Genomic DNA, 72,089 nt, shown 5'->3' with positions numbered 1-72,089 from the left:
GAAATAATAGATTTCCCGGATTCAAACGGTAATTCAGCAAGGGAAGCACAAGAATTTATAAACAACCTACGTGATTTCAAATTTGTTTTTCTTCTCTTGATTCCAAGAAATATTTAATAAAACTGAGTCATTATTTAATATTCTTCAGAAGAAAACAAATGATATTCGGATGTGTATCAATGCAATTTCAGATTGTGTCTTGTACATAAGAAATTTAAGGAGTGATCAGCAATACAGTGTATTCATGGAGGCTGCTGGAACTGCTACCAGGTCAGATTCATTGACTTCTTTAAGAAGAAATGAATTAATGGAAGAATGTGCTCCTTACAAGTATAAGTAACTGTACTTCGAAATTTTGGACAATATTTTAACACAGTTGGAATCAAGAATTCAAAATTATGAGAAATTGAAGTTTCTTGAATTAGGTGACACTACTCGATTTTCAATTTATAGTCAGCATTTCCCTACTGAAGCACTAGATTCATTATTTCAGAATTATGAAACTTATTTTGACAGTGTGAAATTGCGTGTTGAGCTTCAAACTGTGTTTTCTCCACTGCACAAGGAGACATTCCATGGCAAGAGTTTGAGCGAATTGATAAAGAAGATGATTGAAAGTGAAACAAGTGAAATTCTTCCCAATGCCTTTAAACTTTTCTGTCTTATAGCCACAATTCCATCCACAACTGCTTCCGTGGAAAGGAGTTTTTCGTGTTTGAATCGCGTAAAAACTTTTTGAGAAACTCCATGACTCAAGAACGGCTTTCAGCATTGGCATGTATATCTATTGAAAAGGGGATCCTCCACAAACTTCAGAGTCGACCCACATGGAATGATGACCTGATCAATCGCTTTGCAAATAAGAAGGATCGTCGAGTGAATTTGCTGTTCAAGTAATGAGAGTACCGGTATATGTATTTTTAAATAGTTTTTATTTGTAACCCTTCATCACGTGCTGGCCTCCCCAAGTGTTGAACCCACCATCTGTCACTGGCTGTAGGTTTACTCACACCAATGTAGTCACCAACAGTTAATTGGGAACATCCCATGGCATAGAACTGCAGTGATGTAAAAAGTTGGTTCATTGGTGACACATAGAAAGTCCTATTTAAAATGAGTCACAAAGAATAACATTAAACATCAAATATTATACACGGTATTAAGTGGCAGATATGCCTTATATAGGCTACAGTATGTTGACTTAAATGAGATTAAATATGCAGGCCTACTGTACATGAATATTTTAATACAGAGTTTAAGATTATGTTTAAGATTTTTTATATGAAGTACTTACACCAAGAAATTAAATTTGAAAATTTGTTAATGATACGAAATTACACAGTGATATTTCAGAAGCGAAAAAAATTGATATATCTCCAGAAAACCTATACTGTATGAGGCACATGGTTTTTTTTGCTTCACTGCTATAAGCAAGTATCGTATGATTTTTATGTTCAAAGTATCTGTGGCTCCAAATTAAAACCCCTGTGTTTACAACTATATATATTTCACAGAAGCCGGTGAATCAAAAGAAAAACAAAAAACTGCCTTGAAAACAAAATTAACTGCACAAATAAGTTGGATAAAAAATGAAATTAGATTTCTACATATGAAAAAAGATAACATTAATGATAACTTATACAACTTGCATTTAGAAGCAGCATCAGGAAATGAATTTTCTAATGAATTTTTCGTACTTTCTGACATTATTAGAACTTTTCTATTATCACTATGTACCTGTATCTGACACAACTATTATATATTAATAACATAACTTTACATTTTACTTTGGGATAACTATTCACCTGGGATCAAGAATCTCTGCTTAGATTTGCTCTGGCTTAAAGAAGACAAGTAATAATAATTACTAGTAAATTCAATGAAGCTATGCATATTTAATTATGGACAAAGAGAATATAAGTGTACAAAATTAATTACTTAAAATAGGAAACATGTAGTTTGGTGGTTACCTTCAGTGCCACTACTGCCATCTAATGCCATGTTCTTTCTGACTTAATAATAACAACACGTCTTGATGCCTGTAACTTGCAATTTTAATATTGGATGGCAATGACATTCTCCTTCAGCTTGTTACTATCGAAGTAACCACCAAATGTAAAGGATTCATTATTATATTATAGTTTGAGAATGCCACACTCAAAGTTCTGCCAGAGGACTGGCAAAAGGGATTTTGCATAATTTCTGCACATGAGAATTGGAATCGTCACTTTATCACCATAGTTCACAAGTTATACATCTTAATATCATAAAATTAAGAACGACTTAATCTTTCTGTTTTAACTTTAACTTGCGGTTTTTTTATCATACAATACCTGGAATTTGAACTGCTGGTCTTTAAACATCCATTGAAAGGATACAAGGGTTCAGAAGTCGCAGCCAATTCTTGCGATGGAAAGTGATCTTATGAGGCGTCAATACAATTCTGAGCAGTTATATAAGGTTGTGTTTCCACCCAGAAAAGAGTGGATTCGTGTCCCAAGGGCTCCTAACCGTGTAAAGAGACTGGTCAGCAGTGACAGCTGATTTACTGAGGCAAATGAGGCCAGGCCTCAGTCACTTGGCTTAACTGAAATCAAATTTTGTGTTTATATATAATATATTAGTTATTTGAATGAAGCATAGAAGTATTTGAAAACTTTGTGATGTATTAGACCTGTTTTGCAGTAAAATTTGTTCCTGAGGACAGGATCGCTCATGCTGGGTCTGGCTTGTGATGTATATAGACCTGTTGTGCAGTAAAATTTGTTCCTGAGGCCAAGATCGCTCGTACCGGGTCTGGCTTCCGCATTTCGTATGTTTTCGCAGGCTTTGAGGTTGCGCTTGAAATGTTGTAGCTGAGGCACAATTCGTCTGGCCTCGTGGCCTGATCAGCTTTCACTCCTCCCATCCATGGGCCGGCCTCAAGGATAGAATGGGGTGGGTATAGTATAGCAATGGTGACTTGTTTTCCTAAATAGGCCATAAATAACATAAAAATTCCCGCTCTTTGGCAGACAGAGACCCACACTGTTCTCTCCCCTTAAGTCTCAGTTTATGACTTAAGCGAGGGTGTTGTACAGTAGTGAGTCTGGTTCAATGTTGTTATATATTTCGGGAAAATATAAACAGAAATAGATGCGAGAAATTATGATGATGTAGTTAATTCATTGTTAGAGTTTCCTTTTTCGAGAAAGGAAGTTTTAAATAAAGAAATAGCCTACCGAGATACCTATGCCATCGCTGACAATTTTTTCTGACAGATAATCTTAAAACGCGAGTTTCTATTGCATCCTGATATGGGCAACATAAATGGTTAAGTGGTAATGTGGTGCAAAATAAACTAAACAAAAATAAACCTTGTTTGTTGCTGTCAAAGGAAAAAAATAAAAAGGAAAGAAAGAAAGAAAGAAAGAACAGTGTGTCTACTGAAAGCTTCAGCAATCTGAAAAGTATTTCCAGGGGAATTTCAAGAAATACTTCTTCGGCTGAGCATAATATGGATTGCTTCATCACACTCGAACAATCACTGAAACAAACTCACAGCATAACGAGTGATATTATTTTTCATTAATAATAATAATAATAATGATGATAATAATAATAATAATAATAATAATAATACAGTAATAATGACAATAATATAATAACAGTAATAATGACAATAATATAATAACAGTACTAATTAATATCATGAATAAACATTTCCTATCAGAGGCAATTAAACCAGTTGCATCTGGCCTCACTGAGGATTTCAGTCACCGGCCCTACTGCTGATCAGGTATACAGATGGCTCTAAGACTGATGAGGGAACCAGGGCTGGCATTCATGGGCCCAAGACGATGCTATTTTATTCTCTGGATTGTTTCATTATGGTATTCCAGGCTGAAATATTTGCTATTTTGGTCTGTGCATATCATTTATTAGAAATGTCTTGGCTCAAGAGCTGGATTTCCATCTGCTCTGATAGCCAGTCACCTTTAAAGGTACTAAATGCAGTCAAAACAAAGGCAATGCCAGAGGACACTGATCTTCTCTATTCCCAATGCTTTGTAACATTGTGATGAGTACCCCAGGACATGCAGAGATCAGAGGTAATGAAACTGCTGATAGGTTGGCAAGGGAGGACTCGGCATATACTTTTTATGAGGCCAGAACCTGTCAGAGATATCACTCCACAGAGGGCCAAGTGGGAAATCACGCAATGGCTAATTCACCAGCACAGCAAACTATCATGGAGAAATCTCGCTAATGTTAGGGTCCTAGCAAAAAGATTGGCAGGATACTCTTATCATTGAATCATGCACAGCTTAGAGAGTAGTGGGCCTAGGTGAGTAGGGTAATAACAAGACATTAACTTTCATAATAATTGTTAAAGAAAGGACACAACACTCTGAGGAAACACCTGCATGTGATGGGATTGATTATAGATCCCACATGCAGGAAGTGTGGAAGAGAAGAGGAATCGTCTCTCCACATGTTATGTGATTGTGAAACATTTTCCACAATCAGACTCATGTCCTATTGGGCTCGAATAGGCTGGGACCAGTGGATATAAGGAAAGCAAACCCGAGAGCAATCCTGGACTTCAAGGAGGCTTCGGGACTCAGGTAAACTTTCCAGTTATCTGGGGCACAATGGACCCATTTAGGTGGTCTACATGCACATTAATTCCCAATTAATGTACTTGTATCGTCTAGCTTAGGGCAGTATCTCTACATAGTGGTGTCAATCTAAGTTTTTAACAACCATTTCTCTCCACTAATAATAACTACAATTTTAACTCTTGATGTCCCAATGTCACCTACAGGTGACGCTCCCTAACAAGCTGTCCAAAATTACCAATAAATATATTTAAACATAAATCGCCGTCGACAATGCCTTATTAGACATCTGGTAACTGAATTTCAACCATTTTTGGCGACTAGCTCGTAAATCTGCAGCAGTAGAGAAGAAAACATCAGCGTGGATGCAGAAGAATCTCAACTTTGTGCGCACTTCACATAATGGCTTGTGAAAATAGTACTAAGAGTTAAGTAGTTTTATTTTTGTTTCCATATATACATTACTAAACTATTGATATTGTATATGCAATTTTCAAAAACAAGTAAAAAAGTTGCATATAGTGTATATAGGGACTACAAAGTGACATGTCACCTCCAGGTGACATTGGTCAGATACATTAAACGTCCGATCTCATTATATTAGTATAGTTATGTTACTTATTTTTCTTCTATAGTCTGACTGTGTATGAAATACTGGAGATGATGGCCGAAGATACAGTTGGAGCTTCGTCTGTTATTGATATTACCATATTTCCACTGGCTGATGGACCAGTTATCGGTGAGGAAAGTGGTGACGAAACAACCAGTGACATCAACCATCTTCCAGGAAGAATACTCAGACCTACATTTGAAGTCAACGTTACTTCTGCCAATGACGTACTAATAGATAATGATGAAGGAAGTAACCCGAGACTATCAACAATTGACGAGATAACAATGTCCAATTCTTATATTGAGGAAATAAACACTGAAGTTTCAACAGACAAAAACAAACTACCGAAATCAGATATGAATATACATGGAAGAAATAATTATGGTCTACGAAAGAACACAGTGTTATTCTAACATTTCTCGCGATGAAAGACAATCTATTTCTAGTATTAGACTTCAGCAGAGAAAAAAAATTAATCTACTTCTAATATTTCTTTTCGTAATAAAGAGTGGTCTGACAAAGAAGAAATCTTTACTTGTAAATCTGGAAGAGGCGACGTAGATGAAACATTTACAGATTATAATGATTCAAAACTTACTCCTGTCTAATGTTTCGAGCTCCTGTTCAGTGAAGAAATACTCGCTGTCATGTGTAAAATGTCAAAATGTTATGCCCTCCAAAGGAATCATTCTATTGAATTGGACAAAAATGATATAAAAAGTTTACATTGCCATTCTCTTACTGACGGACTACATGTCTCCCCAAAGCATAACAATGTTTTGCGAAACAAAATCAGATGTACACAATGAACTTGTATCCAATACCATGAGGAGAAATAGGTTTACAGAAATCCGTAAGTATTTACATCTTTCGGACAATTTCAGTCTTCCTCCTAAATGATGAATTTGGTAAAGTCCGAAGATACTTCGAGATTCTAAATGGCAATTTTGGCCAACAGTTTGAAAAGATATGGTGAAGTCACAAATCTATTCATGAAACAATGGTTCCCTATTATGGGAGACATAGTGACAATCAGCATATTCATATTCATGCGTTTTGGATATAAACTATGGTCAGCAGCTACACATCTTGGCTACCTCGCTAAGCACATGAAAAAGCGCAATCGTGGTGCAATATCTTTCGCTGTGACACAGGATGATGCTGCTGTTCGATGGCATGATAATAATATTGTCACTCTTGCTTCAAACTGACACAATGTAACTCCAATTTTGAAAGCAGATCGAGTCAGTGCTATTGCAGGGAAACAAAGCAAAATTCAAATGGATTGCCCTTCGGTTATTGAATAGTACATCAAATACATGGAAGGAGTAGATAGATTTGACGAAAAAGTTCATTCTTTGAAAGTGAGCTTTCATGGAACGAAATGGTGGTACCCAATTTTGCATGCATTTGATCTCGATGCAGTCTGTCATAATGTGTGGTTAGTATCAAGGAGAGATGCAATACAAAAAGACTTGAGATATTGTGAATTCCGGCGAAATATCGTGCAAGTATGTTGTGGTCTTTATGGGAAAGCTCCATACAGATATCCAGCCAGCGATTCAGTCCCATCCAGTAGTATTATTACATATATGCTAACTTAAATAGTCTCCACTGAATAAAATATGATATTGCAGTCATTAAATGTGACAATAAGATTTATTGCCCAATGTCACCTACAGGTGACACCCCTACAATTCGTTTGTAAATATGATTTTCCATGAATTCTCAATAAACAATACTTCTATAGGCTATAATAAACATTATTTAATCATTTATAAACAATTTGTACATCTGTAATGAGTTTGGGCTAAGACGGGTTAATACCAAGAATATAAAATAAGGTAATAATCAGCTACAAATAAAGGAAAATTGTAATGTAACATATTGCAGAATTATGTGTAGAGTAATTTAAAAATTCGCAAATACTGACTTGCATCACGAAAGAGGGGAGTATAGAATTTTAACACAACCGACTATTTTTTTAATATCTGACCAATCTGACTGCACTGACAAATTGTTTGAAACATCCGAAGATGCATCTGCACACAAACTTATATCATTTACTGTTACATTAAATTAATTTAACATCAAATATTTAGAACATAACCGACACTTCATAGCAACGCCATATTGTATTTTTGGTTCAAAGAAAAAAAAAAATACACAACTGACATTTCTATGGATATTATGATACAAATTGTAGGATAAAACAAAATCATCTTTCAAATAATCGTGGCCAATTATGTAACACTGATCTACACATTAACAATAATGTAAAGAAAACGTAAATTAAATAAATACATAATGTAAAATATCTGTGAAACATAGGCCTTTCTCATTTTGTTTCAATTTGTGAATTTTAGCCTTAATCATTCCTGAGTATTTATTAGATAAATTACATTTCCAGATTCTGTTTCTATCTAGTTATCAATGTATTCTGGCTGAATATGGACGTTAGAGCTAGTTTCCTCCTGTGTAGTTTGCTCCAACTATCTCATATCTGCTTGGAACAGATTGTTGCTAATCACGTGTTCCACAATGCATCGCATTCTTTTGCTGTACGAGTGATATTTTGTGACAACAAAGTCTCCGAATATGGCACTTGCGTCTTTTGTTTGTTGTTTTGCCACTGTTGCTTGCAAAATTCTTATGTCTTCTTTCGATTTTTTCCCTCATTCTCCAGATATAATAGGAATTGCAGCGCAAGGCACTGGAGTTGAGAATGATGAACCCATGTCATCAATAAAATCTTGTGGCATGATTTCATCAGAAACATTGGGATTCTGGCCTTCATCCTCGTTCTCGTAACTTAAAATAGTATATATAATCACGAGTTTCCAAGTTTAAAAACGTAACTACAATTGCAGCAGGGAAATAAAAAAACCCTTAAGTTCAAAAACCATAATTTTACAGGAGAGAGAAAAAACATCTCATATTGTTTTATGTTCATATATATGAATGAATCTTTGTCCTATTTCAAGGAATGGCACTTTATTCAGGTAATCAGTATTATAAAATACTGCCATCAATGTTACATACATTAAAAATATTCATTAAATGCAGTTGGATTAAGAAGTTTTTTGAATTCCACATTGATTAGGTTGGTAAGATGAAATAAAATATGAGTTTATTGACATATAAATGAAATGGATGTTTAATCATTTTAATGTGCATATAAAATACAATGTTTGTATTCAGAATAGACCCCTTAAGATTAAAAAAAAAAATACTGATATTTACAAGTATTCTGGTTCATTTGTAGTCATTTTTATCAATCCATTAAATACCATTATTACATTTAAGAAACTAATGATATCTTAGGTCTATATTCTGTTTCCCTATATATTTCATTCTTACTGCCATTCATTTCAGTTTGATTACTAGAGTTTTCAAAAAGTTTCTGGTAATATTGCTTACCCTCATCTGAAATAGACTGCATTAAGTTTTGTAAATCTGTTAGTTTCTTTTTTTTATTGGTTAAGGGTAGGTACATTGTACTTTAGTTGCGTAGGAAACGATGGTACTGGGTTTGATTTCTGGATATTTAACTTACTCCACACTGTCCCTGACATGTTTTGCTGACTTGTATTTCACGTGCATGTGAGGAGGAATAACATAGTACACCTTAGCTTCTGAAATCATTAATTTTTGAGGTGGACTCCCTTTGGTCTTTTTTGACTATGTTTTTCTTGAATATGCCAATGGAAGTGTTGCTGGTAGTCATAGATCATTCACTGACACATCTGTACAACATGAAATTTTGCCTCATTACACACAATATCCTTTCCTTCTGCTTAGTCCATGGACTAAGAGAGTTTTGATTTCCACAAACTTTCACGGCCTGCTAGATGCATTTAAATGATAAAGTACTGTAACGGTTGTTTTGCTTTCCATGTATGAAATGCATGACAAAGAACACATTGATATAATAACCCAACTTTCGACAAAATATGGACTGTGGGTTTTCGATTTCCCTGCTTCAATTTATTTCCCTTAGAAATGCCTTTAATAACTCCTAAACATAAAGATAATAGTAGTTAGAACTTCTGAAAAAGTCATGTCTTTATGGATGTCTTTCTCTCCCAAAGATGCCGTCTAGTCCTGAAGAATGGTGTGAAGTATCAAAACACTACAATGAGGACTGGAATTTTCCACAATGCTCGGGGGTATTAGATGGTAAACACTGCATTTTTCAATCATCCATTAACATTTAGTATAGATGTGTTGGGAATTGTGGATGCTAACTATTCCTTTATATATGCTGATGTTGGATGCCAGACAGTGACGGCTTAAGGAATACCTACTTAATTCTACAGGAAACTGTAGAATAATGAACTTGGAATACCATCCAATGATTTTCTTCCAGGCAGAATGGAGAAAGTCTCATATGTATTCATAGGAGATGATGCATTCCCTCTACAAAACAATTTGCTGAAGCCTTACCCAGATATACAAAAAAATTGAAGCAAAGATTATCAAGATCACGTCATTTGTGGAGAATGCATTTGTAATCCTTTCAGCTGTGTTCAGAGTTCTTCGCAAGCCCCTTTTACTTCAACCAGAAAAAGCATGCACAGTAGTACAGTGTTGTTTGTATTTGCTCAATTTTATGTGTAGAAGTGATTCTTCTAGGAATCTGTACACTCCTAATGGAGCCTTGGACACTGAAGTTGAAGGAAATGTCATTGAAGGGAACTGAAGGAATAACAGTGCACTTACATCATTTCTGCCCTTTAGGAGGGTCCCAAGGAGGTAGGCAGTAAGTAGTCAGTCAATCAGAAATGAGCATGCTACTTATTTCACAACAGAATTGGGAGGAGTGTTATGGCAGCAAAAGTATTCTTAAGAGAATGTGAAAGTGTTTGTTGTATTGATGCATTTTCCTTGTTAACCATCAGCAAAACCTTTCATTTTGAGACAATGGTCTTTGATACCTCCAATAGCAATACAGAATTTCAATGTGTCATTCTTTCCCAACCTCCACGTGTTTGCAATATTATACTTATATATTCAGTTCAGGCCCATAGCCTGCATTCAATTTGAAAGATAATCTCACATTGAGGATTATATAACATAACTATTTGTGTATTTTGTTTATAGTAGTAATAGATATTCCTATGTCATAATTAGTAACCAAGCAACAATGAACTGTAGTGGACAAATGCACTGAAATGGAGAGACATCATTTCTAGCACATGCCATAGTTATCTATGATGGATCTTCTTTTAAATTGAACATTTCCTTTTTTTTTTTTAAATATATAAGATAATTTTATTGTACTTTTTATAGTACATTACAAATTTTCTAAAAAATTTAATGTTCTGTGATTGAACGAGGCCTGTCACAAATGTTAGGCAAAGTAGTAACGAGGCACATTTTTCTATAATGCTACATTAATGTGTAATATAAAATACCTGAGACGTTTAAAACTTGTTAGTTAAAGGCAACTGATGTTTCCAATTTATTTTGGAAAAACTAATGATGCTTACATAAGAAAGAGAAAATGACAAACAACTTGCATATTGAATTAAGAGAGTAAATGTTTTCTTGACTATTTTATTTATTTTTATTTTTTTTGCAAATGTAATACAAATTATCTATCTGTATATGTTTGGTGAGATACTGAGGGGCAGAGAAAAATTTTTCGAGCACCCTTTCTGCCGCTCCTTCGCAATGGACCTGATTCAGGTTTGTAAATAAGGATGGGAGAAGGGAGAAACATTATTGTTGGCTTATTTTCTTTATCTACCAGTGGTTAACGCAAATAATGATACAATAATGCACAATGTGTATAATGAATGACAAATACGTTTCAGATGATGTGGTAGGCATATACATACCAAAACTGAAAAAAAAAAAAACGAGAGTGACTGGTATGCGAATTAAACCTGTATTGTATTAATTCATAATGAGAAAGGAGCATAATTGCTGGATGTAAAGAAGTTATCATTATACAAGTCGAAGAATATTATAAATAAACAAAATAATAAGCCAATATATTTCATAAAATAACCAATACCACCTCCTTAAATCCGCTTATGGAGCTACGATATATAGTACAGCACAATCAATAGGCAGGTTTTTGGTTTGGTAAGAAAACAACTCACTCCACACTTTCTCTAGCAGTTTATGACCTGAACAAAGAGACCTTTCTGTCTCTCCATTCGAATGTTAATTATTAACAACTGCTCGTCTGTGATACTACTGTGCTACAGTTTGTTCGTAAATACAATATATCTCGTAATAAACAGTATTTTTAAACAGCTAGTCTACTAATCATCTGAGTACTGTAATTGCTATCATGTCTCAGTTGGGCCCTGATATCAGAAGCTGTACTAAAGGTGTTATTTATCAACTTCACTGTTTCTTGCAAGAACTGTGAGGACATTAAAAATGTTTTATCATCACCACAGAAAGTCACTGTCAAAGGCCTGTGGTGCTTCTTTATGATCGGTCCAGAGAATTTGTGCAAAAGGGAGAAGAATAGCAGAAAAACAATGATTCTATGGAGCCATCTTTTTTATATCCAAAGAAGATTGTAGAATACAAGAAGCCTATTACTGATAAGGATGATTTCCATCATACATTGCAGTTCCATAACTGTACACTTGTGCTGATACAAGTAATTTATAAAATGTGTGTAGCAGCTAAAATTATAAATTTTGTTATTTACATTGGTAATTTTACATATATTTATTTAAAGACATGGACAGATGTAGATTATAAGGAATTTTACATTTAAATTATTAATATACTTTTTAGATATTGTAACATTTTATTTTATACAGTATATTAAGCTGTTTATTTAAGACATTAACAATGGAACATTGTTTCATTATTTAGATTGTTGAAGACCATTATTAAGTTAATTTTTTTAGAAATTGTTCACGGAATAAGGTAAATTTCTTAATTGGTATGCTAATTATATCTTTGTCAAATGAAGTATGTGGCAGAACTAATTGAAAAACTGACAGGAAACCTTAATCAGCTAGTCACTTCTCCCTTACTAATGCCGGACCAAAAGATAAATATATTAAATCAGTATATCTGGCCTCAGTTGGTTTACTCCTTCCAATGTGCTCCTTTAAAAGATCTTAAAGTGAAATTTCTAACTGATATTGACAAATTGATTTGCAGTGCTGTTAAGGAAATAATTAGCATTCCTACTGACACCCCGGATGCTATTAAATATGCACTAAGAAGATTGCGAGGTTTAGGAGTCTTTAAAGCCCAGTGGGAAGCTAACTTTCAGCATTTAAATATTTGTCAAAGACTTTTACACGTTGACAACCCTCATGTAGCAGCCACTCAGAATCTTCCAAACGAAATTAAACATTGCATCAAACAATTACCAATTATCTTCGATTGTTCTGAATGTATTTCTTCTCAAAAACTAAGAAAAGCATTGCGTGAAGATTCTTTTCATCAATGGAGCAAATTGAAAAATAAAGGTTTGGGAGTTATTTTTTATTCTCACTGGAAGAGAGATAATTCGTGAATCTCAACCAAAAAGGGACTTTCGAGCAGTCAGTGGACACAAGCCATTATGATGAACTGTAATACAATATCTGTATGCACTCTCCCTGGTAGAACTCTTGACTCAACCTGTTTCAGAAGATGCGACGAGCAAGAAATGTTTCCTCACGTCTTCAGTTTCTGCCATCATGGGGAATTGCTCCGAATCAATAGACATAATACGCTAATATGTTTTCGCGGGATATCAGCCGAGTTAAGATTTTGGAATGCTCCAAGCTTTCGACTGCTATCTCTGCAGCCATCTTCAGGGAAGATGGCTGCAGAGATAGCAGTCGAAAGCTTGGAGCATTCCAAAATCTTAACTCGGCTGATATCCCGCGAAAACATATTAGCGAACCAACGCCGAGAAAGCCTCAAATCATACAGACATAATACGGTTCGTTCTCTCATCGCATTTTGAATCAGTCAAAATGCTTCCTATGAGGTTTATGAGGAGGTTGGTTGCGTCTCTTCTGATGGCTCTACTAGACGTGCTGATATCATCATAATTGATCGACAGAAGGATAAGGGTGTCATTCTCGATCCCACAATCCATTTCGAGATGCATGAGCAACAACCACAAGAAGTGTGTCGTGAAAAATAAGTCATCTATGAGCCTTGTCAGCATCTCGGAGCACAATACCACATCACACACTGGACAGTTTTTGGGCTCATGTTCGGTGCCCGTGGTACGATCACACGAGAAACTTTAAATCAACTAATTTAAAATTTCTGATGCAACGTTTGATGCAATAGGATCTCATGTGTTAAAATCATCCTTAGCTATAATTAGTAATCATTTGTACCCAAGAAACTTTTATTGTAAATGATTTCCTATGTTTTCTTATCATTTATCTTAATGATTTTTTTTTCAAATTGTCACATAATTGTTTTTAATCATTGTTCATTGTGAATTGATTAGTAGGCCGATCTATCGAACCCTTATTTAGGGCGGCTTTTGTTGATACAAATATCCCTCATTGTAGTTTACTACATAGGGGAGAGTTGCCTTATTTGTACCATTTTACACATTTTATTTTTTCTAATTTTAATTGACAAATGTTGAATTATTTCAATAGAGACGTCTTAATTCCTGGTATGTTGGGAGGATTTTCCTAAAAAGAAAAGTTTACTTCAAGTTAACATAAAGTCATTACGTTCAGTTTTCTAAATGTCTGCAATGAGTACAAATTAGGCAACTGGTTTCCTAAATTGTACCATTGGGTTCCTAAATTGTACTACATAAACCAGGGCATCAAAGTTCTTGCTGTAGATGGTGTGTCCATCAAGCAACAGCAATACTAGTCTTTCTTTGGTAGGATGGACGGAGGAAATGAAATGTTGCATCCATTTGACAAACAATTCAGAGTTGATGTAGCCAGTTTCTGAAACTGTAATAGTAATGACTGGTGGAGCACCAACAGACAGATCATAATCATGGGAGGAACATATTGACCAGATGCACTGGCACATCGTTGTATTCACTCCTTTTTCTCCGCTCGATATCTCACCCACTTCTTTCTTGCCTTTCGTCGCTACGATTTTCTGTGTCTTCTTCTGTACTATGGAGAAGCCACTTTCGTCCACATTGAAAATTCTCGTGGATTCCAATTTGTATCTTTCACTAATGTTTTCCAGCAGATCGAAGAATTCATAGACACGTTCCTCGTTGAACCCTTTTGCTCGAGCCATGGATGTTGCCTCTGTCTGCCTACACAATTTGGAATGCCTCTTCAGATAGGCTGTGCATGATGTCATTTCTTCAATGCTTGATCCTTTTCACGATTGAAATTAAGTGGCATTCCATTTCTCTGAGCTATATCAAAAGCAAGTTTCCTAACATCTGTTGGAGTTAATCCAAACACCATTTATTCAAACTTTAGAATGTGATTTTCAAGTTCGTTTTCAATTTCTGCGAAAATACTGTGGTTCTTCCAAACAATTTCACATCTCCATTAGCAATTACGTTTTTGTTTTTCGCATGTTTAAGTATTGTAGGCTTAGGCACATTGTACATTCGGGCACATTCATTTATTCCATGATCGCCATTCATATATGCAGCAACAGCAAGATTTTTGCCATTCTGGAATTAATGTAAAATGCAATTATAATTTGTTACAAAGGAAGAAACTTAAAAACGTCAGAACATGAAATGTGGAAATTATTCTATTAAATTCTAAAAGCATAATTTAGTGTGTTTCTGCTATTTTTGTGTCACAGTAATTTTTATTATTTGTAATAAACGTCTGATATGGCTATTTTAAATTCAGAATTGAATGTGTTTTATTTCCTAAAAATACAAATTACAGTATTATATTCATATTGAAATGATTAGAAGTTAATAAATTATAATTGCTGATTTAAATTAGGTATGTTTTTCTTCATACGTCACTATAATTTCAAACATTTATAATGAAAGTTCCTGACTTGTACCGGTACATTATAGGAAACTGAAGCCGGTACAAAATACGCAACCTAGCCATGTTATCTTTGTTAAATTTTTGCTGCTTAACGGTTTCTAACAGAAGTCTGTAACTTAATGACAATTACAATATATAAATGTAGTTTGAAATAATATATAGCATTGTGGACTTCCACTTACCTTTCGGAAGTAATTGTTGTAGCCAGGTAGCGCAAAAACTAGAATGAAACTACCTAAAACAAGTTTTTTCACTTCATGTCTGCACAACACAATCCACAGGCTTCGTCTCTCATAAAATGGCATGTTTGTAGATGTAGTTCACAATGTTTGACGTAGATGACAACACTTATCAAGGAACTAATTTTCAAGACTGTGGTACAATTTAGGCAATGGTACAAATTACGCAACTCTCCCCTATTCTTGGCTGTTAAATTTTTAGGAGCTCCAGTGTTAGTTATAATTAGGTAAAATACATTACGTTTGGGAATAAAATATTACTAGGATCATAAAATGAAATATTATTTAACAACTTATCAATAATACATTAACTTGTGTAGATATAACTATGACTGGCGACTATCCTATCGACTTTTTTTCATTGAAAAATTTAAATTATGGTTTATTTAACAATGCATGCAACTGCAGAGGATATATCAGCATCGCCGGTGTGCCGGAATTTTGTCCCACAGAAGTTCTTTTACATGCCAGTAAATCTACTGACATGAGCCTGGATTGAACCTGCAACCTCGAGCATTGAAGGCCAGGGCTATATCAAATACGCTACCAAGGCCAACTTTTTCATTGAATATATGCTATTTCAACACTTCTTGTATTGAATTGTTGATGGACTTCAATAATATAGACACAGAAACAAGACTGAATGAAACTCACCACATAGAATCAGAACAGTGCTGAGTGCCCAATTTATAAAACGATTTTTGGTATCATACTTATTGTTTTATTTATTTTATTAAGCTAAGCCATTCGTAAGTGTGCTTTCATTACGAAACTCGTTCATGTTATAATAATATACATATTCCACAAACAGTAAACATACATTAATATTTTGTATTTTAATTGTTAATTTTAATGTGATTTATAAAGTTGGTAAGTTGGTAAGTATTATAAACATTATTTAGTGTTTACTATTTCAACACAATATTCTGAAAATACATAAATACAAAATATTTGTGTAATGCTAAATATCTGATTTATATCAGGTTTACATTATACTTTACTACATTTGTGAAATGGCTTAACTTGCGAAATATTATAATGATAATACTGAGTAAAGAATGTAGGCCCTATTTGTAATTACTACAAATCACGTTATTATTTTATTTATTTTCTAAGTTTTCCTGTAGTGAAAAAGGATGAATGGAGGAGAAAGTTATTTGGGACAGGACCACACACCAAGCAGGTTCTGAGGGGTGTAGGAGTCGGGGTAGAGAAGTAGGGATTTGCCAACCCGCCAATTTCTTCTGCCCCTAGTATAACAACACATATTTTAATATCAGTTGTTTTGTAATTTATGTCACTGTCTTATTTTTAGTATGTATTTTTTCCAAGTTCGTTTTACTTAAATAAGTTTCTTGGTATTATTATTATTAGTATTGTTTATTGAATTATCTTCTGTGTTCAACATATTTGCAAATGAATTAGTTTTATATTTGTACTTGTAATTTTATTTGTATCTATATTTGTATGAATATTTGAATAATTAAATAAATGGTATTTTTTCATTAAAGCTACACCAAAGCAGACAATTTTCTTTTGCTTCATTGGTTTCTGTGAAAAGTATATACAATAGAACCCTGATATTATCCATCACTCTATTAACTGATTGACGGATTATCTGACTGTCTATTTCTCGCCCTTTTTTCTTTTTCTTTTTTTGCTTCAGAAATAATATATCTTATATGGAGTACTGTTTTGTACATTATATTAGTAAGCCCTATGTATTTTTTTTAGAGTGTGTTATTACAAGCCTTTATCTTTACATACAATTGTCTACTGTTCGAATTGTCGTTCTATATACTCGTAACTTCTATATAAAATGTCTTCCACAGCTGTCAACAGAAAACGTGTTTTGCTAAGTATAAAAAAAAAGTGCTAATAACTGAATGTTTTGGGAAAAGGAAACTGTGGTTCATGTCACATCAGAATATGAGATTGAAGTTACAACTGCCCGATTTAATAAAAAAAAAAAACAAGATAAAGTGTAAAAAATATGTAAATCTACAACATAAGACCTCCATTATTCCTATATTTCCTGAGACAGCCATTACGAGGGGTTTCTTTTCCCCTTAAAATCCAGACCTAAATTAGTGAACTTCTGATCCACTACCTAGCGAGTTAAATACAAACCCATAGAGGAAATTACAAAATCTTCCATGGTACGGATTACTCGATTTTTTTATTAATTGGTCAGTACATCCCCTTCTTTACCACGGATAACAGAGGTTCTACTCATAAACACGTAGTTTTAGTTTGTAGCAACAAATACTTTGAACTAGTGCTTGAGGTGAAATTAAAAAAAGAACTGGGATGGTTTCCCTCTTTTTATTCATAGACATAAGTTATGGAAATATACTGTGTGACGTACAGTCTAGACCAGTGGTTTTTTTGTTCAAGGCACACTATCCCATGTAGTGAGTTCCCGCAGCACACTAACGTACGAGTTGGCAACAATGCGAGAGGGGACTAACGTACTATTTTGCAACAATGCAAGACCCACTCACAACTTTCCCTCATCAGTCAGTTGTTTGTAGACTTGCAGTCGTAAAGCCATTTTGTCCATATTCTGGCATATTTTGAGGTTGATTTTTAGGTTCACGCTTGATATATGCGTTATTGTATTAATTTAACTTCAGTATGAAAAAGTTTTTGAATAAATGGAGAAAAGTTGAAGATGAGTAAGTGAAAGTAACAAAAGTGAGAACAAACCAATTCCAAGTGTAATTGTCGTGAAAGCAGCACACGGGGACGTGAAACCTACTGGAACAGTTCATAACTAACAAGACCAGTATTTAAACTTTGGATTTACATTCAGTGGACCTGAAAACTGTCCTGTGTCGTGTGTGGGGAAAAACTAAGCAACGAATCCACAACCCCTAGTAAACTGAGAAGACTTTTGAATACCAAACATAGTAACTTATATGGGAAAGATAAGAACTATTTTAGCCGATTGTTGTCATCAGGAGAAAAGCAAGCAAAAACTATGAACTGGAGAGAAACTATTTCTGAAGAAGCATAAGTGGGCAGTTATAAAGTTGCCAAAATATTAGCGAAAAAATGCAGCCCCACACTCATTTTACCTGCCTGCAAGAAAATAGTGAAATTGATGTTACCAGTAGGTGACGGCACCGAGGAAATATCCCTGGTTCCATTGTCAAACAATACTATTTACCAGCAGATTTATGACACATCTTCAGATATTCAGTGCCATGTACGTGAAAAGCAAAGTGACAGTCGACTATTTTCACTAAACCTTGATGAATCAACTGATATAACCTACGTATGAAATGTAAATTACTGAGTTAAATCAGATTCGTTCATAAGGATTCGAATATTAAACAATTTGCTTTCATGTACTGCATTACCCTCAACATCATCTGGAGCAGATGTATATAATTATCCAGCATCTTGGAACAAAATGGGCTGGGCTTAAGACACTAATAAACATACAATAAAAACAAGGAGCGCGAGAGACCTCTCTCAGTTGAACAAGAAATGTGTGTGTGTTTGTCTTCAATTCCACCACGAATTAAACTTTTGTATAAGAAGAAAAAATAAATATTGAATGAAATTATTTTAATTACTTTTACCAACAATAAAATCTCAGAAGTTTCACGGCACACCTAGCTGATCTCACGTTGAGAACCACTAGTCTAGACCTACAAACATATTACAGTAGTTTATGTAGCATGCGTTAAAATAGAGTCACACATGCATTACATACTAAGAAGTGCTAAGAAGTAACGGGATGTTTTAAGCAATTTCAAAAGGAACTGGGATGACATCCTGTCGCATCCTGCCTCACATCAAGCCCTGCTTTGAACATAAAAATCGCTTGATACTTTCCTATATATCCTAATGCACAGCTGCAGCCTCCTCCCACTTGTTACTAAGTACCAACATACCGGTAACATGTGAGAGGTCCAAGACGAATTACTTGGGGAAATGGTCAGTTTCCCTAGTATTGTGTCCTGAGGGGCTTCTTCACAAAATTAATAAATCAGTATTATTAGTAAATAATAATATTAGCTAAACCTTCATAATATTAGTAAAAAATATCTAACAATATTAGCAAAATGTTGCACAGAGCAGCAGAAGTAATTACTCATTATTAGGGTTATTTCCACCAGTGTATTTTAACTGAATTAGATTTTGGTAAAAAATACATAGAGTGTAGGGTTAGATTTTGAGGATAAAACTGTGGAAACATAAAACTGATAATTCCGACTCAAATAGTGACGAAGAGGGAGTGCATGTTCGTCATCCAAGAAATTTTAGTCTAAGAATATCTTATAATTATATGGTACAAACTAATGAAACAATGAGAGATTTAGATTGAATTCTGAAATGTGCTTGAGAGAATAATTGGTAACATGTTAGAACATCCCACTGCAAGGAATGAAGCACTGTCCTCAAATCAACAGCTTCAAATTGCTTTAGATTTTGGCAGCAATACGCGTTTTTCCTCCTGAACAAAAATGAAATAGTTTTAGATATTCTGTTTATCTGTAAGTTCACTGTCTCATCCACCTCTGTTTTCTTTCTTAGAATCCTTTGTTGCTAAATTGTTGGCTTATTTTATTCACAAGCAGTATTTACTAATAGATTTCATTCAGAAAATACGTGCATGAAATGTAGTTTAGCTTATTTGAAAACTAAAGACAAAAGTATCCAAACTAGTGATTTGTTTCAAATTGACTTCAGTCATTCCAGATATAATCCCCCAGAGACCAAGGAAAACAGCAGTTGCAGCCTTCAGACTATTGACAAATCATGACTGTCTAGCAAGTCATCTCTACAGAATAGGTATCTCAGCTTCACCCATATGTGTCCTGTGTAACGATCCAGCAGAAATGAATGAAGACCACTTGAAGACCTGTGACGCATTAAGATCAGAAGAAACTACAGTTCAAAAGTATTGGAAAGCACGACTGCTAATGGCTTCATTGCCAAATCCAAGGCACTAGACAACAACAACTTCAGTCATTTTTATTTTCCTTACACAAGTGGCCAACATTTTATTAGATAATGTGATCAGAATTTCTGAAGCTCAAACTGGGACACTTACTAACATTACAGCTTCGCAGAAAACTCCCTCTTCTGTCGTACATCATTCAATACCAAAAATAAGAATTCAGTTTTTTACTTTCAAAATAATGCGAACACAATTAAGGGATTACTTACTGGCTTTTAAGGAACACGGAGGTTCATTGCCGCCCTCACATAAGCCCGCCATTGGTCCCTATCTAGAGCAAGATTAATCCAGTCTCTATCATCATATCCCACCTCCCTCAAATCCATTTTAATATTATTTTCCCATCTACGTCTCGGTCTCCCCAAAGGTCTTTTCCCCCCCGGCCTCCCAACTAATACTCTATATGCATTTCTGGATTCGCCCATATGTGCTACATGCCCTGCCCATCTCAAACGTCTGGATTTAATTTTCCTAATTATGTCAGGTGAAGAATACAATGCATGCACTTCTGTGTTGTGTAACTTTCTCCATTCTCCTGTAACTTCATCCCGCTTAGCCCCAAATATTTTCCTAAGTACCTTATTCTCAAACACCCTTAACCTATGTTCCTCTCTCAAAGTGAGAGTCCAAGTTTCACAACCATCAAGAACAACTGGTAATATAACTTTTTTATAAATTCTAACTTTCAGATTTTTTGACAGGAGACTGGATGATAAAAGCTTCTCAACTGAATAATAACAGACATTTCCCATATTTATTCTGTGTTTAATTTCCTACCGAGTATCATTTATATTTGTTACTGTTGCTCCCAAGTATTTGAATTTTTCCACCTCTTCACAAGAAAAATATCCAATTTTTATATTTCCATGTCGTACAATATTCTCGTCACGTGACATAATCATATACTTTGTCTTTTCGGGATTTACTTCCAAACCTATCGCTTTACTTGCTTCAAGTAAAATTCCAATGTTTTCCCTAATCGTTTGTGGATTATCTCCTAATATATTCACGTCATCTGCATAGACAAGCAGCTAATGTACCCCATTCAATTCCAAACCCCCTCTGTTATCCTGGACTTTCCTAATGGCATACTCTAGAGCAAAGTTAAAAAGAAAGGTGATAGTGCATCTCCTTGCTTTAGCCCACAGTGAATTGGAAATGCATCTGACAGAAATTGACCTACACGGACTCTGCTGTACGTTTCACTGAGACACATTTTAATTAATCGAACTAGTTTCCTGGGAATACCAAATTCAATAAGAATTTCATATAAAACTTCTCTCTTAACCGAGTCATATGCCGTTTTGAAATCTATGAATAACTGATGCACTGTAGCCTTATACTTCCAAATTAAGGGATTAACTGTTTATTATTTATCATATTATAACAAAATTATAAAGACAATAAAATTACTATATTCATAACACAAAATTACAGCTTACTCATTATATACCTATTGGGAATATGTTTTTGGTGAATGAATTCATTCTCCTTCAAGAAACTGAAGAGTTCAAAGTGTATTTGAAATTAATTTTGATAATTAACAGTGCCTTCAATGTGTCAACCTTCACTTGTGTTTTCTCTGATGTCCATATTTGATTAATTCTGACAAAAATTCTTTCTACAGGAGCATTGGTTCCAGGCAGGAATAAGCCAAATTATACAATTTTAGCATAATAAATCCTAATAATACCTGAATGGCAAATTGTTGAAAGGAGAAATGCTGGAACATTTCTACTCATCATGTGGACTTCTTTCTCCTCTCTATTCCACTGAGTGACTTTACACTAGAAACTGTTTCAAATAGAGATAAATTAATTGAACATGGCTTCGTTATTGATGTTGGAATTGCCAGAAATGTTTTTAATTATATCCATACAAATTTCAACATTACTCCATTTTGGGACAATGCCAACAAGAATCTTTTTTACATTTTCCAATAAAATGGAACTAATAGGCATTCCAATGTAGCAGGTATGGGCGAATCTAGAAATGCATATAGAGTGTTAGTTGGGAGACCGGAGGGAAAAAGACCTTTGGGGAAGCAGAGACGTAGATGGGAGGATAATATTAAAATGGATTTGAGGTACGTGGGATATGATGATAGAGACTGGATTAATCTTGCACAGGATAGGGATCGATGGCAGGCTTACGTGAGGGGGGGCAATGAACCTGCGGGTTCCTTAAAAGCCATTTGTAAGTAAGTAAGTAATAGACATTCCAACAAGAATGATGGAGACATTGGGGCTGAATGTTTAAAATGGGATTGTCTCATTCGAAACTGAATGCCTGGTCACATTATAATAAATGGCACTGTGTCAAACAGCAGAAATGATTAGTTGTCTGGTTCCATCCTTTGTATAACAACGTTGGAAAAAAAAATTTCTCTCTCTTTTGCACAAATATTTTTATGCATTTACATCCAAATTCTTAACATTGTAACTATGTACTGGTGTGTATAGTATTCTTTATAGGCAACCTTTGTTCAAGTGAAGATTATAAAATTTAATTTAATTAACCCTAATCTGCAATGAAGTGCCTCCCAAACATTTATACATTTTGACTAACCGGTACTCTTTTAAATACAGTACAATAATTCTCCAGAGAAGCTACACCAAAAAAGGCATAATTTTCTTTTGCTTCACTGGTTTCTGTGAGATGTATATAGAGATAAACACTTGGTTTTGGCTTTGGTTTGCAGTTACAAATATACTTCCTACATAAAAATTATTGATCCTTACCTCTACTGTTGCAGCCCCCACCCCCAACTGCTACAGATATAACACTCGAGAGTTCACATCTGTGTAGTAATGGCTAGCGCATCTGGCCGCGAAACCAGGTGGCCCGGGTTCGAATCACAGTTCGGGGCAAGTTACCTGGTTGAGGTTTTATCTGGGGTTTTCCCTCAACTGATTATGAGCAAATGCTGGGTAACTATTGGTGCTGGACCCCGGACTCTTTTCACCAGCATTAACACCTTCAGTTCATTCAGATGCTAAATAACCTGAGATGTTGATCCAGCATCGTAAAATAACCCACAAAAGGATAAATAAATAAAAAAAAACACTCGAGAAGTTCAAGTTCATAATATTATTACACTCATAAAAATAATTTTATTACTTCACTAAATTCTGTTTCATAAACTTTTTACACAGCTCATACAATATGTACACTAATAATATTAATATTGTAATATTATTGGTTGCCAGCTGATTCTGAATGAGTTTAAATCGCGGATAGTCAAACATGATAACAGTAGTTACAGTGTGTTTTATTATCGTTTGTAGCCAGCATTAAGAAGCGATATGAGTAATAGTAGGGGGTATTGTTCCTCTACAGGTATTTTTTATGGTATCCTCTCTATTATCAAATGACAAAGATGTAGAAAGGTGAAACATTTTCACGTGTGATTTTTGCTTTCACAGTTAGAAATTTCAATAAAATAAGTTTTAATATAATAATATTAATAATAATAATAATAATAATAATAATATTAATATTAATAATAATCATCATCATCGTCGTCATAATCATCATGCTTCCAGGTTAAAATGTCCAAAGTACAATGTCCAATTTTGAAAATGACCACTTGCAAAAATGTCCACAACAGAATGTCCAAAAGGAAAACGTCCAGGCACTACAAAGTCCACAGTACAAAATGCTCACAGTAAAATCTCCAATGTGAGAAAATGTCTACAGTAAAATATGCAATGTGAGAAAATGTCCACATAAAAAAGTCCACTTTCAATTATGTATTATGAAAGTAACGTTGCTGCTTTAGTTACTAAGCAAGAAAATGTCCACATAACAAAAAAAGTACACTTTCAATGATGTATTTTAACAGTACCGTAATAATGCTGCTTTGGTTACTAAGCAATAGCAAAATTCCAGTAAACTTTAAATAAAATTGCAGTAAATATGTCCCAGCTCATTTATTCTCAAAAATGGAAACAGTTATTAGTCAATGATGGATTTACTTATCGATTTCATTCTAGAAGTAGGGATGGTAGGAAAATCTACTGGAGGTGTTCAGAAAGAAATAGGTGCAGGGCACGTTGCCAATCCAATGCAGATCTGAATAACATTCAAATTGTTGTGCGGAATGAAGAACCTAATCACACACATGAAGGTGATATTGTGGATATAGAGGTAAAAAAAATTAATGGAAGGTTAAAGTCAAGGGCTCATGAGCAACCATACGAGAGACCATCTACTCTTATAAGGGATGTTACCCATGATATTAGAAATGAAGAAATCCTTGCAAGAATTTCTGATAGGAATAACTAGAGGAGAACATAAATTACCATCAGAACAGAACTCGCCCGCAAAACATTCAAAATCTCCAAGACCTTCAGATCATTGCCCCATATAACATTACTAAAAGGAATGAACCTTTTTTACTATTCGATTCAGGCCAAGATGATCCTGAGAGGATATTAATTTTTGCAACTAACAGAAACCTACAACTCTTATGTTCAAGTGAAAATTTATACACTGATGGCACATTTAAGACAGTACTACAACAATTCCTGCAGTTTTCACGATACAGGCAACTATCGACACATATGTATTCCCACTGGTTTTCTGTCTTATGACAAAAAATCTGAAGAACTCTACTCAAGGGCTTATGAGGAAATAAAAGCACAAGTGGCCAGATTAGGATACCAGCTACAGTCAGAAATGATCATGATCATGATGGAATTGAGTTGGTGAATATGAATGCGTCAAGACAGCATTTTCCAAATTCAAACATTAAAGGCTGTCTTTTCCATTTCACCCAAGCAGTTTAGAGGAAAGTAATTAATTTGGGTTTGCGGGAAAGATACCAAAACAATGAAGAACCAGAAGATAGGCATCAGATTCAAGAACTAATGGCATTGCCCCTTGTACCATTAGACGATGTTCAAGAGGTGTTTGGTGATTTGTATTGTGACATACACGATGACCTACTGGAACTCGCAGAGTATATACAGCATGTCTATGTATTGGGGTGGCACACACAAGGACGAAGAAGAGCAATTCCGCTGAGGTATCCCCCACCAGTATGGAATGTGTATGCTTCAACCATACATGGAACCCACCGGACTAACAATACCTTCGTGTTATTTCCTACAATTTGAAACTAAATGTTGATCAGCTATTGCCACATGTAGAAGAAAATTAATGACTTTGGACATTTTTGAGTAAAATTTATGGACATTAAATGTAAAAGAAAATTAATAACTTTGGACATTTTTCAATAAAATTTGTGGACAAATAATGCAGTGGCTGTTTTATTTGTGTGAACATTTATGTAATGTGGACATTTTAGCACAGCGGACATTATTGCAGAAAGACATTAAACTGTGGACATTTCAACTCTGAATCATCATCATCATCATCATCATCCGTGGCACCACAGCCTTTGAAGGGTCCAGACCGACTAGTCAGCTGCTGGCCTCACATTCACATGCTGAAGCAGAAGTGAATGATCATTCAATCAGAATGGAGGTATCGTGTGGTTAGCGTGATGATCCCCCCAGCCATTATGGCTGGCATATGTTACCTATTGTAGCTCGCCAAGTGCATCACGATGCTGGGTGGGCAGTGAGAAAATTTCTTCACCATAAGGACTCGAACCAGTGCGCATTCTGTAACGCGAATCCTAGGCGGGATGCCTTAGACCACGATGCCATGGCACGGGACAGGTTGTAATATACTGTAACTAAATTCTCCAGAAAAGCTACATCAAAAAAGGCATCATTTTCTTTTGCTTCACCAGCTTCTGAGAGATGTATATAGTGATAAACACGTGGTTTTAGTTAACACTAAGTAAGCTTAATACTTAAAACAATAGAGGTAAAAATTAAGTATTCTTATGTTGAAAGTATATTTGTGACTGCAAACTAGAACCACATGTTCTAGTTTCTGGAGAACTAGCAAATAAATCTTAGAAAAACTTAATAATAAATACTTACAAATGTGTCAATTGTTTTTGTTTTTCTGGGCAAGAATTTGTCCAAAAGCAACAACATATGTTTATAAGTGAACCAAGTTGACTTGTATACTTCATCACTCCCCATTCCTGATCTTTTTTGGGCTTTTGTCTTTTCCTCCGGAAAGATGTCAGTTGAGATTCAATTTTCTTTCTGACTTCAGCTCCCTACATTCAACAACAAACATGTATCCACTGAAAATAAGAAATAAACAAAAATAATTTTCAAATTTTGCACGTGTTTTACTTGCCTACTTTGCAGCCAAACAACTTCCCAATATCTTCCCATGCATCATGTTTTCTTACTTTATTGTGGTAACTAGCATGCTTTGGATTCCATAAAATTTCCTGCTCTCTATATACATCAAAAAGTTTTATAACAGCTTCTTCAGCGCACTCCAGTTTCGACATCCTGTTGATGAAACTGAACTAGCTGATGCATTCTGCTATGAACTACAAACTAGTGGCAAATCCCGTTCACAAGGAATACAAACTTCCTTTGATGTACCGACAGGTGATGGATCACTACCAAAAGCAAACCAAATGATTTCCGTATAAGTCTGCAGTGCAAAGGTTTTCACCAATATTCATTGTTATTTTTTTAAGTCTGGCAATAATAGATATAGGCCCCTACTGGTATGTATATTTTTAATTTAAACATGTATTTTGTAAGTTTTAAATACATATTTTGTCAATTTTAAGAACATAACTAATAAAAGAATGTATAATTTTATTACAGTTGAGGACTTTTATAAACTTTTTTTTTTTTCTTCAATTTTTAATCACATCAAAATTACATATTTATGAACCTCCATCTCTTTATGTGCTGAAATTAGCTTAGGGACACATTCATTTATAACAACCAAGTTTTTACAATTGGGGCACTTATATGCTTTTTTTACGCCTTCTCTTAAATTGTGATCCTTATTTTACTGAACTAAGAAACTTAGAAATTTGGAGCACATTCTGCAGCATTTAAGCTGGGAATCCTGCTCCAGCGTCTAGAAGACATTGAGAACCCAGTCTTCTGGCCTAAAGGAGTTCTCATAAGACATTTTTGCCTCTCCCACAGGAGAGCAAACTTGCAATACCATAGAGTGGACTTGGAATTGGCAGCATACTAGGACCCAGAACACAAATTACATATGCTATGGAAGAGCAAAACAAGAGACAGACCACGCAAAAACCATAAATACTTTGATCTGGAATGTGGAAAGCCTAAGGACAATAATAAACTACTCCCTGGACAACCTCCTAGGAGAGAAAGACATACTAATATTAACAGACACTTTTCTGACAGCATTAGAATCATTGTCAGGCTGCTACGGAATCCACCCTTCACCATCTCAAGGAAACAAAGGGAGATCCATGGGAGAAATAAGTATAATGCTTCCTAAAATCAGCTATAGGATCCATCATATCAACATGCATAGAAGAAAACGTGGCGATAGTGAAAACAGAACACTTGACAATCATACCAATTTATCTAAGACCACAGACATCCACGGGATACATCCCGAAGACAAACTAATCCTGGAAAGGGACCTGAACTGCTGAATATAAAAGCTTGACCTAAAAGCCATGACAACAATAGATCTACTTCATGAGGAAGGTTTCCACCTCGTAAATAATAAGAGCCTTGTCATATACATCGCCCACATCGGAGCGCGATAGATCTAATGTTCTACAGAGGAGAGGGTATCACACCACTGAGCCAGCATGGGGCATGGAACTCTAGCACAGCTATAAGAAAACATATACCAATACTAACAAAACTAAACCTTATATCTGGAGGCAGACCAACAAGGAAGAAACACGTCCAAAGCAGTTATAAAAAGACAAGGAAGATCAACATAGACCTCAAGCCAAAGACAACGAGACTGTTTACAGATATACGAGAGACTTCCAGGAATGTAGACGACCCCGAACTGTCCCTAAAAAGAACAATAATGAGATTCATGGACACACAGCAAACCATGGAAAGCCCAGGCATGTTTTGACCAGGAATGCTACGAAGAGAGAAGACAAACTCTCAATGCACTGCACATGCACACCAGAAAAGTGAGGAAGAAATACAAGCAGTTTTTAAGAGAGAGAAAAAACCATCCACATAGAACAGGAAGCAAGAACTGTGACATTTTGCTTTCCCGCCATGTTCATTTTTCTTGTTTTCCCTTCTTTCCTTTTTCTATCTTACCTATACTACTTTTCCTTTCATTTTATTTTGTTTTATTTTAGTTTATTTAATTTTTTTATGCTTACTGCCTTTTCTCTCACTACAGTGTGGTACTTCCGCTACCTCAACTTCAGAGTGTTAGAGGCCAATTGCAAGGAGCTTTCTGACTGGTCCTTCTGACTGTCTTTCCACTATGTTTTCCTGGTCTGGACTCGGCTGGGAGCTACGGTATGAGTGAGATGAAGTAGGCTGACAGTCACGGGTTTAGTGAGATGGACTCAGCTGGGAGCCATGGGATTAGTGAGATCGGGTCAGCTGGGAGGCTCTGTTGAGTGCACATTGTATTCAGAACATGAGTCTTCTGGGAGTCACAGTACATGGTGAATCGGATTAGTGACATGGACTTTGTTGGGACAGTTGATTCGTGATACATCACAGTGCAGACGCGATGGGCTGGAAGTGAATGTGCATCATGCATCATAAAAAGATCTGGTCCATATGTTGCTAATGGTTTATGTCTGATTGATTTTTTTTTTTTTTTCATCAGGCCATGTCGATTGAGTACAATTTCTACATGCAGATTTTCTGCTTAATTTTACACGTGTTACTTTCTGCTGTCACCATGCATGGATTTGGTAAAGTGAATACCTTCTAGTGGGATTTGTGAGAGAGTTCATTAACTTTATTTTCTATTCTAAATTGAGTGGCTCATGCCAGAGATGCCTAACCCACAAATTTTTAAGCCTCTGATTTCTGCATAGAATGACTGTAAATTATCATTTATATATGTGTCAAAGTACATTTACTAGATAAAGATTAAATGGTGGTAAAAGAGAAATAATTTCCAATTGAGAGCATATAATTAAAAAAAAAAAAACCGAAGTCTAAGTTTAGATTTCAATAAATCTTTTCAGTGTAATTGTGGTTTAGGCAACTCTGACACTGAGCCACTCAATTGTGAATTCATTTTCCCTGGTCACGAAGTATGTGGAATGTTCTACGATTAGACTATATTGTTTTGTGTGAAGCAGTTCAGTCTGCTCGGGATTATGATTTATTGATTGTCATATTATTATTAATTGAGAAGGGCTTGATACTTGTTTAACTTAGGCTTTTAATTATTATTAAGAGGCAGCTTTAGCTTTTATTTCTTTTCTCCTTCTCTTGATAGAACCTGGAGTTATTTCATGACTACGCTTTTATTATGCTTGGTGGTTATCCATCTCTTAATGGGGAAGGGGGAATGTGATTATTTGTGTGTCTATTGGGCCATCTGTGTTTGTGTATTTTCTTACGATATGTCACTTCTTTTGGGAAATGACTTGTTGATATTAAAGTGGCCTTAAATTAAGTATTCTTTATGTTATTTTTATTTTGTTACCACTAGATAATCCAATGGTTTTCCACCTTTATCTCTGGTTTTCCTCAGCAGACAGTGTGGATACCAGTATCGCATCTCGGAACAACAGCAGAAAAAGCTTAAAAAGACAGATTTCAGGCCTTAACCCAGATATGCCTGAAATATTTTTTTGCAATTTTTGTGTATTTTTCAAATCTCATTTAATGCAGTATATAACTGAAGTATTTGTATGATGTCGAAACATTCTAGTTGTAACTGGTTGAGCTAGAAACAGTAGGCATATGAGCGTACATTTTGAGGAATAATTGTATACTATGCTTACATGAAAGGAAACAATGTAATTGTTTTAATTTACAATTATTATTATTATTATTATTATTATTATTATTAACAAATTATTACGTTGTTATTTTATTATAGTTTCTTTATTATTACTACTAATATTATTCTGAAGAAAGATGCATTGTGGCTAAATTCGTTTTAACTCTGGAATGCTTTCGTCATTGAATAGTACCGTATTGCTATTGATACGTAAAGATAAGTAATAAGCGAAAAAAGTGTTGAAGTTTCGAGGAGGAGGTTATATTGACGATACATATAATGAAGCAATTGCTGTGGCAATATCGAAAGACAGGTTTCAGTTCATTTTCTAAAATCTACATTGTTATGACAATGACAATTTAGATAGAAAATAAGACCTCTTCCAAAAATACTAAATGAAAAACAATAGAAACTTATGTCTGTTCAATACCTCCCTCCAGAACGACACCAGTCCTCCACTTGTAAACAGAACTTGCTGTGCAAAGCTGGCTTTCAGGTATTCTTCCTGTGAAGCAGACTTGAATAATTTCAAAGGAAAAATTGTTCCGGAGCCGGGTATCGATCCCAGGACCTTTGGCTTAGCGCACTAACGCTCTGCCAACTAGCTACCCAATAACTATACCCGACATTGTCTCAACTTTTTCCTTCATATCCACACACCTCAGTGGGCTGACAAGACGCCAGAAACCCAATTTTGAGTGCACACGAAATCTGTGTGGCATTTGTAGGCTGCATTATAGTGATTTGTCTGTATTTGAGATGAAATTTCGCCCGTAGCATAATTTTCAAACATAGATAGCATTTCATGCGGGGAAAAATCCACTAAAATTGAAAAAGCGAAACAATTTCAAAATATATGGGGATATGCCTACTGTCCTTTCAAAAGGACACATAAGTTTTCGTCATTGTCATGTCGCAATGAATAGATATTTCGAATGCATTGTGGTTTCACGTTATATTTATGTTTATTAGGAGTCATTTGATCTGCAACAATTTGTAAAATAATTCCGAACTGTAAAAATATTTAACATTTTTATCTGATTTGCGTCTCGGATGCCACAGCTGAAATAAACGAACAATTCTCAAGTCCACATCTCAAGCTCAACGATGACCAGAACTCTAATTACCCATCTTAACACACCTAGCAAGCCTCTAATTAAGACCAGTAATAGTGACACCTGTGAAAAAGTAAATGCGTTGACTGTAGAGAGGGTAATTTGAAACACTGACAACTGTCTTTTTAATAGGACAGTAGGCATATCTGGGTTAACACCAAAAAGAGCTACTGCTACAAACCAAATTAAAATGAGCACATGGTAGTCAACTTTCAAAGAATCCTGAACGCAAGCACCACAGACATTGTATTTCAGAAATGTAACCTTTAGGACTATATTTTAATTTCTCTCTTCGTATTTCAATTTTTCTTTTTGTTTCTGTATAAATGTATTAATCTGCATCATGCTCTGTTTATTTGTGCTATATTTATTTGTTTGTGCATGTTTGAGTGTATGTGTGTTAGCATATATAATTTAACTGACGATGGCATATACTGTTTGTATACTGTTTTCTGATAAATAAAAAAATATTGTTGTTTAGTCAACTGTCCGAAGAGAGATCTGAACCTCGCAAGTGATACCAAGAAGGCACCACTTATGAGGCAACTAGGCCAGGAGATGATAGAGTAGGGTGGCCAGTTCCTTTCCCCCTCCATTGCAGACATCACCGACTAGCTACATATTACACTAATCAGACTTCAGATGCATACAAACAATTGTTTTTCCTCTGACACATACCGTAAGTCAAGTGAGATGTACTGCCTGATAACAGATGTACATATTAGCCAGAATCTCAATCAGAGGATAGATAAATATTATTATTCTTAATATTATTTTTTTCCATTTTGAATCTTGCGTACACTACTTTTAACACTTGAATATAATTAATTGTAGGCTCTGAGGATGGTGCGTGAAGCACTGAAACAGCTGTAAACCGGACAAATCTTACATAATTAACACGAGTAAGTCCACTAGTTAATCAATTTATTATTATTATTATTATTATTATTATTATTATTATTATTATTATTATTATTATTATTATTAGTGTTTGTGTCTCAGGGAAACTTACAGCAGAGTCCGTATAGGCCAGTTTCTATCTGATGCTTTTCCAATTCACTGCAGGCCAAAGCACGAAGATGCACTATCACCTTTACTTTTTAACTTAGCTCTAGAATATGCCATTAGGAATGTTCAAGATAACAGAGAGGGTTTGGAATTGAACAGGTTACATCAGCTTCTTGTCTATGTGGATGACGTGAATATGTTAGCAGAAAATCCACAAACGATTAGCGAAAACATGGAAATTTTACATGAAACAAGTAAAGCGACAGGTTTGGAAGTAAATTCCGAAAAGATGAAGTATATGATTATGTCTCGTGACCAGAATATTGTACGAAATGGAAACATAAAAATTGGAGATTTATCCTTCAAAGAGGTGGAAACATTCAAATATCTTGGAGCAACAGCAACAAATCTAAATAGCACTCGGGAGGAAATTAAATGCAGAATAAATATGGGAAATGCCTGTTATTATTTGGTTGAGAAGCTTTTGTCATATAGTCTGCTGTCAAAAATCTGAAAGTTAGAATTTATAAAACAGTTATATTACCAGCTATTCTGTATGGTTGTGAAGCTTGGACTCTCACTTTGAGAGAGGAACAGAGATTAAGGGTGTTTAAGAATAAGGTGCTTAGGAAAATATTTGGGGCTAAGAGGGATGAAGTTACAGGAGAAATCAGAAAGTTACACAACGTAGAATTGCACACATTGTATTCTTCACCTGACATAATTAGGAACATTAAATCCAAGTGTTTGAGATGGGTAGGACATGTAGCACGTATGGGCAAATACAGAAATGTATATAGTGTGCTACTTGGGAGACCGGAGGGAAAAAGACCTTTGGGGAGGCCGAGACGTAGATGAGAGGATAATGTTAAAATGGATTTGAGGGAGGTAGGATATGATGATAGAACTGGATTAATCTTGCACAGGATAGAGGCTGATGGTGGGCTTATGTGAGGGCAGCACTGAATCTGTGGGTTCCTCAAAAGTCATTTCTAGGTAAGTTCCCCACCCTACAAGCCGCATGACCTTGAAGTTGGTGGGGGGGGGGCTTGTGTGTATTCAATGAAACTGTGAGCTGTACTGGCAGAGTTACTCATACCAGAAAGGTCACAGTGGAGGTACCAGACTAACAAAGAAGCAGATTACCATGCAAAATCCAATCTGAAGGGACTCCCAGCTGGAGTACCGCTACTATATATGGGCTCTGGTCTACTCAAGTCAAGGTGTAAATGCTACGTGCTGAGGGCTGTATGGCACTGGGGTAGTAAAATAAGAGTGTCACTAATGATATCTGCAGGGCACCAGGCAAAAGCCTGCAATATCTAGCCTTCCCAAGTTCCCAATACAATTGGGGCTCTGTGTTGGGTGACCTTTATTTCCCCAGTACCCGTGGGACTCCATATGGATGAACTACTCATACAACAAAAAACAGAAAGTGGTGACAGGGACTCTCCAGTTGAGGGAAACCTGTCACCCGACAAGGAAATTGGCATCACTACCTCTTCTATTAATCGGCTCCACCTGACCACTAAGAAGTTATCAGGGCGGCTAGAAGGAGACTGAAAATGGCTAGGGACAAGGAGAAAGGAACTGGGAGCTCTAGCCAACTGGGACACTCTCCTCAACCTAGCTGCAGTGGGAGCCAAGCTGGCCCAGTACTTCCAAGAGAACTTGGACAAGTACAGACTAAACAGCTAAAGCTAAACCTATTAAGAGACACAGGGATATTGAACCTGGAGTCTCCTATTGGGAAGCTTTGGCTTCACACAAAATGGCCATCATTGGGGTATCTTATCCTGATGACAAGCTTGAAGCTGATGATATCATGTATATTCAAGCGGTGATCCTGAGGAGGATAGATGAGGTGCAATCTGGCGAATCTCTACCACTCCTCACGAAGTTTTTACTTCAAGAGGGGGCTCTGATCTACCACTGTGAGAATCAAGAGACCTGCAACTTGCTGCAGGGACACCTTAATAGAGTAGAAATCAGGGACAATTTTGTCCTTAAGGTGTGGAGGCTAAAGACCTTCCAAAACCATTTAAGGTGGCATTTAGGACCCAGGATCTAACAACCAGTGATCCGAAAGTGCTTCTTAAATATATACAGCTGCTTAACCAGGGGCTCCATACAGAGAACTGGAAAGTAGTTACAGGCAGACTGATCCTACTGGGCAACGATTAATTATGATTGATCAGGAATCAGCTGCCAAAATCAAGGATAAAATAGTGGCTGCTTTTACTGGGGTGGACAGGGGTCTTTTTAAGATCCTATTCGATCCTAGTAAAAAGGCGAGTCAGGAAGAACAGGAGGCAGCAGCTGAGAAGGATTCTCCAGAGTCCATGGACGTGGGCATCTCTGGGGAGACTTCAACTCAGAGATTATCTAAGGTAAGTGTATTGATTTGTCAATTATGAAAATAATTCAAATTAATCTACAATACTGTAAGGCAATTTCTGCCCTAATGAATAAGAAGCAGAGAAAAATATTGATATTGCTCTCATTCAAGAACCTTGGACGTACAAGTGTTTTATCTGGGGAGTTAGCTATGCTGGGGGCACACACTACTGCGTGTTCAGTTCAAAGTGTGTCATGGCTCACTGTATGTCGTCATATGGCTAGCCGATGAGCCTAGAGAATTCAATCTTCCTATACTCCCGCAGACGCGTATTACCTAAATGCGAGAGAAGTTGCCTAGCAAGTATGGCGTTCATTCTGAAGTACGCAGAGTCTGTGGATACCCACGGACTCTGGAAGTACGTACCGATACGTGCGGTAACGCCGGTAGTGGCAGGAATGTGAATTGTTTGGAAACACGTACTGAGGTGAGTTTTTTTCTTACTGTCGGGATATGGCGAGAGGGTTAAGACGATTACTTACGTATTTGTTGACTTTAACTTGGACGGTCAATATGGACACGGAGCATTTGATTTGTGTTGTGGAATGTTGTGGTATGCAACGAATGATAATAAATACCCTGTGTACGACTTGCCCGCGCAAAACACAGTTCGAAAGAGGTTATGGTACCACACAGACTGTACAGACCGCCATCTGTTGCTACGACGTTCAAGTGTACGGTAGTACACGTTCTCAAGTTCAGATTGAACGCCTTGATTAATAGGCAACTTCTCTGACATAAAAGCTGAAACTTGCTTCAAATTGCTGACTCACAACAGTGACATCATGACACACTTTGAAATGAACACCCAGTATAGTCCCAACACTGAAAACCCAAGAACCTGCATTTATGTTAGAAATTGGATTAATGCTTTGCTTCATGTGAAATTCTGTTCTATGGATGTGACAACTATTGAAACATCCATAATGTAAGGGGGAAGAAAGAGGACTTTATTGTTCTCCTCTGCGTACCTCCATTATGAACCCAACCTGCCATCGGAAGCAGTGAGGATATTATTTACCCACTGCAATGAGACGGGTAAGGAAATCATCATAGGGACTGATGCCAATGCTCACCATGTACTGTGGGTAGCACCGACGTCAATCCAAAGGGTGAACAGCTGGTGGAATATCTGGTAAGTACCGACCTATATATTCTTAATAAAGGTAACGAACCAACTTTTGTTAATTCACAGAGGAGGAAAATTATTGACAGGACACTAGGGACTAAATTAGCTGACAACCTAGTTTCAAACTGGTTATGTATCATCGGATACTTCTGTGTCTGATCACAGGTTACATTTACTTTAGAATTACATTTCAAATCACTAATCCAATTTTCAATAGGAACCCGAGGAAAGCTGATTGGGATGGATATAAAAAGAACCTTTCAGCATTGGTATCAGGTATCTCTAGGAACATTCGTTCTATAATAGATGTGGAGTTGGATGTTGACCTGATGCAACAGTCCATTCTCCTATCCTATTGTAATAATTGCGAAGCTAAGGTTGCTGACTTGCCAAGGCAAGTTCCTTGGTGGTCTTAAGAGCTAAGCGAACTTAGACATAAAACAAGGAAGCTTTTCAAGCTTGTACGAAGAACTGGTAATTGGACCACCTATCGGAGGGAACTCACAGTTACAACATGGCTATTCACAAAGCCAAAAGACAGGCTTGGAGGAAGGTCTGCAAAGGGTTGGAAAACATTCCTAGCAGTGCAAGACTCGTGAAGCTAATGTCTACAGATGCTCACAAGATAGTAAGCACAATCAAACTACAAGATGGTAGTTATACACAGTCTGGAAATGGAAACGGTTGCTAAATGAGCAAGCCGGACTCCAAAGTGGTTGACAATGACTAACTAACTGATCTGGGGCGACCAGATCTGCTCCATCTAAGTTCGAGCAGAGAGGATTGGTACCTGGTCAGTGATGTGATCACTGTAACCAAGGTAAGATGGGCTATCAATTCTTTTGAACCATATAAATCCGTAGGTCCTAATTTGATCATGCCTGCCTTGCTTCAACAGGAATTGACTCATTGCAGTCTTTAATTTGCAGTATATATAGGTCTGCCTAGCCTCTGGCTACGTTCCATTGGCTTGGAGACAGACCAAAGTGACATTTATACTGAAACCTGGGTGACCTAACTATGCCGAGGCCAAGGCATATCATCCAATTAGCCTCTTCTCATTTCTTCTAAAAGCACTGGAGAGACTAGTGGATAGGCACATCAGGGACAAAGTACTGAAGGATTTTCCTTTACACAAGTACCAATTTGCCTATCTACCAGGTAAATCTACAGAAGCAGTGCATCATCATGTTGTGTCATCAATTGAGAAAGCGCTAACTTTTAAGGAAATTGCCATTGGTGCATTCCTAGATATAGAAGAAGTGTTTGATAAAATTTCATGCAAAGTGGTGTCAAAAGCCCTTCAATAGCATAAGGTTCTTACACTCTTCTGTAGATGGATATACTTTATGCTAGAAAATAGGCAAATTACCATGAGCCTATTTGAGGAAATGCTAAAGGTGACTACGACCAGGGGCTGTCCTCAAGGTGGCATTTTATCGCCCCTGCTTTGCAACCTGGTTGTGGATTCCTTGCTGGGGGAACTCAATGGGGCTGGGTATTTTACTATGGATTAGCAGATGATATTCTGTAATTGTTAAAGGGAAATTTCCTAATACAGTCTTCGAAGTGCTTCAAGTTGCACTGAAAAAGATTGAAACCTGGTGCAACAGAAATAGACTTTCTGTTAATCCTAACAAAACGGTAGTGGTACCTTTCATTAGAATGAGATCTAGGGAACTTGAAGGAACCGACTCTTTTTGGTGAGAGGATACCCTACTGTTCACAAGTTAAGTATCTAGGATTCATTTTGGACAACAAATTAACTTGGAAAAAGCACATAGACTACTGTATTGCCAAGTCCTACAGGGTTTTCTGGACCTGTAGAAGAATGCTTGGTAAGACTTGAGGTCTAAAACCTAGTATTGTGTGTTGGATATACATCACTATGGTAAGACCTTTACTCTCTTACGCCACACTTATGTAGTGGCCAAGAGTTAAATTAAGGAATTGCAGGACTGATCTTAACAAATTGCAAAGGGTGTTATGCATAGCAATAACGGGACCATTTAGAACAACTCCCACTATGGCAATGGAAATGCTGTTAGGACTCACCCCATTACACATCTGGGTTGAGGCTGAGGCCTTCACGGCATTCCATAGAATCTGCCATCAGACAACGGTGTTCAATATTGAACACTTAGATCACCTTAGACTCCCCTGGGACAGTGATGATCATTGGATTCTCAATATGAGAATTTATATCTTGGAACCAAGGGTCTCATTTGATAACAAATTTACTGTCACCTACCCAGAGCGCAGTGAATGGGAAAGTCAGGTTAAGCCTGTGAATAATAAAGGTCCAGTCTAGTATACTGATGGTTCTAAAATCAAGTCAGGAACTGGTGCTGGATTATTTGGAAATGACACCAAGCTTTCTTTCAGCTTAGGTCAATATGCTATGGTCTTTCAGGTTGAGATCTTTGCTATCTTAGCCAGTGTTAGGGAAAGTATTAGGAAAGGCTACAATCGTAGACAAATACTTATACTTTCAGATAGCCAAGCGGCGCTTACGGCAATTAAAGCCTTCTTGGTTAAATCAAAATTGGTATTGGAGTGCCGCGAGTCCCTCATGTTGCTGGCTGAACATAATACAGTTCAACTGAAATGGGTATCAGGACATGTAGGGATTCTCGGTAACGAAAGAGCAGATGAGGCTGATAAAAAGGGAACCGAGATCCCATTCATAGGACCTGAACCTGTGCTGGGACTGTCTCTAAGACCAGTAAAGCAGATTATCAGGGACTGGGCTCTCAAAAAACACCATGAGGCCTGTAGACACTCAGAGGCCCTTATAAGAGATTTAAATAATAACAGGTCAAATGACCTGTTAAAATTGAGCAAAAAACAGCTCCGCTGGGCAGTTGGATTCCTTACAGGATACTGCACTTTCAAGAACAACTTGTATAGGATGGGACATAATATCAACCCAGCCTGTACTCGTTCACAGGGAGATGAGTCTGTAATTCATCTATTAAGCGAATGCAATGCACTCACTCATCAAAGAGCTCTCATCTTTGGAAAACATTTTCCAAAGCTTGATGAGCTATCAACTATCCCAGTCCGTAGTTTGATTCAGTTCATTAAGAACATCAAACTATTGAACTGATTGAATATTATGATGGGGATGCACAATAGATCTTTTAGGTCGCATCGCTAGGACAGTTAAAGTCCTCCCCCTCTTAAATTCAATTCAATTCAAGGAAGTATTATGAGTGTTGCCAGTAATGTAGTGCTAGGTAAAATAAAAGAAGAAATTACAGAATAAACATTTGTTGCTGTATTATTACATGATATGTCAGCTGTAATGAATTTCTTCTCAACCACTCTGAAATATGTTAATTCTAACACTGAGGAAGTTCATGGGAGATTTATTTCATTCACGGATGTCACTGCAAATAGATCAACTAATGGTTTATTGCAGCATGTGGTCCAAATCATTAATGAATTCGATTTAGCTTGTAAGTTGATTGCGCAGACTTTTGATGAAGCAGCTATGATATCAGGTCATACAGGTGAGCTGAGAACTAAAAGTTGAAGAATTCTACCCAAAGGCTATATTTGGCCACTGCTTTAGCCAAAACTTCAATCTCATTCTATCTCAGTGTCCTGTGTACAAGAACGCAGAATATTTTTTCCAGACATTAGCGGGATTGCGTTCATTTTCCACAAATCATCTACGAACTTACGAACTAAATTAATTTAAAATAAGGAGAATGCCAATAAATGCCGCTACACATTGGAATTGTTCATCTCGTCTAGTCTACACTGTGAAAGAGCATCGCACCTCATTTATGTGATTCTTTCAACATATACTAGATGAATGTTGAAACTGGGACAGTGATAAGGTGTTGGCAACACAAGATGTTTTGAAATTCCTGACCAATCCTCAAACATCATTTCTACTATTGACATTCAGCAGAATTTTCTGCTACACAGAAGGACTTTTCAATACCCACCAGTCTAAACATTTAGATATTCTGTACTGTTCTCAAAAGTTTCAGGAAACCAAAATGGAAATATTAAACTTCTTAAACCAGGGTGATTTAATCTGGAGTGAAACTCAGGCATATCATGATGTCGAAAATGATCCTCCTGCTAAACGACATTGTGGTGGTGAAGATTCCACAGTGTTAAGATTTTTCTACTGTGACATTTTTTACACAAGTATGCAATTAGAAGAAAGATTCGATTCACTAGACCAATTACAATTTACATCCTTACTGGATCCAAAGGCATAGGAAACATACAGAACTAATTCTCATCTCTCTGTATTTGAAAAACTAAAAGAAGCTCACAAGGACGTAGTCGACATTGTCAGATTAAAGAATGAACTCACTGTACTAAACTCATTTGAAGACCTCATTAACAAACATCCATACCAGCATGTGAATTCAGTGAAGAGTAGGTCCAAAGAGTATAAACTGGGATTACTCATTGTAACCATACCAAGCACAAGAGCATCTGCAGAAAGATCGTTCTCTGCACTGCACAGAATTAAAACATACTAAAGGTGTACCACAGTAAACAGCATCTCTCATGCTTGGCACTTCTGTTGATAGAAAAAATGCGATCTTCAGAATTTAAGGGTTACATATATTTTTTACAATGCTGTCATCACTGAATTCACCAAGCAAGGAAGGAGAATGGAATTTACATACAAATAGGTACTTAGGCAACCAAGCAAGCAGTACGTAGTGTTCATAACGCTATTCCATTAAACTTTTTATTTTATTTCAATGGATCAAGTCTCTTGCTGAACTGTATTTATTTCCAATCCCTTCGCTTTTCTAAATAATTTCGAACAGCATAGCCAGTGCCATAGACCATCACACACCTTTGATGTGCAGGACTCCAGAATCCATACAGCATATCTGAGGAAATGTACAAATTAAGCAATGGTCTCAATTTACACAACTGTAACATTAACAAAATAAAGGAAGAAGTCTACACAGTGACAATACAAGCATTAATTTTATATAAACTTTCCTTGCTTTCTTTGCAGAAATATTAAATTATGTCTTTAAAATCAATTTAATGAAAAATAGCACTTTTTGTGCTCAGCAAGCAAAGTTATGTTAGACAATATTGGTTCATGGTTTTAAGGAGCCGATTTTTTATAAACTTCATTTTTGAAAATGTCATTTCCTCAACTACAATTTGACCCTATGAGTATTAAATATATCCTTAAAAGTATTTAAAATCTGGGAAATATTGCTCTAAAATTCTGTTCATTCAGGATTTCATTGAACATTTCCTCTGAAAGATGGTCTTTGCAGTTTTCTTTAAAGCCTACTACTAGTGCTACTAACTGTACTAATTCATTCTCTGGGGATAGTTTGAGATCAGCATCAGCAGCAGCAGCGGTAGTGTTGGTGTGGTAATAGTGGAATGTTGGTGGTAGTGCTAGTAGTGATGATAGTTGTATTGGTATTGGTGGTGGTGGTGGTAATGGTATTTGTAGTGGTGGTGATTTTAAAGTCTTCTCACCATCAATACAGAAGGTATCTACATGAGTTTCTAATATTTGTCTTGACTCCACGCTTAGTCGCATTCAACAATCCATCAAGCACAAAAAACAAAAACTGAATAAACACATGAGGGGTTGACAATCAGTTTGAGCGTAGTTGTTAAAAGTTAAATCACTTCAACTGTTGTAATGGGATCCTGACAACATGGGACAGATTAAAAAAAAAAGTGAGCTTGAGTTCCCCCTAACAATGCAGTTTCTGTACCGGTACTGGAAAAGGGAGGGAGGGAGGGAGAGAGAGTGTTTACAACCTCCTGAAAGAGAGTGCCTTTAACCTAAAATGTCGGCAGTTTTTCTTTAACCCTCTACATTTCCTCTCTATTATTCTCAAAATATCCAACGTAATAAATCCATTTATGACACACAGTCCCTAGAGGGTTATCGGTAAAGTGTTGTAAAAGTGAACTTCCTTCCAGTGAAACATCTTATTGTGAAAATCTTAACATGGTATTTCATTTTTGTGTTATTTTGTTTTTTTTTTTTTCTTTTCCTTCGTCAATCTTGAATCCTGAAGCTAAAATAAGGGACATAAAAATCGGGAAACTGGATATCCACTCAAAATCATTAAAATATGTATTTAAACTGAATATAATGTATATTATAGGCAATATTAAGCTAAAAATTGCTTAAATATGCATTATGCATGTTTTTATCTCCAAAAAGGTCAAAACATACAAATATACATGGAAAAAGTAACCGGAAAGTAATGAAATCGATAAGTCCTAACTTTAAGCTATGACCTATGTTGCTACAAAAACATGCATTAGCATGAAATTCTCGCCTCTAGTTATCAGGCAGTACATCTCCCTTAAAGATATATGTCAGAGGAAGAACAAATTTTTTTAGTTGGTTATTTAACGACGCTGTATCAACTACGAGGTTATTTAGCGTCGATGAGATTGGTGATAGCGAGATGGTATTTGGCGAGATGAGGCCGAGGATTCGTCATAGATTACCTGGCATTCACCTTACAGTTGGGGAAAACCTCGGAAAAAACCCAACCAGATAATCAGCCCAAGCGGGGATCGAACCCGCGCACGAGAGCAACTTCAGACTGGCAGGCAAGTGTCTTAACCAACCGAGCCACGATGGTGGCTAGGAAGAACAATTGTTTGTATGCATATGAAATCTGATTAGTGTAATATGTAGCTAATCGACGATGTATGCAATGGAGAGGAAAGGAACTGGCCACCCTATCCCATTATCTCTTGGCCCAGTTGCGTCGTAAGCAGTGCCTTGTTGGTGTCACTGGTGAGGTTCAGACCTGTGTTCGGACATTTCACTAAACAACAAGAATATGGTGAACTGATATATATTTGCTACATTTTTGAGTGTAGACTGTAACATTTTTACACATATAATAAAAGTTATATTGTCCTAATTCGAGGCACTGCAATGTCAGGAGCCACAACAGAGGTACAACGTTTTGTAGAAGATGGACTTCTACCAAGAAATGATTATCCTTTCTTGTGATGAAGACAACACTGCCATACCTACTACACCACACTGGCAAAATTAGTAAGAGAATGATTCCAGATGGTAGCAACTTCAGTGCCATGTAAACACATCTTTTCTGAAGCAGATTCACTTGTTACTGAAAAGCGTACTCAACTCAGTTCATAACATGTGGGAAAACTATTGTTCCTTAATGCAAATTACATCCAGAATAAGTACGTAGATCTAATAGATAGAGATTAAATCAATGTGGAATCGGAATAAATGTAGTGACATGGAATTATAATATTGGTTAAAAAGTGCTGTATAGTTCCTTAGACTATATCTATACAATTATAATAAATAAGATAACCATCGTGATTGCTAATGTTTTTATAACACATTTAGTATTACATACTGCGATATTATACAAGGTGATTCAGAACCTCTGCAACAAACTCTGGGGATCGATAGATATTACAAAGAGAATCATTTTTCGTGGAACACCAGTGTCCTCTGGTACATATTCGGGAGCTACACAACATCGAAAAAAAATGAAGACTGGTTTTAGTGACATTAATAGTTATGAAATTAATTATTTTTCAAGTATGTTTGCTGACAAGTTACAGGTGTTCAAAGTGTCTACGCTAATCCTGATCAAATCATTACAACGTCGTAGCAATGACTATAGGACTCTGTCGAACATTACTGGTCTGTGTCAGATTTCATACAAAGCAGCAAATATTCGCACAGTCATTTCCTCTCTGGTGTAAATTCGAGTGGTGAACATATCACGTGTCAGAAAAAAGATTAGGGACGTGAAATTGGGTGATCACGCTGGCCACAAAACAGGTGCCATTCTCCCTATCCATTGCTTCCCGTAGATGTTGTTCAGATGTGCTTGTACAACCAGGCTGAAGTGCGTTGGGTCATTGTGTTGGAATCTTGTGTCCCTGGACATCGTGAAGGGTACATTCTCCATGAGCAGCAGAAGCGTACACGATGGTATAAATATCAAACAGTCCTCTAGTCATCTGGTAGACAATTATATGCCACTATATTTTGGACATGTTTATGTTTTTATATGTACTGAAGAAAGGGTGAAACTAGCGCAAAGGTAGTTCCGGTGATTTCAGAAGTTAAAATCGTTTAATTTATAAGGGATTTTTTTGGAGAGTCATTTGATCATATGTATATACATACAAGGCATAATAAAAGCCTAAACTAACCAAACCTAACCTGTCTCAGATTCATTTATGCAAGATGCATATTCGGAGTATTAAAGAATCTACCACAATGCTAGTTTAGCCAAAATAAGATTTCTAATAGGCCTAATATATAATTATTGTACATGGACAGATTAAACCCAAATATTTCAACACTATGATATGTAATTATACCAGTATTATTTGGTGTTTATTGGTCTTTATATTACAATTTATGTAAGTGTGTCTTTCTTTTTTGATGCTGAATGCTGTTTAAATCAGGTGAGGTTAGGACTGTTTAGTCTAGGCAATTCCATGTTACTGTATTCGTACTTTAAGGCGCTATTATGTTAACAATTTAAACCTAAGTATTTCAACAATGTAATTTATAATTACACTGAAAATTTCACACAGTTACAAGTTTTAGAAAGAATCTGATAACAACAGATATGTAAGTACCTGTACCGTATTATTATGAAGTAAAATTACGAGGAATTGGTAGACTACTGTGACACATAATTTCAAGCCCATATTATTTTTGTGCAACATAACCTAAAAGACTTGGAATGGTATAATAAATGTGGGCTACAAAACATTGTAAGAAACACTGAAGAATTTCAAACAATTATTATAAATAATTTTCTGAAACATAAATGTTAAGTTACATAATCATGTTGTGAAAGTTGCAGACGAACTTATAATTGTGATTTGAGATGTATGCCGATAAACAATTAAAACCCCATAAACAAAATTGGAAATTCCTAGCTTCAACATGTAGCAATTGCCATTAAAATTTCTCATAGGATTATTGCGATACCTGGTACATTCTGTCGAATAATAATAATAATAATAATAATAATAATAATAATAATAATAATAATAATAATAATAATAATAATAATAACAACAACAATAATAATAATAATCTGTGGTGTCACAGCCACTGAAAGGACAAGTCCGACCAGCTGGCTGCTGGCCTCATGTTTACATGCCGAAACAGAGATTGACGATCATCCAACCAGAATGGAGGTATCGTGTGGTTAGAATGATGATCCTCCCCACTGTTATAGCTGGCTTTTGGAACCAGATTTCACTATCTATTGTAGCTCTCCAAGTGCATCACATGCTTGGTAGGTACTGGTCCCATACACTGGACGAAATTTCATGAGAAAATTTCTTCCCCCATGAGGACTCGAACCAGCGTGCATTCTGTGACACGAATCCTAGGCAGAATGCCTTTGACCATGGTGCGTGACACGATCTGTCGAAACTATATATAAAATGGGATATGGTCATTTGAAACCGGCATAGTAAAAGAATAATTGAAACTGATCATGACAGATCTACAGATGCCATATTACTAAACTTTTTTATGATCTTTAGTGATTAACATAATATTTCTAGTACACAAACAGAGTGGGATAATTAATATTATATCGTTGTTGCTCCTGCAATAATTCCTATGTGCAAAATATAAAATTTTTCAGTAGGAAGAAAAAACACGTTTATTCATCCTATGCCAGCCATACATAAGAAACTGTGAATTCTTACATTTTCGAAACAAAGAAATATAGTTACATATAGAAGATTTGATTATTTGCTAAATCACTATTTAAGTTTAGAGCAAAAATCTGAAAATCGATAAATATGTCACATAGGAGTTACTGCAGGAACAACGACAATATGTACAAATATTTATAGCTTCATAGCAAAATATTTGTTGAAGTTCAAAACTTTAAGGAGGAATAGAGGATAGGTACAACATATTACACTCCATATTAGGGCTAGGAGATCTGAATATAAAACATCCGTTGGAACTCGATGGTCAATAAGAGGTCATCGTTTTTCACTTGCTGGAACTTGACATCTTTAAATCACTCGGAATCCTAATTGAATATGCAGACCCCGAAAGACGTTATATTTGCATTTGCAGAATTTTTCTCTACAGTATAATTTATCAGGAGAAACTGAAGCTTTACATTTGACATAATAGATAACTGTTAGAACCAACGAGCTAAAAGACAGTGACCATTGAACCACCATGTTTGAAGAAAATTGAAAGTGCGTCCATCATTAAAATATGTGCCAAATACAATGAGGGTGAGACGATAACTACTAATGCTGGATTCGGCAGCTCTCAAAATATCGTTTGCATAAATCAATTAAACTGAAGTGGAGAAACGTAGCATTTCGTCAAAAATTTCACTTACATGCTAGTAACTTAATCCAAAATACTGAACTTATGTATGCTAAATTTAAAATATTTCAGCTATTCGTAGAAGGAAAGCTTACAAGAATAACCTAACTGAGCAAAATTGTCATGTACGTACAAGAGTTTCAGCAAAATATATAGGCTACTGAAGGAAATGTAAATATATAAGTTTTTTTTTTTTAATGGGACCTGCAAGTTTGCCTATAAAATCAACGAATATGGTTCAGATGATTTTAATAAATTCTTTTCCCAATCTCTACACGTTGTAAAACTATTTATTATACCATAAGATGATATAGATTGAACTTAGGTCCTACGTAGCAAGCAATCTTTAGCTCTAAGCTTCTAAATTTAGTAAAACATAACATAACACGCTTTTAGTTTTTCTTGATACAGTAATGTATAATTATGTTCTTTCATGTCCCTCCAGTGAAAATACAGCCAATAAAAATACAGCCTACTCGAAAGTTTTGCATAATTTTGGATGCTAGTGTAGAAACACAATTTTAATATTTTATTGCTATTAGGTTTTAACTGTAGGAATTGTAGTGGTTTTATCCGTATTTAGTTGAATTCCATTACTAGTGAACCATTTATTCGCAGCAACAAATACTTTGAATAAAAATTCGCTTTACCTGCATATTCTAATGCACAGTAAATCTTTACAATAGCGTTACCAAAGCAATGTAATGTTATATTGAGCATCAATGATAAATGTAAGATGATAGTCTGTATGTCCCATGTACCCTGTATTTACAGTGTGAAAAGTTAAGTGATTTCCACTCTTCCATTCCAGAATGGACCTTTTTATACGATTCCTATGTGATAACATTACCAGCTTGTGAAGTTCAAGCACAATTTCAAGAAATATTTCGTGGTGACAACATTCCAAGCTATTCATAAACTGGTGAATAAATTTCTTGAGATACTGAGTGGAAAACAATGCTTAGGCCTACTGCTTAGATATTTCCCCTTAAAAATTGGTTCCAAGTCTTTCACAGCCAACTGAGATTTTTATGGTTATGTATGCACAGCTAAAATTATCTTGTTGCAAGGACTAAAAAATCCAGTGGTTCTGTACATAAGTTGTCCTCTCCAGCCACTGACTCATTCGACCTCAATGGGGCAATCCCGCCTGCCCACACTTCTCTGCCAAACCCCCCATATTGACAGCAAATTTCCATCCTTACTTCTGTGCCAAATTGTTGTGGTATATATGACTCTACTAGAAGCCAAGTACGTAAATATATTTATTATTTAACATGGTAATGTAATTCTAAAAAACACATGTTAATCACCAGTGGCGGCTCGTGGGTATTGAATTCAGGGGGTTGCATAAAAAAATAAACCATGCAACTTACCGTACCGTAATTTCACACAACTATGGTCCAATATCTCATCACTTTTTAGATTTCTCAATGTAATTTACAAAATAAAACTATTAGAAGAATTTATTTTGTTGATATTAACTTTAGAAAGGTCAGGAATTAATATCAAACACTTTTGTTATTCGAAATGTAGTTGGTATATGGAACATCTTTTCATAAACTGTGGACTATAGTTGTGTTATGAAGTCACAACTATAGTCCATTGAATATATCCTAATATAAATCGCTCATGGACTACAGTTGAGGGGATGTTTTGCAACTGTGTCATACAGCAGTCAATAATTTTTAATATAAAATACAGATTTTGCAGAAGACAGTGAGGAAAATTATTTATTTCTTAATTTTAACATAACCGCTGTTTCTTTAAGAAAAATACAATTTGTATCACATAATGAAATCAATATAAAACCAAAAAAAAAAAAAAAAAAAAAAAATTAAGACAACCATTCTTAATCAAAATCAAACATTCTCAAACAGATAGGTACATAATCAGTTGGTTAATTTTTTGTTTAACTCTATAGACCTTCAAGTTCAGGCACATGGAAAAGCTTCCTTTTCGTACTTCGCTACTTTGGCTTAAAATGATAGATCGTTTAATATCTTTTAAGGATGATTTGAAGTATCTTCGAGTGTCTCTTTAATGTCTGACAAGTTCAATGAAGATTTGATGCCAAGGAATATCCATCTTCATTTTTCATGGTAGAACTCTCTACTGCCTTCCCCTTGCAATAACCTTTGTTTATGCTTGAGCAAATTGCAATTTTGTAGGTAGATGGTAATGCAAAGATTCTTGCAAAGCGAAGGCAGTAGAGAGTTCTACCGAGGAAGATGAAGGTGGATATTTCTTGGCATCAGATGCTTCATTGAACTTGTCAGATATTGAAGAAACCTTCGAAGATACATCAAAACATGAGGTCCAGAATGATGATTATCTCCCTGCAAGCGAGAAGTTTGTAGTTCTGATTATGAAAGAGAATACTGGCTTGGGAAAGTTATGAAAGTGGAGACCAATGGGACATATATAAGAGTAAAATGCATGACCAGATCTGAAAACCTATGGAAGTGGCCAAACAAAGCCGGACTGTCTTTTTTTTTTATCCTAAAAAGGATATTAAACGATCTATGAGTAAGCGAAAGCAGCAAAGTACGAAAAGAAAGCTTTTCCATGTGCGAGCTTGAGGGTCTATGGAGTTGCACAAAAAATGTATAAATTGATTATGTACTTGTTTGAGAATATTTGATTAAGAGTGGTTATTTTGAATTTGTTTAGTTTTATATTGATTTTATTATTTGACATAAATTGTATTTTTCTTAAAGAATTAGCAGTTGTGTTAAAATGAAGAAATAAATATTTTTTCTTACTGTATTCTGACAATCTGTATTTTATATTAAAAATTACTGACACAGTTGCAAAACATCCTCTCAACTACGGAACATGAGCGATTTATATTAGGAAATATTCAATGGACTATAGTTGTGACTTCATAATACAACTGTAGTCCATAGTTTATAAAAAAAAAATTCCATATATAAACTAAACGTGGACTAACAAATGTGTTTGATATTAAATCCTGATCTTTCTGCAGTTGATAGCAACAAAAAAAATATTTCGAATAGCTTTATTTTGGAAATTACAATGAGAAATCTAAAAAGTGGGGTGATGTTGGACCATAGTTGTGTGAAATTATGGTATTTAAAACTGTGCGCTACTGACAAACTACTGCAAATTTTGCAGCGCCTGGAAACTCTGGATTCACGGTGAGGGGCAGCAGGGGGAGGGGTAAAACTAACACGCAAAGCATCCAAGACGAGACTGGCAGCTTCAGGGGAGGAAGTGGCTTCACCAATCCATCCTTGTCGCTCGTTTCGCTCTGGCAGCACCAGGGGAGGAAGTGACTTCACTAATGATTGCGTGCATGTCAATGAGAGCGAAATTAAAAAAAAAATTCGAGCCGCTAAATAGAGACTGTGTAATAAATGTACTTCACAATATAAAACGAGACAAGAGCCACAAATGTCTGGGGGTGCTGCAGCTCCGCAGCCCCCCTTCGAAAGCCGTCCCTGTTAATCACTATATTATATATCACAGAACCAAGTAAAGCAAAAGAAAAATGGTGTAGTTTTCTGGAGAATTACCATAACATATTTACCTGGACAATTCAATTCCATATTTGTGGGCACAGACTCTGGTACTGGTGTTGTCCTAACACTGAAAGCTATCATATTTTGCCATTCATCTGGCGAAGGTCTATTGTGTTGTAATTTCTGAAGATGAGCAAGAAATAAAAACAATTGTAGGTATTGAGGTGGGCAGAATATGCCTTCAATTGGAGTTGTTCACTATATATTTATCCTGGAAGTGTTGTGAACCAAATTTCTTGGCTTACAAATCGGAAATATGTTAAATTGGAAAAATTATTTAAAGAAATTATACCCAAACTAAATTCAGCATGTTTTGCTATTAGATTTATGCAAGAGATAATAAATATTAACATCTTAAAACAATATACTCTGCATACTTCCACTCAGTAATGAGTTTTGGAATAATATTCTGCGGAAATTCTACAGAGAGTAACAGTATATTCCTACCACAAAAGAGAGTAATTAGAATAACAGTAGGTGCCTACTCTAGGGAATCATGTAGGACCATTTTCAGAAAACTACAAATAATGCACAGATCTTGTAAATATATTAATAAACTTCCTCGTATGAAATCGTGAAAACTTTGTAAGTAATTCAACAGTAAATAACATAAATACGCGTCAAAAATATGGCTTTCATATCTGTAACCCATTGCAAGACTATTGTGCTATCAAAAAGGATTGCATTATATGCTAGTAAAAATTTGTAATAGTCTCCCTAAGGATATAAAAAATCACACTCAAAACATAATATTATGTTATTAAGGAAAAAAACACCAGACCAGATGTCACTCAACAAACCTACCCTGCAGTGGATGAAAATGTATTTTCAGTATGGGAAAACTTTGACAAAGAAGTCGCAACAGTCGAGATGCAAGGTGAACAAAATAAATTTTTCTAATTATATTATTTATATAAGGGAGGCGGGAAGTTCATTTGGTACAGCAGCTGGCTATGGACTGGAAGGTCCAGGGTTCGATCCCGAGTGGTGATGGGATTTTTCTGACTTTTCTAATTGCCAAACTTTCAGAATGGCCCCGAGGTTCACTCAGCCTCCTATAAAATTCAGTACCGGGTCTTTCCCAGGGGTAAAAGGTGGTCAGAGCGTGGTGCCGACCACACCACCTCATTCTAGTGCAGAGGTCATGGAAAACATGGGTTCTACCTCCATGGCCACCAAGTGCCTTCATACCTTTTTTACCTTTATTATTTATGTAAGTTCAAGAGCTCTTTTTGTGTGCCTGATGAGCAGATATTTTTGTGATGCAAAAAAAATTGTGTTAATATTCCAATTTGTACTTTCCCCTTCAAGTTGTAGAAGATTACATATTACCTTCACACATGTAAACACAGCACTAATCATATTGCAATAAGATACAATAAGAATATGGTCAGCCTCTGATTGAGGTTCTGGCTCATATGTACAATTGTCAAAATAAAGTGGCCACACTCGTGAACAGTGAATATTTTCTAAGTCTACTTTGGGTCACGGTGATGTTACATGATGCATGTGCTTGTAGAAGCAGTTCCAGAACTATGGAATCATTCCATATCTGTGTCTTGTAGACCAGCGGAAGAGTGCTCGCTTAATGATTCGAAGGTTGTGAGTTCAGGCCTTGTTCAAGTTTTCATTTTATTTTTTAACAGTTCTTTAGCAATACTTGAATGGAATTCTCTACCTCAGAAGATTAGGGGCTGCCAGACGATAACCACTTTCAAAAAAAGGCTAAACAATTTCTTACGGGCGCAGTCAAATTGAAGTTATACTTGTGATCGAGCTTAATAATTTAATTTAATTTAGGTATGACTATCATTACTACTACTATTATTATTATTATTATTATTATTATTATTACATAATTATTTTATTGGTGTTGTGAAGATGAAAAGAATTGTCATTGTATTATATTAATTATGTATTATATTGTCTTGTATTGTAGTATTGTATTGCTTTGAAGTGTATTGTATTAATTATGTTATATTCATAGCATTGTAGTAATTTTCTATCATAATGACTGAGTGGAAGAGAATGCCGAATGGCCTTAACTCTGCCAGTTAAAAAAAACCATTATTATTATTATTATTAAATATTATTAAAATTATCATTCATATTCTGTTATCGTTCTTTATCGATACAAATAATATTAAAGTTATTTATATTTTATTGTTCTTTTAGCGATATAAATAATATTCAAGTTATAATTTGTTATATTCTGTTATTGTTCTTTAGCGACATAAATAATATAAAAAAATTATCATTTGTATTCTGTTATCATTCGTTAACGATATAAATAATATTCAAATTATCATTTGTATTCTGTTATTGTTCGTTAGCGATATAAATAATATTCAAGTTATAATTTGTTATATTCTGTTATCATTCTTTAGCGATATAAATAATACCGTATTAAAATTATCATTTGTATTCTGTTATCGTTCGTTAGCGATATAAATAATATTAAAATTATAAATTGTACTCTGTTATCATTCGTTAGCGATATAAATAATATTCAAATTATCATTTGTATTCTGTTATCGTTCGTTAGCAATATAAATAATATAAATTTAATGTTAGGTTTGGAACAATACAGCTGCCTAGTATGAGTGTTAGTTTCTCTTCTTCTATTGTTATATTATTACATTATACTATCCTGTAACATTATAAATTGAAAAGGAGTCACGAGGATTTGAGCCTGATACAGTGACATTTGAATTCCGACTTTCCCGATGTCTGACGTTCCTATGTTCTTCCGACTGAGCTATGTCATTTACCTGGTATTAACGTAATTCAACGCATTGTCAGAAACACTACAAGTGAACATTCATTTAGATTATATTCTGAATATTTAATAATGATATAAAAAGGTTACGTTTATGACAATAATATTTGTAGTTGTAATACCAGCTGCAACGGCAGCAGTGGTAAGAGTAGCAATGATTAAGGATTTATTGTGTGGATACAGTTCAATGCAGATCTTCCAAAAACAAATTACAACACTGAGGTCGAGATTATAAAATAATTATATTCTTCTTAACTCTGTGGACTTTATGTTTGAAAATGGTATAGTTATTAATAAGACTCTAACAAGTATTTATATTATTATTTCCTAATTGAAGAATATATATTTTTAGTATAGTGAATGTTTTGCTATTATTTTAAGACCTAGGTAGAGGCTAATTCTCTGAGGAAACCACGGTGCCATTTCTGCCTGCGACTTTGTCTGACATGGATCTAGAAAGAGGTGCAGGAACGAAAGAAAATATAATATGGGCTGTGATTCACCTTGGTTTTTTGGCATCCGAGGCAGGTAGGCATTTCAATTTTTCAGAAAGGACAGCTCGGAGATGGGTGCAAAATTATCAACGCTCGACAATTTTTGGCCGAAAAGCTGGGAGTGGTAGAAGGAAAATTTCAACACCACAACAGGATGCCAGATTAGTGGCAGAAGTTGAAAGGAATCCCTTTCATACTGCTGCTACTTTGAAGGCAGTTGTTAATTTCCCTGGCCACAACCAGACCGAGAGAAACTGTTTAAGGGCTGCCAATTTGAGATCTCGACATGCCATTCCTAGGAAAAGTTCATAAGGAAGAGCATATAGAGGAGCGTTTAGTCTTTGCAGTGGAAAATGGTGATCAGGATTGGAAAAGAGTAATCTTTTCTGATGAAGTCACTTTTTCTACTACAAGGGAAGGACCCATTCTTGTATATCGTCCTCCTGGTATCCGATTCGACCACAGATACGCTGCCATGCGTGCCCGCAGTGGTAGAGTATCTGTGTCGTGTTGGGGGTGGATTTCTCGTCGTGGAGTGGGCACAATCCATTGTATTCGCGGGAAATTTAACCAGCACAAATATCAACAGTTGCTGGAAAGCTATGTGGTTCTTTATGCTAGGTTGTTATATCCTGCTGAAATTCTTCAATTTCAGCAGGATAATCATCCAGTCCACACATCTCGATTGATTCGGGACTGGTTTGCAAGGAGACAGGATATAGAATTGATAGAGACTGGCCTCGTCGTTCTCCGGACTTGACCCTTTGGAGAATATGGGGGCACAAGTGAAGAAGCATATGCGAAAAAACTGGCCCAATCCCCCTCCAAGACGTCCTGATGATTTGTGGAAGCTCGTCCAGGATGCCTGGGATGCCGTGGCTGAGAACAGTCTGTATTTGACAACACTAGTCGATTCCATGCCCACTCGCCTGCAAGATGTGATCGAGATGGGAGGAACATGGACTAAATATTGAATTGTGGCTTTTTTTTGTTTTGTTTTTTGAACTTTTAATTGTTTTAATTTTTTTAAGCAGACACCTGTAAGTTTGTTTATGTGATGAAAGATATTTTTGTTGAGAATATAATCTTTCTTTCCATTTGCAGCCATAATGTCATAAAAAATAATGACAAAGTCATGGCATATTACATTCATGAACCTGATATTAATTATTAAAACAGTCATAAAAGAAACAGGAGCAATTATATTTTGTCTTTCTCCTAAAATAAACATAAAAAGCATTAGATTGTGTTCGAACGCACGACCTTATGAACACTTGCCCGAAACGCTACCATTATGCTACAGACTAACAAGCAAAAATTTTCATTCTGACTGTAGATATCAGGCCACATGGTCTAACAACTTGTAACATCGCCTGTCTCCAAATTCTAGCAGAGATACCCGAAAGGAACTTTGTGTCTAAAGAGTGGCCACTTTTTCTTTTGACAACTGCACATCCATTATTAGCAGAACATCTCACTTGACTATATACGAGGCCTGTCTAAAAAGTATCCGACCTTTAACCAGAAAAAATATTTCAAATACCTGACGGGGTTGGGACCCTAATCCCCTTCAATGTAGGCCCCTTGTGCTTGCACACACTTAGCCCACTGATCCTTCCACTGCCGGAAACACATCTGGAAGTCTTCTTTTGGAATGGTGTTCAGCTCCGTCGTCGCGTTCCGCATTATCTCTTCTCTACTCTCAAAACGGGATCCTTTCAGTCGCGTCTTCAATTTTGGAAACAACCAGAAGTCGCAAGGAGCCAGGTCTGGAGAGTAGGGAGGTTGGCGAACGGTCGTAATTCCATGTTTGGCCAAGAAAGTGTGGATCAATTGGGATGAATGTGCGGGGGCGTTGTCGTGATGCAAGTGCCAGTTGTTCGCCATCCACATGTCTGGTCTTTTGCGACGAACTGCATCACGGAGTCGCCGGAGAACATCGTGATAGTACTCCTTTGTCACAGTTTGTCCTTCCGGTGCGTATTCGTGATGCACAATTCCACGGACATCAAAGAAAACAGTCAGCATCACCTTGATTTTGCTTCGCACCTGCCACGCTTTTTTCAGCCTTGGAGACTCGGGATGCTTCCATTGCGACAACTGTCTTTTTGTTTCTGGGTCGTACCCGTACACCTATGACTCATCTCCAGTTATCACGGTGTTCAGAAACCCAGGATCAGTGTTGGCAGTGTCCAGAAGGTCCTGTGCAACGTCACGACGGAGGTCTTTTTGTTCCGGGGACAACAACTTGGGCACGAATTTCGCAGCCACTTGGTTCATGTTCAAATCATCACGCAAAATTGCATGTGCAGAATCTTTACTCACTCCAACCTCTTCGGCAATCTCCCGCATGGTCAAACGACGATCTGCCATCACCAAATTTCGCACCCTCTCAACAACAGCTGCACTCCGAGCAGTTTGGGGCCTGCCACAACGCTGCTCATTCTCCACTGATGTGCGGCCATCTTTGAATTGGTTGAACCACTCCTTAATTTGTGTTACACCCATCGCATCTTCCCCAAACACCTGCTGAATCTTACGAATTGTTTGACTTTGAGAATCACCAAGCTTTTGACAAAATTTGATGCAGTATCTTTGCTCAATTCGTTCAGTCATCTTGCTAGAAAACTAAATCCGACAAACACTTAGAACAGCACCTTACTTGGCGACCACCAGCCAGTGACTGGCACAAGCGAATGCGGTGAAAAAATTCAAGCATGCGCATTATGGTTCCTCCTTCCACCGTGCACAGTGGCGCTGCCTTAGAATCACTACTTTGCGCGGGAAAATTTAAGGTCGGATACATTTTTGACAGGCCTCGTATGTCAAAGGAAGAACAAATATTTGTAGGCATCTGAAATCTGATTAGTGTAATATGTAGCTAATCGACAATGTATGCAATGGAGGGGGAAAGGACTGCTTGTTTATTATTTAATATTGTAATTGAGAAAGTAATTAGGGATGCTGGCATCCAGACAGATAGACAGACAGACAGAGACAGACAGACAGACAGAGACAGAGAGACAGACAGACAGACAGATAGATAGATAGATAGATAGATAGATAGATAGATAGATAGATAGATAGATAGATAGATAGATAGATAGATAGATAGATAGATAGATAGACAGATAGACAGAGAGACAGATAGATAGATAGATAGATAGATAGATAGATAGATAGATAGATAGATAGATAGATAGATAGATAGATAGATAGATAGATAGATAGATAGATAGATAGATAGATAGATAGATAGATAGGTATGTAGGTAGGTAGGTAGGTAGGTAGATAGATAGATAGATAGATAGATAGATAGATAGATAGATAGATAGACAGACAGACAGACAGACAGACAGACAGACAGAGAGATAGATAGATAGATAGATAGATAGATAGATAGATAGATAGATAGATAGATAGATAGATAGATAGATAGATAGATAGATAGATAGATAGATAGATAGATAGATAGATAGATAGATAGATAGATAGATAGATAGATAGATAGATAGATAGATAGATAGATAGATAGATAGATAGATAGATAGATATATAGACAGACAGACAGATAGATAGATAGATAGATAGATAGATTTATTTGTTCCATAATATTCTTACATTTGCTTTATAGCATAGAATAAAGAACCAGTCCAATTCTTACGTTTAACCATAAACTGCAATACATATAAAATGCAAATATGAAATATTGTACAGAATTAATACCTTAATAACAATAATATTTTATACAATGTAATATGTTTACCATTTAATAATATTATAATATTTACACAGTACTGTGAAATGTCAAGAATTCATCTACAGAATAGAAAGTGTGAGATATTAAGTAATTTTTTAGTTTTGCCTTAAATAATGCAGGGTTTTGGCTATGATTCTTAATGTCTTCAGGAAGACTATTGAACAATTTTATCGCCATGTAACGTACTCCCCTTTGAAAGCATGATAAATTTGATGATGGCGTATGAAAATCATTCCTTCTGCGGGTATTTATATTATGTATGGATGAGTTAGTTGGAAAATTATCTTTATTACATAAGAGGAAATTTATTGTAGGGTATATGTATTGATTTGTTAAGGTTAGAATCTCTAATTTTTTAAAAAATAATCTACATGATTCTCTAGCCTTTGCTCCAACTATTATTCTAATGGCTCTTTTTTTGTAATAAGAATATATTTTTACTATCTACAAAATTTCCCCAAAATATTATTCCGTAGGACATAATGGAATGAAAATAGGCAAACTATATTATCTTTAAGATACTGCTGTTTAGAAATTGTTGTAACGACCTAATTGCGAAGCATGCTGAGCAAAGTTTGGGGGTTATTTCTTTGATATGATTTTTCCAATTTATTGTATTATTAATATGCAAACCAAGAAATTTGGTTAATATGGAATAAGACGATTCAATGTTTGGCATATGCAGATGACATCAGTATTATAGGGTGCATGGAGAAAGCAATGAAAGAAGCATTCCTCGCACTGGATAAGGCGGCAAAGAAGATGGCTTTGGTTGTTAATGAAGAAAAAACGAAGTATATGTCATCTGATTTAAAATCGGATATGACTAATATAAGTATTGGTGAGTAAATTTTAGAAAGAGTGCATATGTTTAAATATTTGGGCTCCATATTTACACCAGATAATAGTATGGTATCTGAGATACATCAAAGAATTCTAGCAGGCAATAGATGTTAGTAGACTTAGTAAACACATGAAAAATAAAGAACTAAGTAGAGCAAATAAATGCCATCTCTACAGAACGCTAATTAGACCAGACGTAACCTATGGATCGGAGACATGGACTTTGACCAAGGATTTGGAGCGTCAATTACTGGTATTTGAGAGGAAGGTTTTGAGAAGGATATTTGGACCAATAAGAGATGGAAACCTTTGGAGAATACGACATAATGATAAGTTACGGAGATTGTTTAAAGAATATGACATTGTCCAATTTATGAAGCTTGGTCGATTAAGATGGGCTGGCCATGAACAAAGAATGCCTGATGATGCCATTCCAAAAAGAATACGAGTAATACAACCAGAAGGATGTAGAAAAGTGGGACGACCAAAAGGAAGATGGATTGATGGAGTGAATGGAGATGCTAAGAGTCTGCGAATTCGAAACTGGTGGACAGTATCGATGGACAGACAAGGGTGGAGGAAGATTCTTCAGGAGGCCGGGTCTCAGCCATGAGATGTAGCGCCATGGAAGAAGAAGAAGAAGAAAATGAAGAGAATCATTGTGACAGTCTTGGCCTAAATAAGGCTGTTGAACCTAAGAAGAAGAAATCCGGTATTACACATGCAATGACATCAAAGGCTCTCACAATGGACTTTGTTGTGGTATTTGATCATAAAAATTTTTTATCTCCTAAATGTCTCTCATGGCAATTCATACATACCTGTCATATTTCCGCCATTAGTTTATCATTGAGTACTTCACATCTTTTGAATAACATGTTGGTCATGTTTAGACTGAAGACAAAATGTTGCCGAAACATGTATGGGCTGAGGTCTGCATGTGGGTCTGACCACAACTCGAGGGTCTGCAGGTGGTTGAACCATTCTGGACATGGACGACTTATAGGTTCATACTGCACTATACTCGAGAAGGCAAGATTCCTCAGTACAGGACACGCCTGCCCTATTCCTGGAAAGAAGTATGGTTTCAAAAATTAACATAGAAACATTCGTTATTAACACAAAACTCACATCATATATTTTAAAATATTTACTTGTAGATTATTTATTCATTACAAGTGAAATCTTATTTTGCCCACATTGGGGTTATGGTATATGATTACAGTGCATGAGTTATTCCTTGTCTACAGGAGGACAAGAAAAACATATCGCTAGCTGCCTTTTTGTAAAAATTCTTGGAAATGTCAATGCTCTCTTCTTGCCAATATTGTTAAACATGCGACCTATGGACGTGTCAGTGGTGAACTGTGAGAAAGTAATCACGTAGTGTGTTATAAGAACTTATAAATTTGAGAAAAGACTGCCTCAAGATTTATGAAATAAACTACATTGCGAAAATGCTTGGTCATAATACTCATAATGTAGTATGAATGACATTGTATCACACTGAATTAAATGCAATGTGACTAATATGGGCACAAGTGAACCATAACATCGCAAAACGTAATTAATAATTTAAAAACAGATAATTAAGATTATTGCTTGATAGTGTTGGAGAACAATTGGAGAAAACTTGGAGCATGTAGGAAAATGTTTAATTTCTTCTTAGAGACAAATGAATAAATAGATAAAACTAGCGACTTATAATTAATTTAAAAGATTCGGACTATGAAAATAAAGATTTTTCAAACATGGAAGGGGATAATTAGGGAAATCAGAAGAGCAAAAGTCTTACACCACCAACATCTCAAGTTCAATCAAAGGTTTTTCTGTGTTCTACCTGTAGTCATACAAAGGAATGTCCATGACAAAACCAAATGGGATCTCTTTCTCTTCTGTTGAGACATCTAATAACTTAAATCTCACAAACTGCAGTATTATATTAGTTGACATAAATTAAGGAGAGATGTCAGTGAAAATGGTCGCATTTAGATTATTTAAATTTTAGTTTTATTTTGTCTTCTGATTTTTAAAAATTAGGTAGTCAAAAATTTTATTCCCAAATTCCATCAGGAAATGTCCCAAAATAATTATTGAATGGCATGGTGCCATGCAAATCTTATTTATAATTCTAAACATTATGATTCATTTTCCGAAAATTGTAAAAAAAAATTTGAAGTTTAAAGAGTAGCAGTAGCAGTAGCTATAATTACATAAATTGTTATTTCTTTTTGTTCTCATTTTAAAATTCAATCTAAAAACTCGTACATGCTACATATTAATGAAAACACAGTGTGAATAAATTTCTTTCTTAGATATACTGCATTGTGATTTAGACTGCACATGCTGGCTTGCTTTCTCAAAGGTGAATCCCGTGTATGAAATGATGGCTAATGCAATGTGTTCAACTCGTTCTTCAGTCAGAGGTGTTGGCTTGATTGATTCAGACCATATTTTATAGAGTAACCTACCAGTATATAAGTGAAATGATAGGTGATATAATGCCGAAAGTGAAGTCAAGTGTTCATTCCCGTTTGCAGCAATATGTTGCTGAATTTAGTGGAATTGTTACAAGTGACGAAAAATTTCTCTTCTATCAAAAATGTGGTCAATCTGTACATGCGGATCAGCAATCTCAAATCTTGCAGCATTTAGCAAGTAGTAAACACAGAATGGCCACTTCACGTGTAAGCTCTAAACAAGTTCGTTTAGGTGAAACAGCTACCTTTTCACATATTCCATTAAAAAAAAAATTCTGAATATTATGCAGATTTATGCAAAGCTTTTCTTTCTTCTTATATTCCTTCACATAAATTGAACAGTTCATAACATAGAAAATTTCTTACAAAATAATCAAATTTTGAAACACCAGAAGAATCAACATTAAGAAAAATGTATGTCCCTATGTTTTAAGAAGGAATGCTAGGCTATATCAGAGCAGAATGTGAAAACAAACAAAATATATCAGAATCGAGGCATGTAATGACGGCCTGCTTATTCAATGAACCTCTGCAGCTGTTATGGTCGAATGGTGTCAAATCTGATAATGTTTTACTCTTAGTTACAGATACTGCTCTGTATATGAAGAAAGTAGCGGAAGTCCTTTCTGTAAGCTTCCCAAACATGATACACCTTACATGTATAGTACACGGTTCACACAGAGTATGTCAGCAGATACATACATACGTCATATTTTGAAGTGGACAAATTAATTTTAAACAGCAAAAATGTATTCGTGACACCTCCAATAATAAGTGATTTGTTCAAAGCCAAATTCCAGATCTTGCACTTCCACCTAGATCCATAGTTACTCACTGTGAGACATGGTTAGAAGCAGTAGTATATTATGCAGAGAATTTTGAAAACTTTAGATCTGTGATAGATGAACTAAATAAGGATGATGCTTCATCAATTGAAATTCTTCAGAACTTACTAAGGAGAGTTCATTAAAAGATTCATTATTTTACATCTGCAAGTTCGAGTCTTTTGTTTCAAGAGAATTAAAAAGTAGCATGGCATTGAGAAAAAAATTCATCGACTCAAAGGCCGCAATGTAGAACCTATTGAACGAAAATTTAAAAGTGTGTTTGAAAATAATTGTGGATTTCATACTATGTGTAAAATTGCCAAAGTTTTAGAAGGGCAAGAAGACGTTGAGGAAATTGAGAGTTTGTGTGTCAGTGACATTCCTTTGCTGAAATATGCAAGACTAACTTCTTATAACGTTGAACAATCCTTATCCTGGTATCATGCATTTTTTCCGACATGCCTGACATCAATTTGTGATAGAAAAGCTGGAGAATGTTTTCCATATTATCTACATTTATTATTTATATTTATTTACACTTATTATTTACTTTTATTTATATTTTAAAATTATTTTCTAATCATTTACAAATCTGAGTTAACAACGTACTGGACATACTGTGATTAACTCTTTGAATGGTGTGAAAGGATCTGTCCTTGACTCATGTTTTGTAATGTGAGAATGTGAATACAATAGACAAAACAACTTTGTGAACGATAGGTCAACAAACAAAATGTGTGATGAATTGCCTTCATATAAATAATAAACACCGATAATAAATGTGTGTGTGGCTCTCAATTTGAGCACCTGCCATGGGGTACAAAATGGTATGTTGCTAACTCAAATTTATAAATGATACGAAAATAAATAAAAAATATTTAACTAGGTCTAAATGTAAGTAATCAATGTTAATAAATAATAAATGTGAATAAAAGTAAATAATAAATGTAGAGAACATGGAAAAGATTGATAGCAAATGACATGTTTAAGCTCATATTGCATTAATCTGACTTTGCAGAGCCCAAGATCTATATCTCAAAATGTTCTGGAGCGTCCCCTAGTTCCTGTTTAATGTTTTAATGCTTTTACTAAATCACTCTGTAGAGATTGTTGACATACAATTTCCCTATCCAGTATGATAGTCAAATAATGGAGCTATTCAACGGGATAGATACTATCTTTGTTTATATTTAGGTCTACAATGATTGGCTCTTGTAATCTCCACCACCTTGTGACCAGCTTGCTTTCGTTTCAGCGGGATTAAAAGGTTCCCCTCTTCACTTCATTTGGTACAGCATTTAAAAAAATTCTGTTTGAACATTGAATGTTTCACTATCTTCGCTCATTGCAGTGTGTAAAGCATAATATAAACCTGATCACAAAAGGAACAAGATATCTTCGTTAAACACATATGCCTCTATTAGCTCAAACACCACACAGGTAACGAGAGCAGATTAGCCTACTGGAAATATCGGCAGCTACAATTTCAAAGACAGTATTTTTGTATACTTAGTTCTCTGTGTTTCGGTAAAAACCAGATGAGCAAGTTTGTCAGTGAGCAGTGGAACCATCAATGGAATGACATCACAACAGATTTGCACTTCCCTTTTGTACTTATGAGGCTGAAATGTAGAACACTGAAACAAAACTTCGTATTAACACAGTTCTTGTGGAGTCACTGCAAATTTGAAGAATTCATTGTAAAATTTATGTTACAGAAAAAAAAAAACACACTACAAATATAAAGATAAAAAAACATTGGGTCAAATTCTTTGTCCTCTGTTCTGGAAGAAAATACATGAACTGAGGTCGAACTTCAATTTTCTTAGGTGTTCATATAATGCACAGTATTAGCATTCCTACAAATCAGGGTTTCAGTAGCAGAAATTTATTTAAAATTGTTCTTAAATAATATGTGAAAGGGTATAGAATTATAGAGTGCTCCTGCTTCGTCAACCCTGCTTGGAAATGTGAGTATATGCAAGGCATACCAAAAGTCCAAACCTAACCTAATCTATCACTGATTCGACCTTATGGAAACAGTTTTTTCTCTATGATCAGTAAGGAAACATACAGAATAAGATGACCCTCCCACCTCGATGGAGCGATCCTGTCTGTCCACAACTCTCTGCCGGTCCTCACTTTTACACCATCTTTCCAGCCTTATTTCAGAGCGAAATTGGTGTTGGCACCCAATTTCTAGGTATATTGTTCACGGTACATATGACTCTACAAGTACATAAATACATACACATATATGTACATAAATACATTTGTACCTTAGCATTGTAATGCAAATGTAAAGAAATATCATAGCCTATACTTGTTTTTTTGAAAGATGGGACATGACAGTTAAGCGGCCGAGCTTGGAACTACAGTGCCATGTTGCCAATATGGACTACCACACTGTCAGCTGCTGGAAGCTAGCAATTGTCGTTAAGATGGCTGACGTTAAAACATTCATTGACAATTGACGCGAAGGTAAGAAAACAATACAAAAATCGACAGATAATCAAAGACGAAACGTACCAACGCTAACATTGTGTGCACAATAAATGTCTCCAAGAGAGCTATTAAGCACTCGCCACATGGCAACTGTAAGTTTGGCAACTCAACCGTTGTTACCATAGCAACAGGCCTACCACGCTATGTGACATTCAGTTGTTTTTCCGATCGCAACGCTCCTGCCATGTCCCATCTTAAAAAAAAAAAGTATAGGTAATTTCTAACATTATGGGCCATAGGTTGGTTGTATTGGTCTACTATGTAGGTCCTAAGCTAGATACTAACACCCCTTTTTATTTTTATATAATTTTATATTTCACCACTTTAATTGGATATCCAAAGTGCTTCACGAACGGAGCGAGATGACGCGTGAGAACGCGAGAGAGAGATGAGTCTGCAAGGAAAGTAGCTAGTTGCAAGGTAGGTGCAGTGGGGGTAGAGGGGAAGGGTACAATCCATGTTCTGGAGTTTATCCTTTTCGGGACATATAACAATGCTAAAGCCAGCTCACTGAAATAAATCTAACCTTGGTAATCATATAGTAAGCAACGGTCAGGCCATCTTCCCTCAATAAAGGTCCAGGGCAAATGTATTACCGAATATATAGCCTACAAATACTGTATGCTATTATTAAATTTTCAACATTTTCTTATGCTAGACATATTGCCAAACTCTTAACACTCTAACGGGAAAGTATGTGTCCTAGACCCATATTCCGGAAAGATGGAGACATGGCCGATGCTTACTACAGGTATATAATTACCCTAACCTTACTTCCGTTAATGTAATACAAATCAAGTTGAACGATTACCAGTCGCAGATGACGGTAACTCTGAATGGATGTGCGCTAACAGTTAGTATTTTACTTATAAGGAAGCTACGTAATTTGATACAACTTACATCAAAATAATTAAGTTTCGCCTTCCACTTTGAATGATCACGTACCAACATTCGCATATAATAAACTGCACTAATCATTTTTTAATTTTTTGTTGTGGGTACTAAGAAATAAATTTAGAGCTAAAATCACGCTATATTAAGGTTATAATTGTGAATATGTAAAAAAGTAAAATTTAAAGAGAACTCGTATTTTATATTTGTTTTCAATTTGTTCTTAGATCATATGACATGAGTAATGTTGACCAGCCTGAAGTTACGGAAAGGCAATCTTGTCAAAGGGAATATGAGAAATAGTTAAACAATATTGAAGTATTATTACGCAGAGCTGAGACATTTAAATTGATGTACTTGAAACAAAAGTATCTTAAGACTGCCAGTAGCCTAAAGTAGTAACCTGAAAATAATAGTTTATTAAAACAACAAAAGTCACTTTTAAAGATGAATGTTGTCAGTCCTGTAGATTTGTGAATGCGCATGCTGATTGTGTTGAGTTTCTGCGTAACGCCAATACTACCACTAGGTGGCAGGAGATGTGTTCGATTTTACATAATATTCGTAGCGGGATATTTAAATTACATTGACATTAGAGGCATTTAAAGACACAGTTGCGTATTAAATACATAGTACAGAATTTTATGGATAATAGATGTCATTTCTCAACTTATATGTATCAATTGCATTAGATTAAATGGTTGTCATTCTTGATATTAAAAGATATTGCATATAAATTAAGGTACTGTCTTCATATTATAGTACCGATAGGCCTACTTCCAATTACTACACTATACATTTTCTGAAATAATGAAAGAAAATTAATGTTTTTTACATGTGCATTGTAGCCTACCCATTTCGCCAATTTACAACCACCACCACCACAACCACCACCACTACTACTGTCATCATTATTCCAATAAATTCATTCATTCATAGTGTTCTACCCAAGAGCAGATCTTTCACTGCAAATCCAGCTTTCTCCAATCTCCACTATTTTCTGCCTTCCTCTTTGTTCCCACATATGATCCATATATCTTAATGTTATCTATCATCTGATATCTTCTTCTGCCTCAAACTCTTCTCCCATTCACCATTCCTTCCAGTGCATCTTTCAGTACAGTTTCCTCTCAGTCTATGACCCAGCCAATTCATTTCTCTCTTCCTGATCAGTTTCAGCATCATTCTTTCTTCTCCCATTCTTTCCAACACAACTTCGTTTCTTATTCTGTCTGTCCATTTCACATGGTCCATTCTTCTCCATATCCACATTTCAAATGCTTTTAGTCGTTTCTTTTCACTCCATCATAATGTCCATGTTTCTGCCCCATAAAATGCCACACTCCATACAAAGCACTTTACTGGTCTCTTCCTTAGTTCTTTTTCCAGAGGCCCGCACAAGATGCTCCTTTTTCTATAAAAACCTTCCTTTGACATTGCTATCCTCCTTTTGACTTCCTGGCAGCAGTTCATGTTCCTGCTTATAGTACGTACACCCGAAGTATTTGTATTTGAAGCTGTCCACTTGCTCTACTGCCTGATTTAGAATTGGCAAGTTTTGCCTTCTTTATTTATAAATTGAGGTACTTTATTATCTTCCATTTCCTTGAATTCATAATTTAAGCATTTGTAAGTAGTTCCATCTTTTCCCTCTATTAGTGTTACCATAATATGTGAGAAGTACAATTTATGTGATTTTTTCTTGCAGACCTTGCAGTGGTGAAAGAGATATCTAATAGGCCTTCTGATTAATCTGTTGTGTAATTAATAGTTAGGCCTACATGTAATGCTGTTTTACTTCAGTGTGTGTAAACGTATTTTAAATTAGAAGTTAGAATTAAATTCAATTAGGAAGTTAGTTTGCTATGTGTGTAATTAGAAATGGTTTACTGTTGTGTGACATTATGCAAATCGAGCCATAGTAAAGAATGTGTATTGTTGTTTAATTATTTTCCACAAGATGGTGAACTAAGGAAGAAGTGGTGTTTAACTATTTATCACCAAGTAAAGCATTACGTGTCTGCAGCAGACAATTGAAAGAAGTTGATTTTTGCATTAGCACAACAAGAAAACGTTTGCTTTCTAATGTGGTACCATCCGCATTAGAGGATTTCCCAAAACATAAATGTCTCAGGATTATCAGGGACATTTTAGAATTTTGCCGCCCAAAGGCTCATGCACATCAGCTCCTTCTGATCCCCATTTCTCTTTCGTTAATGTCTGCATCTCACTCTCCTGAAGTTTTTTTCTGTCATCACTCATGACTTGTAAATTTAAAGAAAGTTCAAAGAAAAATCTTTGGTAAACTACACAGTGATAATTAACTTACTACAATAAATTATAGTAGTTACTACTTATTATTAATTTATTACTCGTAATGTCGTAATAATGTTTGATTTAGCTTGGAGGATGGGGGAGCTCATTTCATTAAACTCGGCACATGCAACAATAAAATTACTTTGCTGCGTTTGTTGTATCTCAAATAATGCAAAAAGTAAATGTGTCAATATTCAGTAGTAATAATAATAATAATAATAATAATAATAATAATAATAATAATAATAATAATAATAATGTCTGAAAGTGGAAGACATACTGGTAGTTCACTTTCAACAATTAAAACAAATTAGAGGGAACAAGACCTGATGGAAAAACATGTACCGGTAACTGAAAAAATAATCAACTTGCCAACGTAAATGGATCAGCTGAAGAATGTAGTTTAAAAGCAAACTTTTTAATTGAACAAATCCAGGCTTTCTGGAAACAAAATTTTAAATTCCATTAAATCACTCTGAAAATCTGCATACTGTTATTTAACATATCATCAACAAATCTCAACATTGTAATAATCATAATCATTTATAATCATTTATTACATCCACTGATCATATACAGGATATGGGACATGTCATATTTACAAACTAATAATTAATTACATAATATACATAAAAGTAATAACTATAATTAAATGCAACACAAATACAAATATAAAAAACTTGGAACTTGATTGAAGAAAACTACAGGTCAGTCTATTTCGGCTATAAGTCTCGTTTGCAGTATGTCTTGAAGTCAGGAGTCAATTTCAACCATAGCGTCTTTCATGAGAAGACATCCTTCTCGAAGTCAGGATCTGGAAAAGAGGAAGATATACTGTACTTGACATGTTTATAATTTTCGTACTCGGTCTGTAGTGCAAAATTAATCAAACTATTTTCACAATACACAATGCTTAGTAATGTAACTAATTATCATTTCATATAACTTGAAAGCAAACCTAGCGGCAGAGGTTGTAATGATCCTTCGAGTCCCAGTTTCGTTCTGTGTATGCCACACCTTGCATATATTACGTAAGCAACAGTTCAGACTCTGGTTACTGAAATCTAATTTGCGTATGCATTGTTTCATTCGCCAGAATTTACCGAGTTTTCATCTCCATATTAAACACATGCTTCTCATACACTTCGGTAAACTTTGGCATGCTACATCTAGGGTTGTCAGATATTAAAAATATTAAAGAGAAACATGTTATTGTATTGATATACAAGCAACTAAATAATAATGTATTAATATATTGTAGCCTATGTATGTATAAGAAAAATAAAGAATTACTTTCCCGGCATGTTAATGAATATTTTATCATTACATATGTTATAATGTAGAATACTGTGTCATTTAATGTGACAATTTAATATAAAAACGAAAAATAAATTTGTTAATTACTGGTAACATTTAGGTTAACTTATAAATATCAAAATATAAACATAAAGTGGTAGGAAAGTGTTCTCATAAATTTACAAACCCTTGAAGTCTAAACGTGGTGAGTGGTGCAATTGTTTTGCATCGTGCGCAAATTTCAATTCCATAATACCTCAAAAAGCAGGACATTTTGCATCCTGCGATGGGTATGAGCAGGACACGGAAAATTTCCTGAAAATCAGGAATATCCCACCTTATCGGGACATCTGGCAAACCTACCTCCATCACAGATGTGAAATGGGTATAATTGTATAATTGGATTATCCCACTGATGATTTTTCAATATTATTTCCATTTTCTTCCACATTTCTTTTTGGAATTCCACGTATTTGTCCGTTATAGTCTACCAACTTCTTGAAATGTGAATAACACTAATAATTATTCAAATTTAAGAAGTAATCCGCATTATTGAAGTGGGGTGATCTTGTTACCCCCCTTGGTAGTCTGTGTGGAAAATTCCAAGATATGAAATTCAATTTGTACCGTAGCTTAATTTTCTATATGTTGAGTTTGTCTGCCTCCAAATTATTTCATTTTGTGTTAGTTATATCATTATTCATATTGTTGTTTTTATCATCATTTGTACGAGTATCATGAAGTTTGGTTACAGTTTATTTTTTATTTCTATGTGATATGGTTATTCTAAAAGTGGATTTGTTAGAAATAATTATTAGTAGAGCCTTTTTCCCAGAAGTTCGTTGTAGTATAGGTGTGTTCCAATATTTGAATAAAAAAATTAATAAAAACTAACATTTAATTTCTTACATTATTTTTTTTTATTTATACTGGTACTCATTTTTAGAATTTGTAACGATTTCTTAAGGACTTTATTGTATTATAAACCTTGGAATGTTCATAGTTGTATAGACGGTATTTGAATACTGAAATGTCAACAAATACATATCTTAAATGTTTTTCCAATTTATATTGTAATAGGCTTACTGCGACTTTCATTGCTTGAAATGTTTTTGTACCTTGTCAAATTTATATAGCCTATAGCATTCAGGAGTTTGCTTTGAAATGGAAGGGATGCAAGTTTAACTTTACAGATATGTTTTCTCATAGTGTAACCAATAAAATATTTTGAAGTTCTTTAATTTTGATTTACGTTTTCAATAAAATGGAACGGAACTTTTGAATCACGTTGTATTTTCAAAAAGGGGAAAGTTATTTTACATTTTTACATTTTCTGAAGTCCATGATCAATAATATATGCATTTATAAATGTTCCAAATGCTTAACAAAGATTGGTCAATGATTTTGATTGGGATAATTGTATTACCCCCTTGGTAGTAGTGAGTGTAAAGAACCTTTTTAGCAAAAAGGTTAAAGAATTTGCTCCCAAGACTCGTCCACTGGTCTTAGCAAGTTTATAGACTACTGTTGATGGTCGCAAAATTGCAGGAAATTTAAAAATTACAATTTTTAAACAAAATATTATGTAAAACCTGAGTTGTTATGAAACATCATTTATAATACCTACTAAACTTGATAGTTAGATTTTGGGTGTGCACTATCTCTAATGCCTATATCTAGAAACCGCCACTGAGGGTTACATAAAATAATAATATGCCTGAAGATTTTACGAAGTTGAAAATGTATATGCAACAAACCTACAATGAAATTTTAAACTCTTACATATCTTTCGAAGTTAATCCTGCTGTACTATTCGGGTCTACATGAACCGAATGAAAATTTGAATTGCTATTACAGGAAAATTATTTTGGGTATTGTTATCACATCTTGTGACTTAATTTCCTTAACTCTATACCGTCCTATTAAGATATTTCTTTCGTTTTTTTAATATTTTTGCCTCAATCTTTAATTTTTGCATAGGTGCTACTCAAGTCAACATGACCCAACAGAGTATTTAGTAGCATACTACATAAAATCTATCTTTCAAAACATCAGAATAACTGCATTTCATTTTAATTTTCAAATTTTGTCAACACTAAGCAACATAATTAGTTTTCTTCACAAGCACCGGCTTTTTCGTTCTTTCTCTTGGCTGGATTCAGTTAGATTGAGTGTGTGCATCATGGCTAAATGTTATGTTTTGAATAAAGCTGAATTTTATGAATATGCCAATGCTTCAATTAGTAACCAATCTAATTCGGAGTTTGAGGATCATAAGAGTATTGCCTCTGAAAGTGAGAATTCTGATCATGATTCAAACTACATTGTGAAAGTAAAATAACAACAAGAACAGCGGAAAGAACGAGAACTGCAGCAGGAACAAAAACAACAGCAGCGGCAACAGTAGCAGCAACAACAGCTGCAACAACAACAACACGCAAGTAATGTGCAAAGCATTCTTTCTAAGGATCGATAAACTGAGTGGCAGTTAGAACCACTTCAACGTCATGGGCATCTGTCTTCTTCGAATGTTATCAAGGGTACTTCTGGAGTTACAAGGTACCCATATTCCAGAATTAGTGATATAAAAAGTTAATTTCAAGCTTTATTTCATGTAGCTATTGAAAATGAAATTATGCAAATGACAAATTTAGAGGGGCAAAGAATATACGGACAACAGTGGAAAAATATCAATAATATTGATTTTCAAGCTCATGTTCTCTTGATTCTTGCTGGCGTTTATAAATCTCATGGTGAGTGAATGAAAAGTTTATGGGATAAAGAAACTGGTCGAAATATATTTAGAGTAACAATGCCACTTGAATATTTTCTAAGATATCACGTGTCCTTCACTTTGATCAGAAGTCTACAGTCTACAAGGAAAAAGAGAAGGAGACAGATAAACTTGCTGCCATATGTAACGTTTGGGAAAAGTGAAAAAAAAAAAAAAAAAACTTCCAAAACTATATTATCCTGGAGAAAATGTGACTGTAGGTGAACAGTTAGTAGGATTCAGAGGATGCTGTTCCTTGAAACAATACATACCAGTAAAATACAATATCCAGATATGGACCTTTTGTGACAGTGAAACTTCGTATGCATTGAAAGCACAAGTTCGTCTTGGAAAAGCAAGTGAAGCAGCACCAGGAAAGAATCAAGGCATGCGTGTAGTGTGTGACCTGACTAATGAGCTGAGAGGTCATAATGTAATTTGTGACAACTTCTTTACTTCCTACAATTTGGGACAGCTGCTTCTGAAAATAAAATTAGCAATGCTTGGAACTGTTCGAAAAAAATAAATCTAAACTGCACAACACATAACTAACAAGGAAGTGAACAATTCTTCTTCCTTTTTCACAAACGATAACACTGTTGACAATTATGTTCCAAAGAGAAACAATAATGCTTTACTTATTAAGTTATAAGCACATTACATTATGATAAGGATATCAGTAACAGGAATGATAATAAACAACAAATAATATTGGAATATAACGTAACTAAAGGAAGTGCAGTAGATACACTTGATAAAGTTGTAAGTGCCTACACCTGTAAGAGGAAAACAAGTATGTGGCCGATGCCTCAGCTTACAATGCATACATACTGTGGACTACAATAAACACCACTTGAAATGAACATAAACTAAGTAGAAGGAGACTGTTTCTGGAAGAACTCGGAAAATCGCTCGTAAATGAGAGTATAGGAGCCAAGAAACACATGGGGAGAACAGAAGAGTCAAGAAGAACTGTCAAACTTCAACAACTTGTTCAATGTGCAGCTTCAGGATCGCATTCTCCAACAGCAACAACAATTCTGAAACGTGTTCACTGCAAATTCTGTTCATCTAGCAATGATAACAAAACAAACATGCTACGTGTAAACTGTCATAAATATATTTGCAAAATTAATGCCTTTCACTTTTGCCCAAATTGTAAATAATTTTCCTTGTATGATTTTCATTAATTTTTGTGTTATTTTATGTGCTAACAATATAAGTAGATACAAAAGTTTTTTTTTAAGACATAGTAACACATATAGGCTACATAAAAAGGAAAAACTGTGGAAAAGAATTATAAATAATTGATTAAATGGCGATCTTACTCGTGTTAATTGTGTAAGCATGTGCGGCTTACAGCTGTT

The 72,089-nt window shown here is 35.4% G+C and overlaps 1 long non-coding RNA gene across 1 annotated transcript; it reads right to left on the bottom strand.

Annotated features, from left to right (window-relative positions):
- Positions 1-26,327: 26,327 nt before the first annotated feature.
- On the bottom strand, positions 26,328-62,544 carry LOC138707338 (uncharacterized). Its single transcript, XR_011334186.1, has 3 exons — positions 62,451-62,544; positions 58,456-58,703; positions 26,328-26,535 (listed from the first exon to the last, which is right to left on the bottom strand). It is a non-coding gene; the product is annotated as an uncharacterized lncRNA (long non-coding RNA).
- Positions 62,545-72,089: the final 9,545 nt, after the last annotated feature.

The sequence above is a fragment of the Periplaneta americana genome, chromosome 10 (assembly GCF_040183065.1).
Source record: "Periplaneta americana isolate PAMFEO1 chromosome 10, P.americana_PAMFEO1_priV1, whole genome shotgun sequence".
Lineage (NCBI taxonomy): Eukaryota > Metazoa > Arthropoda > Insecta > Blattodea > Blattidae > Periplaneta > Periplaneta americana.
This window is presented reverse-complemented; position numbering and strand designations above follow the sequence as displayed.